Genomic DNA, 72,089 nt, shown 5'->3' with positions numbered 1-72,089 from the left:
TTTGACCTCAAAGCGGGCTTTTGGCAGCTGGGTATCCAGCCCTCAGAAAGATACAAAATAGCCTTTTGTATCCCTAACGCCCAGTATCAATGGACAGTCATGCCTTTTGGGCTCAAAACAGCTCCCTCACAATTTCAAAAGACTATGATTGAAATCTTTGGGCCTATGCTTTACTCCTCCTTAATCTACATTGATGACATTCTCCTATTCTCAGAAACAGCTGAGGAACACCATCAACTCCTAAAACAGTTCCTCGCCATTATTCAAAAATATGGCATCATGCTGTCAGAAAAGAAAAGTCTTATTGGCAGACAAGAGATAGAATTCCTTGGCATGCATTTCAAGAATGGCCAATATACGTATGGTCCCCATCTGACAAAGAAACTTGATCACTTTCCAGAAGAAAATCTCTCAGTAAAACAAATTCAACAGTTCTTTGGGATTTTGAATTATGTCAGAGAAGCCATACCACACCTGTCCAGCTACACGTGTCATCTCTCAAAGATGCTAAAAAAGGACCATCCTCCTTAGGGAATAGAGCAAACTACAACTGTCCGAAAATTAAAAGAGCTGGCCCATAATCCTCCACCTCTCACTATCTCGTCCATAGGAGATCTCATCCTTCAGATAGATGCGTCTGATTATGCACAGGGGGCCATCCTCCTTGAAATTCTCAATGGCAAAGAACAATTGTGTGGATACGCATCTGGATAGTTTTCTTCTTCAGAAAGACATTACCACACAACCTACAAGGAAATTTTGGCGGTCAAATACGGGATAAAGAAGTTTGAATTCTTTTTGATTGGACAGCATTTCATGGTTCGGATGGAAAATTCTTCTTTCTCAAAAATCCTTGAATCCAACCAGAAGGCATTACCAGAGCCTTAATTATTGAGGTTGAAATCATGATTCAGCAGGTATGATTTTGAAGTTCAGCATATAAAAGGGACGAGAAATCTAATTCCAGATTTCTTATTCAGACTCTCAAAACCACAAAATCAACCTATAGTCCTTCTCACCTCAACAGTTGATCTCCCTATCATCTTTATGGCTTCTTCATCTTCAAAAACCACTCTGCAACCTCCCTCACCACCGTATCTTCCCGCCAACCTCACAACCAAACAAGTCACTGATTTTGCCAGAAATATGATGTTCCATTATTTGGCAACTTTCTAACAAACTTTCTCACTGCCCATTCAACCCAACTTCTTTTTCCCAGATTACCCTTGGTGTCTGATTTATCACATTTCTCCTACCCATCCGCAGATTGAAAGTGAATTATGGTTCTTATGGTGCCTTTCTACAGTTTGTCATCATGCTATTGAAATTCCCATCATGAATCTCCTACATTTCTTCAATAATGAGACAAACTCGGGATCATATCCATGGAGATACCTTACCTGGTTCAAAACTCCATACCAATGGACAAGGGAACTCCTTAAGCTTATTCATGAGAACAGATTATTCACAGACAATAATCCCAGAGCTTCAGAATACTATGCCATCTACATCTTCCACAAGCCTTATCTTCAGTTCTCGGAGGACACATATGCAACTCAAAATATCTGCCATTACTGGAGAACACTTGATGTACCTTTGCATCTTGCTCCTCTAGCAATCACAGAAGATCTAAAGCGGGCCCTCCAACTCAGAAATGAATTAGGGACGACTGATGTCTCTACACCATTGGTCTGTACTTTCAATGGACATCTATGGACTGAACACCCCATTGGACATTTCACATTTCCCATACTTCCGTCCCCACTGGATGATCCAAGCCTGACTAGTGAACAGAAGGATGCCATCATGCAAGATTCTCAACCGATGGATGATGATCACTATGACAGTATTTTCTAAATACGTGGTGTGTGTGCTGGACATAAAGACAAGCATAATAATGTCACACGAAGATGAGATGTCAATTTCATCTTTCGATGCCTTAGTTTCCACATGGGAATAGTAGGCGCATTATTAAGACTTGTTGTCTTGATATGCATGTGAGCTGTCGGTCCGTGTATTATGAGTCTTTGTATTATTGCTCTTTACTTTTGTAAGTGGGTATAGTAGGCGCATTATTAAGACTTGTTGTCTTGATATGTATGTGGGTTGTTGGTCCGTGTATTATTAGTCTTTGTATTATTGCTCTTTACTTTTGTAAGTGAAAAATCGAGATAAGATTCCCACCTTGTCTCTCCCTGTCGTTTTGTATTAACACTTTTCTCTATATAAGGAGAGGTCGATTGAGAATAAAATCAAGCAAGTTTTCCCTTCATCTAGGTCTATCATATTCTCTCTTATGGCTCTCTAAATTTCTTCTTTCTCTTCTTCTCGATCCATTGGCAATGAACTAATTGTTGCTACGATTTGTTTCTTCTATGATCCAAAAGGGCTAACTCGGCTATCGAGGTCCAAAAGAGCATAAAGACCCCCCCATGGCGAGGTGCCTCTTTGTGGTCTTAGCTTGAGGATACTCACCTGCCTTGAGTTTACAGCATGAGGATTATAGAATGAACAGCTCTCGGCTCCCTCTAATATAAATTTCTCTATTTTTTTATTATATCTTTTATTTTAATCGAATTTAATAATTTATTATGTATAACATTGAATTTTTGTTTTAATATATCTTTTATATTATTTAGTAATAGTTTTTTTTTGTAGAAGTTTTGTTATAGATTTTTCTATTTTTTCATTAAAAATAAGATTCTATAAAAAATTTAATAACGAGAATGTCATTTTTAGTTGTTTTAAGACTTCATTTTTTCTGTTATCAAATTGAAAAATCTATTATGTATGAAATTTCATTTTCTTTGTTATCAAATTGAAAAATCTATTATGTATAAAATATTACTTTGTATTTAATAAAAAATTTATAATTATATTAAAAATTTTAATAGAGTCAGACCTGAAGAGTTAGACTTATATTTGAAAATTATTAATATTATCTGTTAAGTCAATTAATAAACGACAAAATTAATAAGATTATATGATTGGTACGACCCTTTTAGTATGTTCTCTGTCTTTTACACTTTTATATATACTTGTTATATTATAATAATAATAATAATGATAATAATAATAATAATAATAATAATAATGATGATGATACTTTTAGTGTTACATATTGGCATAGTTTTTATTAAATTATTTCATGTAACATTTAAGACAACAATTAAATGTTTTTAATATTAAAAAATATATACAAAATATTTAAATTACAAGGTTTATTGTTGACCACAACACAAATAAGATTAATTTTAGATGACAAACTTATATATCTGACATTATCTTTAATAGTTTAGGTATAAATTTTATTAATTATTATTAAATCTCTTTTCTAAATTTACCCAAACTCATTGCCTTTAATTTTTAATTTTCTTTTTCTTCTTATGTAATTTTTGTTGTTCTTTATCTATAATTTCTTATATATTTATTTGATGTTATTGTTGATTTTATTTTTAGTTATTATTTTAATATATAGTATTTTAAATAATCAACTAAGTAGATAAGTTTTAGTTATTGTGGATTCGGTTAAGTAAAGAGTTTCATGAATAAAATAGATGATCTATTTGGTATTCTTATTTGTGAGGAAAAAAGTTTAAGCCTTTTTACTATTATCTATCAATATTAGTTAGAATTTAGTAATTTATAATGAAACTCACAAAGTTTTAGATCTTTAATAATTTATAATTTATACTATAAATAAGTTAACAAAGCAAGGATATTATTATTTTTATATTTAATTTATAAATAAAAGTCAATAAATCATATGAGTCTCATATTTATATATGTTATTTTTCTATCATTAGATTTATAAAGTTAGTTATAAACAACATTCAAATTTATTCAATGTAAAGATGTAAGAAATTAATTTAAGATATGTACACAATTCTAACTTAAAGATACGAATTTATAAAATATTTCATAAATATGTTATTCGAAAATCACTATATACTCGCCATATGCATATGAAAAGAAAAACTTTTCTTATAAGAAAATTTATTTTATTTCAAAATAATACAAAAATAAAGCAAAATGTTATATTTTACTATGGTCACACATTCAAACGGTACAAAGTTGATATTTTCATATAAATTTTTTAATTTTCTTACAACCATAATTTTTAAATTAAATGTTATTACTAATTAATTATAATAATATAAATTATCATTTAATATATTTTAAAATATTTAATCACTTGAAGTGTTAATTTATTGATTTGCTACTTCAAAAGTATTAACAACTTGTAATTCTTATGTATTTTAAACTCTTCGTTCTTTTTGTTTTTTTCATAGATCTTTTTTTCAATCATTGTTTTTTCCTTTTTTTTTAGTAGATTTTTTTTTATTCACAATATTTGTGTCATATTTCTATATATTATACTATTTTAATATATTATTATTTTCTATTAATCATATTAAATTAGTATTAAACTAAATTTTTATTAAATAGGATACTAGTCCTAATAAAAACACATTTTCATCATTATTATCTAATTGTCATTGAGTTCTAAAGTTTATTTAATCTTTAAATCTTAATACAATTAAACTTCTAGAGTTAAACTTATATTTAAAAAATTATTAATATTTCTGTTTTTAATAAAATTAATTAATAAGTAACACAATTAATTAATTAATTAATCAATAAAATCATTTTATAAAATTTGTCTGATTTTTCTCTTCACATATTTATATATGTTATATGATATATGATATTATGATTATAGCTATATACCAAAAATAAAATTAATAATACAAAAATAATAACTAAAGGTGCAATGAGTAATATATATATATATATATAAAGTTGTAACTTATCTAATAAAATTAATATAATAAGGTTTGTGATTAATGTGTAAGTGGTAAAATTTAATTAATATGAATATCTGCTAAAAACATAAAACTAATATTTTTATCTATTAATAAACTGAAATTATTTAAAATAATAATATTAAATATTTTTATATTTACTTTTATCTCTCTAGACCCAAAGAGAGGTGGTTAAAAAAATTCAGCATAAAGAGTTTAACTTTAACTCCTGGAAGGATATATTCAGTAGGAGGTTAAAAATTGAGATGTTTATTTTGTTTTGCATGTTTTTTTGTTAAGAGTTATTTATTGAAAAGGTTAATAATTAATTTTCTTATAGTATATATTTCTTAACCTCTACTTCTTAAGTTTAATGGGGTTAATAAATTTCATGTTTTTTATTTTATTATTAATTAATTTGTATTTTTTATTTATATAAAATTATTTTATATTTTAATTTTCAGAAAGTATCTATATTAATTATATTTAACCATTAATGCATTAATGTTACTTCTTATTTATAGATGTTGTCTAAAAGAATTAACAATTGAATTGTGATTCTTGTAAATATTTCATATTAATTATTATTTTTATACTTTCTCTGTTACAAAAAGTTTTATAAAGAAGCACATAAGTTTTTTAATTAATCTCGTTATAATTTATTATTATTTCTCTAAAAACTATTGTTAATCTTTTCATAAAAGCTAAAATCTTAAAACGTAAAATATGAAAATTAATTATATATTATTAAATTTATTAAATATATTTGAATAATTACTTGTTGAACTAATATTAGAAGAAAAATTATAATTTGTAATAAATTAAAAATATATATCTTTTGAAAACGAAAAAGTAACTAACTAGTAACTTTGTTCTTTTAACTATTAAATGATCATATCAAACAAAATAAAATAAATACAATGTAACCTCTTAATTTTTAATTTTCTTTAACTCTCAACCATACTTAGAATGATAGTGTGGTATGAGTTAATTTAAAAATTTGGATTAAGGTTCCTTAAACTATCCGAATTGGAAAACCACTTAAAATGGATTGTTAAAATAATTAATTTAAAACTATTGCCTAAGATCAAATTATTAATTGGAGAAATTTTATGCCCTTAACACATATTTAATTATGATTAGAAAATTTAAAATTATTTATTTAATTTATTTGCTTGTAATATATCTTAAATTTTTATTACTTTTATGCCTAGAATTTTATAAACTTATAAAAAAGTTATCATTATCATATATTTTTGGTTCCAATAATTTAAAAAATCAATATTATAAAATTAAATGTTTAATAACAATCTTAATAATTGTTAATAAATATATCAATAATTGTTATTCCAAACTCTCCGATTAGGCTTAATTTCTTAGCAATTTTTAAATCCATTTAGATTAAATACTATTTATTCTTGAGGTTTGGTTTAATATATAACTTAATTCTTTTATTCTTTTTATTACATTAAAACTTCTTTTAATTTTAATAAAACTAATTACTAACCGTGTGAGTTTGATAAGTGCTAAAAGCACTTACTTTTGAGTCTTGTTTTATCTTGATTTCACCTTAAATTGATTTTAATTTATTTGTTAGAATTTATTTTCAGTTCTTTTTAGATATTTGGAAAGCTTGCATGACAAGAAGAAGTTTTGACATCAAAATACATGAAAATTAACTAAGGATCACTTGTTTATCAAGGAACAGAGAATCACACATGCACGATATGGGAAGAATTTGCCCATGTGGACTTCCTGTGTGAAGTGCAGAAATTGGCAGATTGAAGGAGTACACAACACGAGAAGCACATGCCCGTGTGAGATGCAAAGAATGGTAGATTGTCCAAGACACGACATGGGAAGAGGACATACCCTTGTGGCCTTTCCGTATGACTAGAGAGTTGTCTCAAGAGCGATTTTGAGCTAAGCATGCCACACGGCCGTATGGTGCCCCTGTGGATCATAAAAATATATTATTTAAAGGAACTTTTAGGGTTGTTTTAGGGGAGTTCTGTCATTTTACTCTTTTCTAGAGAGAGAAACACTTAGACACTTCTTTTTTCTTCCATTTTTAGGATTTTGATTGGTTATTTCTCAAGGAAAAATATCATTTCCTTCATTGCTTTCCAAGATTGAAAATTCAAGATTGAGGATTTTTATTTATACTCTTCTATGACTAATTTGAGATCTTCTTTCTCTAATTTTTATTTCTTTATTGTAATGCCTAGAAACTAATTTTCTTACTATTTAGATTTTGATGAATCCGAATTTATTTTTTATAGATTGGTTCAAAGTTAATGCAATTAATATTTTTCACGAGTTATTTTATTCATTTGATTGCTTAATTATATATTTCAATTGATAAGCCAACGTATTGATTGAGATTTATTTTCATAAATTGATTAAAGATAACTTTTTATGAATTGATCACATCTTAGGGATTGAGGATTGATTGAGATACAAGAGATAGATCTACAAGATCCTTTGATTCAATAGTTTTTTAACCTTAATGCATGATCTAAATGAGTGGATTTGAAAAGAGATTCATCTCCCTCCTCTTAGGAATTAGGGGTTTAATCACTTGAAAAAAGTTTGAACTTAATTTTATGGAATGCCAACTCAACTCTTGATTTGAATTAATTGTTGTTTGTTTCATGAAATACTTAACTTATTAGAGGGATTTATTAGCTAAATAGACTTTATCCTTGATAAGTTTACCAATTATTTTAAATCTTTATTTTTAAGATTGTATTATTTATAAATATTACTACTTTCAAACAACATTTTGATTGCTAAATATTAATATATGATTGAAGGTAGTATTCACAATCAGGTCTCTAATGGAACGATATTCTTATTCATCATTATATTACTTGATACAATCAGTGCACTTTGCCGTGTGCAGATAGCATGCATCAAGTTTTTAGCGCAGTTGTCGAGGAACTCTTTTCTATTATGATATTATTAATTTATTCAAAAGCTAGTGATTTGGAGTTTTTATTTTTTATTTGATTTATGTTTGTTGTGTTTGTGTTTTCTCTAGGCACCTGAATTTGTGTATGACCCGAGCTATTTCGACGAAACTATTTGCTCACGAACTAGAGTTGGAAAGAACTTTGAGGAAGCAGTAAATAGAAGAACGAGAACGAGCTTTAGCCAAAACGGTGGTGGAGTTAGAGAATCAGAATCAAGAAGGAGACCCAAACTAAGAATGAGAGCGGTTAAGAATGGCAACTCCACCTAGGGAGAGAACCATGCAAGAGTATGCACGTCCAACTCTTAATGGGGTCACATTGAGTATTGTGAGACTGAATGTTGCGGTAAAAAACTTCAAGGTCAAGCCCAACATTAGTGAGATGGTGTAAAACAATTGCATGTTTGATGGTTTCTCCAATGAGGATCCAAACATTCATTTGGATGCTTTTCTAGAGATTTGCAATACCTTCAAGATTAATGGGGTATCAGATGATGCTATTCAATTGAGGCTATTCCTATTTTTGTTAAGGGATAAGCCAAAGAAATGGTTAAAATCATTTCTAGCTGGAACATTTACGACCTGAAATCAGCTGGCTGAGAAATTCTTAGAAAGATACTTTCCACCTTCTAAGACGGCCAAGTTGAAGAATAACATAGCAGGTTTCTTCAACAAGAGAATGAGACTTTGTAAGATTATTGAGAACTTTTTAAGGATTTACTAAGGAGCTTTCCACACCATGGTTTACCTCTATGGCTGCAAATTCAAACTTTTTTACCGGACTGAGTTACGCAAGTAATAGTCTATCAATATTGCAGCTAGTGGATCATTGAATAATAAGATTCATGAGCAAGCTATGGATCTTATTAAGGATATGGTAGTCACAAACTATCAGTGGCAGAATTCAAGAGAGCAAGTTTGAGTCAAAGGGAGTGAAATCCATGCAGTAGATCCTATGGTAGCTGTAAATGCACAGTTAGAGGTCATAAGTAGGAAGATAGATGCTTTGACTATGTCTTCGTCTGGAAGACAAGCACAAGTTATGACTTATGATTGGTGTGGGGGTGGTCATCAAATTCAGGATTGCCAAATCGACAATACATTCGCTAACCTGAAGCAGGTTGATTATATAGAAAATGCTCATAGACAACAAAATAATCCCTACAGCAATACCTATAATATGGGATGGAGAAATCACCCGAATTTCTCTTGGGAGAATCAAAATCAGCAAAGACCTCCACCCCTAGGATTTCAATAGTAAAATCAGCAGTAGGCTCCTCCTAGAATGAGTAGTCTAGAGGAGATGATGAAGAAGTTTATCTTGGCATCCGAAACAAGATTTTAGATTACTGAGACTACTCTTAGAAACCAGCAAGCTTCGATTCAGACTTTGGAGAATCAAGTGAGCAGATCATAAAGCTTTTGAATGAAAGGCCTAAAAAAAAATTGCTGAGTAACACAGAAGCCAACCTTAAGCAGTAGCTTAAGGTTATTACATTGCAAAGTGGTAAAGAGATAAAAACTAAGCTAAATGAAGTAGATGAGAATTCTACTATGACTAATAAGGTTGATGATGAACAAAAGGGTGTACAGGCTGGAGTAGAGGATAAAGTAGAAGCAACACCAAAGCCTACCCCTTTTGTGAAGGAATATTAACCAAGAATACCCTTTTCATCCCATCTTCAGAAGGACAAATTGGATACCCAGTTTAGTAAGTTTTTTGAACTCTTCAAGCAGTTGCATATTAACATACCTTTTGTGAAAGCTCTATGGCAGATGCCCAAGTATGTTAAGTTCTTAAAGAAACGCCTCTCTAATAAGAGAAAGCTCGAGGAAGTATCAACGGTGGAACTGTCGAAAAAGAGCTCAGCGATCATTCAAAGGAGACTACCAAAGAATCTAAAAGACCCATAGAGTTTCATTATCCTTTGCTTTATTAGTAATTTAAATGTTGATCATGCACTTGCTAATTTGGGGGCTAGCATAAGTATTATGCCTTATAATTTATTCAAGAAACTAGGGCTGGGAGGACCTAATTAACATTCATGAGTATTCAACTGCTGATAAATCTGTTATATATCCTAGGAGTATCATTGAGGACTTGTTAGTAAAGGTTCAAGAGATTATTTTTTCCATGGATTTTATAGTTATGGATATGGATGGAACTATTGATGTTTCTCTTATTTGAGGAACACATTTTCCTGCTATAGCTAGGGCCATCATTGATGATGGTAAGCTTATTCTTAGGATAAGAAAAAAAATAAGTGACTTTTCAGATCCCTAACACTATGAAACATCTGCTTGTACTTGATGACATAGATGTTAGTAATGATAGAATTGAGCATGAGACTGTGAATTGTATTTCATTATTATTGCTAAAGATCCTTTGGAGTTATGTTTGGTACAGAAATAGGAAAAATATGAAATGCTAGGAGCTTTAGAACAGTTAGCCTACTTTAAGGCGGCAAGGCCAATGAGAAAGCAGTTATTCGAGTCTATTGAGATGCCGAAAGAGGAAAGGAAGAAGCCTTCCATTAAAGACCCTCCTTCTTTGGAACTCAAGCAGCTTCCAGAGCATTTGGAATATGCCTTCCTGATGGAAGGATCCAAGCTACCAGTAGTAGTCAGTTCTGCATTACTGGATGAATAAAAGGCTAAACTATTGAAAGTCTTGAGAAGGAGGTGGAAGGCAATAGCTTGGAAAATTACAGATATAAAGGGAATCAACTTTTCCTTTTTCACACATAAGATTCTTATGGAAGAGGAGTTTAAAACTGTGGTGGAACCTCAAAAGCGTCTCAATCCCAACATGAAAGTAGTAAAAAATGAGGTGATTAAGCTTTTTGATGCCAAGATTATCTATGTGACAGTCTGGCCTGGAGAAGCGGTCCGACGAGGACGGGAAGTGAATGTCGGGGCAAAGATAGGATGCCTGGACAAGGAGCGGCTTCTGGCAAGCTTCTAGGATGACAACACTCTAAGGAACGGGAATACATAAATGAATCGAATTGCACATCGAAATGGGGTGGGGAATGGTTGATAACATATATGTAAAAAGTTGTAACTAATCACATGAGGCGCCTTTTGGTTGTTTGGATATGGAGTTGTAAGAACACCAAAGTTAAACGTGCTTGGTTCAGAGAAATTTCAAGATAGGGGACCTCTTGAGAAGTTCTCGAACCCGCTAAAAGGATAAAATCGTGAGGCGAGTGGAGCCAAAGCGGACAATATCTCATGTGATTTGGTTCTGGGTCATTACAAAATGGTATCAGAGCAGGACCCTTCTAGTAGATGTGTGGTTCGAGGACTAACCAGGCGGAAGCTGGTGGGCATGTGACAGCCTGGCTTGGAGAAGCGGTCTGATAAGGGCGGGAAGTGAACGTCGGGGCAAAGATAAGATGCCTGGACAAGGAGCGGCTTCTGGTAAGCTTCTAGGATGGCAACACTCTAAGGTACGAGGTACATGAATGAATCGAATTGCACATCGAAATGGGGTGGGGAATGGTTAATAAGATATATGTAAAGAGTTAGAACTAATTACATGAGGCCCCTTTTGGTTGTTTGGTTATGGAGTTGTAGGAACTCCAAAGATTCCAAGATGGGGGACCTCCTAGGAAGTTCTTGAACAGTTCTTGGGTAAGCCTAGTATAAGTAGTACCAAAAAAGGGAGGCATGGCAATTGTGGTAAATGAAAATAATGAACTAATCCCAACAAAAACTGTAACAGGATGAAGAGTGTGCATCGACTATAGGAAGTTGAATGATGCCACGAGAAAATATTATTTTCCGTTACCATTTATTGATCAAATGCTAGAGATATTATCATGGCATAACTACTACTGTTTTCTAGATAATTCGTCGGGATATTTTTAGATTCCAATAGCCTTTGAGGACCAGGAAAAAACCATATTTGCATGCCCTACGAAATCTTTATGTATAAAAGAATATCATTTGAATTGTGTAATGCACCGGTCACATTTCAGAAGGTCACGATGACTATCTTTAATAACTTAGGTTGGGGATATTATAGAAGTTTTTATGGATGACTTTTCTGTCCATAAAAATTCATTTGAAAAATGTCTGGAACATTTGGAGAAAGTATCGATAATAAAATAAAATAATTTAAATTTATTTTATGCTAAAAATAAAATAAATTAACTTAAGCTAAAAATAAAATTTTAATTTCATTTAATAATAACATTAATTTTAAATGAGTTTATATTTAATAATGAATTTAAAAATTAAATTATAATTTTAAATATCTGATTTAATTGTTGGATTCAAAAGAATGAGAATAATAATTAATTTTATTAAAATTGAAAGAGTTTTAATGAAATAAAAGAAATATAAAGAATTCGCCGATCCCTTTTAATATTGGATTCTTAAAACTCAAACACCCCCGCTTATCTGACAACATATAGCTTTTTTATTAAAACTAAGCTTTCCTTTGTGTCTCCCTACAAACAAACACCCAAAGCTTTACTCAATTCTGTCACTCCTACCCTGTTTCTTTTATTTATAAGTCTCTGTTCAACCTAAAAGGAAAAAAGCCACCTCTCTGTTAGATATACATAACAACTTTTCTTTGAGTTTCTTTATTTCCATCTGCTTGGCTTTACTAGTGACAAAACACATGGCAAGGGAGTCGACGGAACCCGCCGCCGGTAAGGACTGTATGGAACTTCTGAAGACAATGGACCATGAAGATGTTTTGGAGGTTTTGTCGTCTGACGGGTTTTGCCAGCAGTGTCTGGGTCTTTTACGCTCCCGTATTCAAGATCTTGTCAATAGTAAGATACCCATTAATCCTTTTGTTTTTTTCTTTTTGAATCTTTTCTTTTCTTTTATTGTTCTTTTCAAGTGTTTTATGTAGGTTCATGTTTTCTTTCTTAATGAAAGTTGAGGTCTTTGTTGTTAGTTTTCTACAAGATTGGATATCAAGAAGCTGTTTTTATTTATATTTCAAGATTGGCCTTTTGAATTGTTGTAGAAATTGATAGCCTGATTATAATTTAGGTTCTGATGATAATGGAACTGTAAGAGTTTTAAGCCAAATTGTGAAGGGAATGTATTGTTTTAGATTATGCGAGTACAATTATTTAGAGCTTTATATTGGTTGCTTGTTTTTGCAAATATTATTTCAAATATCTAGGAATAGTTCAACAACAATATTGAATAAAAGCTTTTTACTTAAATATTCTCAATTATGATAGTTTTACCAAAACTCCTTTTGCTTCATCTTTTTGGTGTTTTCTAAGGAAATCTGGAATGCAATATACAAGTTACTTCGGCAACCTCTTTCTAAAGTTTCAAACTTTTCTTTCTCTACTTTTTTTTTCTTAATAAAATGTTGTTGATTAAATGTTTTAATGTTTGACTTACTAAGTTTAGGATCCTAGGCTGTTGTTTGAGCTATCTTCCCTTGATTTCTCTTTAAGTTGTTCATTTATTTCCTGATTAGTATTTTTTATCCTGAAAATGAAATTATTCATACTTAATGCTATTTTTCCCTTCATATTTTGCCCTTTTCACAGAGAAAGCTAGTAAAATGCCTTTGTCCAAGGGTGGCACCATAGCTTCGAAAGAGTTTCAGCTTGCAGATATGACAAACATCTCTTTATATAAAAATTATGCGGAATCTCTATCACCTGGGCAAGAGAGCCCTCTTTCAACCTCTAACTGAACGCCTGAATCTATTTACTCAGCAAGAAAGAACGGGCAGATGGCTAATTCTTCTCATGCATCAATAAACAGCCATCAAAATTCAACTGATCAATTGGGTGGTGGTTCTGATATATTGCTGAATGATGGACTTTCAGATGGGTCAGCTACAGTGGCCAATGGGCTAGCAGAGGAGCAAAAGGAGCAGATTAAATGTTCAAAAGTTGGCAGGAAGAAGGATTTTGTTTTCATTGAGAAGATAAATGGGAAAAGAACCAATATTCTTGAAGGGATTCAGCTTCATACTAAGGTTTTTAATATTGAAGAACAGAGAAAAATAGTCGAATGTGTATACAAGCTACAGCAAATGGGCAAGAAGGGCCAACTTAGAGGTATGTATAACATTATATTCTTTTATATTCCTCTTTTTCTCATGAAGTATTAGCTGGATGTTCACTATTTATTTATGTTATAGACTGCAGATTCATTGTTTTTACTTGCATATCCCATCATACAACATAAGCTCATTATTTTAGCTGGCTAACCTTTATGACAATGACTCGTGTCAAGATCAAATGGTTTGAATATTTGGCATGATATGAAAATTGTATTAAGGTTAGTTTTGGTTGAATATTGGACAGGCCTGCTTGGGCTACACTTGTTTACAGTTTACATGATAATAGTGGCTTTTTAGTTTGCTTGTAGAGCATAAGTCTTATGGGAGGTATACAATCTTTCAGATTGAGGACCAAAATCACTAAGGGTTACTATATAGTTTTACAAAGCAGTGATGGATGATATGCATAAATTTGCTTTTATTTCTGGATATTTAACCATTTGTTTGGACATACAAGGAATTTAAATGTTAACATTCTGATTGTAGCAGTAACTTTTAAAAGGTTGTTCTTCTTTTTTTTGGTTATTCACTCTAGAAGCTCTAATGTAACACGGGTTTTTAATTAGTGACCAAATTGTCCGTGGAAAGCATGTAGCTGTTATGTTGCAGAGTTGGTACTTGATATTTTACTAAGAAGCAGACATGTATGCATCGATATGACTCTCTCTAAAAATTTGGACACGATACAACAGGAAATGCTTATTAAAATATATATATTTAAATTATAAAGCCTATAATTATTCAAATTTAAACAATATAATGATAAAAAACCTATATGTTCATATTAATGAACTTAATTATTTTCAGTAATATCCTTTATATATATTTGAACATAAGTTTTTGTTTATATGTGTTATTTTTTTAATTTATCAAAAATTAATTCTTTATAAATATTATATGCTGATTAGATTAAAAAGAAATCAATTTTAGGGCTAATTGTGTTTATCTGTAAATTTAGGGGGTTAAATTGCTATTTAGTTGTATTTTTGAAATTTCAAAATTGCCTTGCCGTGTCTTAAAAGTGTCCGAACCATATCCTAAATGTCTTGGTGAAGTGTCGGTAAAAATAAAAATAATAAAATATTCTGACATGTATGGACACATCGGACACGTGTCAAGGCCTGTGTACATGTCGCATGAGTGTTTGACACGGACACTTACGGAAGTATCGGTGCTTCCTAGGTATTTTACAATCGGTCACAATTGAATGTTAGGGCATAAGTTGGGGCCGGAAAAGAATTTTCATGCATAACTATACTCTGATGAAATGTATTTATATTGCCCTCTTCATGGTTGGCAATCTCGCATTTAATGGCCATAACTTGGGCTTGATCAGATCTTTACATACATAAATATAATTATGATGCATTTATATTGCTCTCTCTTTGTTTTATGTTTGGGAATTTCCATGTTTAATGGGTAGATACATTATCTTACGTGATCAGTTTGGAAACAGATTCAAATATGAAATAAGAAAAAGAAGAAATTATTTTAGTTATGGATATGAACCTTGATCATTTAACTTGTCCTGTCTCTCTGCCTTCAGAAAATTATTAACATGCATATTTCATTCGTGAATGTAACAGTATTTTAGCTTTTTGTTTTATATATGAACATGGCATACTTTTTGTAGTTTCACGTAGTGCTGAGTAAAATTTAAAGGATATTGTCATGTTAATAAGCCCAAAAGGAATTAGTATTTTTGTATGCCCGTGTTTGCTAGACTTTGCCAAATTGTCTTCTTTTCTTCTACTTTTCAAGTTTGCTTAAATATATTTTTCATGCTCCTTTTTCCTTTTCTTATTGGTATTTGCAGAACGCACATATTCACAGCCTAAAAAATGGATGTGTGGCAAAGGATGTGTCACGCTGCAATTTTGATGTTGTTATGATTATGCAGTGGTAATTTACTGCACTTAAGTAGTTGACCCTAATCTTTTTAATTTCTGATGCCCTTATATGAATTTGTAATAAATATGTTAATTGGTTTAGGTTCTGTAACCTTGCAGGATAAAGATGGAAACCCTCCAGGTATAGATAGAGCTGAAGAAGTTGATCCTCTTCCTTCTATCTTCAAGCAAATGATCAAGAGAATGGTTAGATGGCATGTTCTGCCCCCAGCATGCATCCCTAACAGCTGCATTGTAAATATATATGATGAAGGGAATTGCATTCCTCCCCATATTGATCATCATGATTTTCTTTGACCCTTTTGCACTGTATCATTTTTGACCGAATGCAACATACTTTTCGGTTCAAATATGAAGATTGCAAGTCCAGGAGAGTTCTTAGGGCCTGTCTCCATACCTTTGCCTGTCGGGTATGATTTCTATGTCTTCCTGATTATTTATTGTTTAATTGTATTATATCTGTGCACATTTTTCCTCCGTTAAATGCTTGCTTTCTGCTTTAGCGATATCATTTCAGTATCATCTCAGGTCTTTTATTCCCTGAGGTTATGAAGTTTTGCCATACAATATCTTAAAGACTGTAGCAACACTTGAGTTGTTAATCTTGACCAATCAAGCAATAGTTCTTTGTAGTCATCAGCAGTTACCTCCAATAGATTTAAATTACAGGACACATGATATTTGAGAGATTGATCAGTAGATAACACTAGAAAACCGACATGATATTTCTCAACTAGCTCTACTGAGTTCTGTAGTAACTTGAGAACTTTGGGGCCACCCAGTGGCTAAAGTAAATAGTTTAATGGCATTTGAGTTATTGTCTTGTCAAAATCAGATGGGTTCATTTCACATGCCACATGAATTTTCAATAGAAAAAAGGTATTAATTATTATTTGTAATGGATAATATTTACTTTTCATCTATATTATGAATTTTTTTTGAAAAAAGTTTTTTATGATTTAGTTTGATTAGATGGTAAACTGGGGAGAGTAATTAGTGATTTTTGCTAATTTTATCATACACTTAAGAACGTCTCGAAATCTTACAGTTGCACATCCTTTGCAGATCGGTCCTCATTCTGAATGGTAATGGTGCTGATGTTGGTAAGCACTGTATTCCAGGAGTCCCAGCTAAAAGGTACAATGTCTTAAGCCACTTTGCAGCTTATCCAACATCTAAAGTTACAGTTTTTGTCTCTGAATCCTGATTGATGTTTTACATTTTTTGCTGCAGGATTGCTGTAACTTTCAGGAGAATGGATGATAGCAAACTACCTTACAAATTCTCACCTGAACCTGACTTGTTGGGAATTAAGCCTCTTATTATGTATTCTCCTTTGCCAAAGACACCACCATATCAACAAAGCCAGAATCAGAAGCCTCTTAGTTATCATTCCATTGCCAAGTCACCATTGTAGCAAAGCGTTTACCAGAACGGCAAACCTACAGCAAAGGAATCTGAAGGCGGTGACACTATCAACACCTCCTTTTCTATTGGCAATGAAGATTTTCCTCCACTTGGCAGCCCGAATTCTTCGAACCGACATAGGGGTAATAGAGTTTGATTGACTTTATAAAAAATATAGTTCTGTTAGGCGTTGATGCATTAGTAATTACCAAAACAATAACCCAGTACATATGATTTATTAGCAATTTATCAAACAATAATTTTGTCACCACCTACATATATATTTATATATAAATAGCTCATGCAAGTGTTTTAGGATGTTGTAATTTTGTGCAAAAACACTTAACAATGATACACAGTTTTGATGTTAATTACAATAGGCTAATTAAGCAAAGGTGTTATCAATTATTATCTTTCCTTGTAAATTGCCATCATATATTTGAAGTTGCAGTTTCTGGAAGAAAGAAAGAAAGAAAGAATGTCTTTCTCATCATATATTCTTTTCTTCAGATAGCTGTTCAGATGTGAGCCATGCATAAAAGAGAATGGAACTCCTTCATGGCAAAGCTAATAGAAACAAATTAATTAATTAATTAATGAATAAGCAACCAATCTGAGTTGTTTCTAGGAAAAGGACATCTTTCCCTGGATAAAGTGATGCTGATCATCACATGATTTCATCTATTTCTTTTTTTTTTTTTATATAAATATTTTTAATGTAGTTTGATTAGATTTGAATTCCAAGCTTACTTTTAAAATTTATTATTTCAAATCTCCAACTATGGTTAAGATAATTTAATGGCTCTATTAAATATGGCCTAAATATTTATAGATGAGTCGACTAAATTCATGTTTAGTCAAATTTTTTATTGAATTCATATATTTGATTTATCATTTCTATGGTTAGAATTGCATTATGCATAATAATAATAATAATAATAATAATAATAATAATAATATCACATCATATGTACATAATTATAAAATTAATTATTCTTAATAATATGAAATTATTAATTAATATAGATTATTTTCATTAAACATGTTTACTGATCATATATATATATATATATTTGCTTTATTATTTAGTCTAAGGAAACTTGGAATATGAGTCAGATTGGCCGGCCTTCACTGACTCTATCATGTGAACAATTAAGAATTATTCTTTTACCCAGAAACCAATCACTAAACTGCTATATAATAAGAAAAAGAATTCTTCAAAAAAGAAAAAAACAAACATTGATCACTAAACTTGGATTTCCCTTAGATATTTTCTCTTTTGTGGGTGTAAATGGAATAAATTATTTCACCATCTTTACAAACAAAAACCTCAGTGGAAATCTGCATCTATTCCCATATCAGCTTTTTTTTTTTAAAAATAAAATAAAATTCTTCCTCCATTTTAATGAGATAACTATGAATTTCCTCAAAAAGGTATTCTACTATAGACTTTGATTTTTTATTTTTCTTGTTTAGTAATTAGTTTATGATATTTTGTGTCCTAAAATAACTTATCTTTTTAGTAAAAATAATATTTTCGCTCTTTACGAATTTTATGTATTTATAAACTGGTCGATTGACAAAATGACTATTTTAATATATGAGATATACGATAAATAAAAGTAATCTTGTGAAAGTATATGTTTATATATTTTAATATTTCTAAATGAGCATAATTTCAGCCTTTTAGCTCTTTATTTGTAAAATAAATAAATAAATAAATAAGTTGAGCATTTCATGGGAAACAAAAGAAAATGGTCCCTGAACAAATCATGTGTTTATTACGTGAAAGGCCAAAGGAAGAATGAGATTCTAATTCCAAAGGTCGCCACTTGAATGCAAAGAACGCCATTTCTTCACATGAACAAAGAAAGCAAATACTATATATGTAAATAAAATATAGTGTTCTTTTCTAATGTCAAAAGAAATGTGAGTCCACAATTGATGCTAACTTTTATGATTCTGGCTTCAATTTATACGATTTAAATACCTTATATCAGCTTCAGTTTGTTCAAGCTTCTTAAAAAAGATTTCTTAATATTAATAAATTAAATTTAAATTTATTGATATTCGGTTTATTAGCTCACCAACTAATTTATTAATAGTGTCGTAAGCTAATTCGTTAATAGATTTATTATTACACTCGTAAAACATACAAAATATATCTTTTATTTATTTTACATGTATATTATTTTTATCAATTTGTGTAAAATAATATTTTATTTTTTTATTATACTTTATAATTAACTTGTATTAATCATTAAATTTCTAATATTAATTAATTCAAAAACTATAATAAATTATATTTAAATAAACTAAAAAATTTAAAAATTTATTTTAAATTTTAAAAAATTAAAAATAAGTTTTAACGAGTTAAATTTAAAATAAGTTCGAGTTTGACTCAACCTTGTTATTATTCACGTCAAACTCAATTTGAATTTGTATAAAATAGTCATATATATATATAATAAGCTTATATACACATCTAAATTCAGAGAATTTACCGAGTTTACAATAAAATATCAAAAAGTACCCAATAGTTTAGTATTGAATATTATTAGAAATTGAAAATTAATTATAATGCATACAAATACATTGTCAATCATCGGTGCCAGCTTGGGTCCAATACTAACTATGTCACTGTCATTTTTTTATTAATTATTATTATTTTATATAGCTTGCATAATCGAATAATTGAGTAATTTCTAAATTTATCTGTTTATATTGATTAATCAGTTAATAGTTAACTGGTTTTAATTTGACTTATTCCATATTTATTTTACTATTATTGCTGTTTTATATTAATTATATAGTATATTAAATACATTAACTATAAATTTATGGTAAATATAATTAGAAAATAAAAAGAATAAGCATTTCAATTATTTTTCATTCTGATTACTTATTGATTTTTTAAAATCTGGAACTTTAACTAAATTTGTAGATTTAGTTAACTATTTCTCAACTTTGTTTAATTCGACTGAATTATGCATATATATATATATTATATTATATTATATTTAACCTTATAAATTATTTTCCATTAATTTGGGAACTGTACCGACCAAAAACAGCCTAACATGATCCCAAATTATGCCAAATTTGAAACCAACATTGTAAGCAAAGAAGGCAACAACCACATAAAATACTAAAACAGAATCAATGTACAACAGTACAAGCAGCAGTTTTGAGCTGTAGGAAAGCAATATTTGTAGGCAGCCATGGCAGAACATGCCCACCAAATTGTGCTTCATTCATGTCTCCCCCTCTTCCCACCATCTTCACTCTCTAATGGCTTCTTTTACCTTGTAATTATTATTACTTTTTTATTTCATTTTTCACGAAGAATTCAAAATTTCTCATATATTCCTAAATAAATAAATATATTATGACTTTTTAAAAAATGTTTTATCCATTTTTAATATATATGTTAAAAAAGTTTATGTACTTTTGGTGCACCCTCTACCATCTATGCCTTTCTTTTCTTATTCAACACTATTTTTTGTTTTTGAAGCTTTTCCTACTATATTAGTCCCATTTCAGACACATCTTATATAAATTTAAAAAATAAAGATTATTGAAGAAAAAAAGATCAGATACAACTCAGGAACACGCTTTTCCCTGTCCTGTAACCAATCACCACACAGGTCATGTGGACCCATAAAATATTTGATCAAATCATTGAGTGAGACCCATGTGATTAATATGGGTTTTCTTTAATTGTTGTAATTATTATTACAATATTATCTTGCTTTTAAAATATTTTTTAATTTATTTTTATATAGTATTCGGTTGAAATTTAAAAAATTAATAAAAATTATTTGTGAATTTAAAATTTATATACTTTAAATAAAGTGAAAATTAATTTAGTATTATGCATAATTAAATTTGTGTGAAATTGGTTATAACTAAACTAAATTCTAACAAAATAAATAGAATTTTTAAATGAATTTCACATTAATAAGTCATAATATAAAAATATATCTTTTAATTTTATTATTTCTTTTATATCTTTTTATTCAAATGAATAAATTCTTTTATGGATTTTAACCAAATAAAATTTTATTTTTAATTTTATTTCATTTTATTAGCAGATTCTTTCTTATTTTACATATGATTTTTAAAAAATAAATTAGTATTATTTTGACTTTGACATGCAAACTTCCTATTAAATTTTCAAGAATCATAGGCGTACCTTTAAAAATAATTAAGTTGAGATCCTCCTATATGCTTTAGCCAAATATGAAATATTCTATATTCTCTCTATATATTATAATTATATATAAAATAAATATTCTTAAAATTGGTTAAAATTTAAAACGGAAGTAAGAAAGAAAAATTATACCTTTTTAAAGAAAATTCTTATCTATATTGGTGTATATATTGTAATAAATATGATAACAACATATGTTATGAGTATTTTATATTTTAATATTGGATGATTAATATATATTTTATTATTTAAAATTAATAAATATATATTAATTATCTTTCAGTTTAATGTATAGATGAGAACATATACCGGAGTTGGACAAAATCTTTTACATTTCTAATTAGCTTATTTTGTTGAATAAACAATTGAGAATGAAAATAGAATAAGTTTGTGTTTAATTATTTGTGACTATTTCTACACTTTTTAAATGTATATCTTTTTATTATTTATTTATAAATTGAAAATCTAAATAAATAAAATATATTAAAAATACTAGATAATTATCAATATCAATAGAAGATGATGAAAAGATTAAATGATTCTAATTCTTATAAATAAATAAATAAATTTAATTATTTAAATTATTTTTTGATTGATGAAGTTTTAGACTCTGTTATTTATGAACACACTATTACAAAAATAAAAATTTAATTAGAGAATTATCTTCTTTTTTATTTTCAGATATTACATATTTTATATCTATGAAGTATTTTAATAAAAAGATATTTAGTGAGTTGGTATATAATAATATAAAAGTTATATTAATTAAACTTATCATGTTTTTTTTTATGATTTCTCATGGTTTTCAAACCTTAAGATTTTTACTTTTAATATTTGATTACCATTGGTGTACATAGTTTAGCCCATGTGTCACATTGTTCATGCAATTAAAAAAGAATTTAAAAAAATTATATGATATATATATATATATCAAACACAAACCTACTTCTATATATATATATATATATATATATATAGTATAATAAAATAAGAAAATGAGATTCATATTTTTTTTTCCCAAATTTGACCTTTAAAAGTCAAAAAATAGAAGTGGAGGCTCCTAGTGGTAAGTAAAGAAAATATTAGATGAAATGAATACAAGTTGTCCCTCATTTTCAATTTTCATCTCCTTCCTTTCAAACCCTTTTCCTTTGCTTCCCCTAAATCCTAATTTTGTCCCTCCAACTTTGGAATGTGGCACCAGTACACGTGGCAAGATTCTTGAGAACCGGGTGATGCTCTCCTTTGTCTTTTTAGTTGTAGTTGAAAGTGAAAGGCAACTTCATGCATGGGCAACTAACACACACACACATACACACACCAAAAATAATAGAAAATAATGATAAAGAAAAACACTTCTTTCAGATTTTAATAAAAGAAAAACAATCCTTTTTTTCGTTTAAACTTTCTTTTTTTGGGAAAGAGAGGGAATTAGAAGTGTTTCCGTGTAGAAAGAAAAGAATAGGAAAGAGAGAGAGGTGAAGTGTCAATTCCCCCAGCAGAGGATCTGGAGGGAAAAGAGTTTCCAGAAGGAGACAAGATATAGACTTTTTTTTCTTTCTTTTCTGTGTTTTTTACTCTTTTTTAAGCCCCTTGTTCCTGGGTTCTCTTTCTTTTTGCTTAAATTTAATTTTCCTTGGGACTTCTGTTGTTCCATTGTATCTGGGATCATGAGCAATTTTAAGGGTTTATCTTCTTGTTTGAGGCTTTGAGCTCTCTTGTTGAAGGATGGATGGATTGATTGATTGATTTCTCTATTCTGCTTCAGGTGACTTCCTAATGTCTCAATTATTGATTTGTGTATCTCTTTAGAAATTAGTTCATTTGAAGCTCAAATTTTGTTCTTTTTGAATGTTTGAATTGATTTTGATGGTGGATTTTTTTTTCTTTTACATGGTTTCAGATAAGAACTGAATTGATAGTATCTGTCAGAGGGTCTTGGCATTTTTTATTTCAGTTGGTAGTTTCCATCAAAGGCTAGTCGATGGCAGAAATTTTTATGCCAATGCATGAAATTAGCCGTTGGAAGTGATAGGTAGAAAATTTTGTTTGCAATTACTTGGTACTTTATTTGTTTTTAATCGAAATGAATTCATACTTAATGCTCAATACACTAGTGCTGCAAGTTTATTACCTAAGGTAGGATCTGGTAAGCAGCTGTGATAGAATGAGGAATCAATTATAACTATTTGACATTATCAGAAAGATTCTACTTTTTGATAACTAGTGCTTGGCATAGTAATACTAGTAGAATTTGTTCGATATGGACTAAGAATTAACTCAAATTTTTTGTTACGAGATGTTAGCTAAAGTTAGAGGAACCATTTAAAAAATACTATTTATTGAATTTCACAATTTCTATTATAGTTTCAGAGTCAAACTGCAAATGGTGGTCTTACAACAGTTACTAAAGCTGGAAGATGCTGAAAGGTACTACTCTTGTTGATGATCTTTCTTCACTTTTCTACCCTTTCCTTATATACAAGAAATTTTGATGCGCTTAAATTCAAGTGTTGCTTTTATTTATTTATTTATATATCTTGCTAGGCCTGATACAAAGGTCCTATCAAATGGAGATATATATATTGGTGAGTTTAAGGGAGTACTTCCCCATGGCAAAGGAAAATATAAATGGACAGATGGAACAGTGTATGAGGGTGATTGGGATGAAGGTAAAATGACAGGAAAAGGACAGATAATTTGGTCATCAGGAGCAAAATATGAAGGTGATTTCTCTGGTGGTCACCTTCATGGGTTTGGCACCTTAATAGGACCTGATGGATCCAACTATAGAGGGGCCTGGAGGATGAATATACAGCATGGGCTTGGAAGGAAACAATATTCTAACTTAGATACATATGAAGGTTCTTGGAAGGAGGGAGTACATGAAGGTAGTGGTAGGTATTGTTGGAATAGTGGAAACACATTTATAGGGAACTGGAAAGGTGGAAAAGTGAGTGGAAGAGGGGTCATGAAATGGGCAAACGGTGATGTTTATGATGGCTATTGGTCAAATGGATTAAGAAATGGTTCTGGAGTTTATATGTTTGCAGATGGGGGATGTTACTTTGGGACCTGGAGTAGGGGTCTAAAGGATGGAAAAGGAACATTCTACCCTGCTGGAACTAAGCTTCCATCTTTAAGGAGGTGGGGTAGTTCTCTAGGTCATGATGAGAGTGGAAGAAGTTCGTTGTCTCATAGCTCGTCATTAAGTTCAGCGGAGGACAGGGCTTCAAGACCAAGTGTCATGCGCAGTCTTTCTGACAAAATGTCAATTGGTGGAATGTTGAGAAATTCAGGTCGGATATCACACAGAACCAACTCAGTAGATGAAAAATGGGGTCCTTGTGACTCTTCCAGGGAGTCAATATATGAAGAACCATCATGTGTGCTTTCCCAAGCCTCAAACAGTGCTCTAAGGGAAGGGCTGGCTAAAAGTACTATAATTTATGAAAGAGAATATATGCAAGGAGTTCTGGTCAAAGAGAGAATCAGAAGTAAAGAACCATCACACAAGAGTAAGCAGAAAAATAAATTTCATGTCAAAGAAGCAAAAAAGAAGTCATGCGTTGACATTTTTGAGGGCCATCAGAGCTATTATCTGATGCTTAATTTGCAACTTGGAATCAGGTAATGGTTAGAAATCCTCCTGATCTTGCAGCTTTTCTCCCCATTTCCTTTTACTTTTCTCTCTTGTCGTGTGATTATCTGGCGAATAGTATTTTCAAGGTAATCCCTCAATGAAGTTTTCTATTTTTATTCTTTCATTTTTTTAATATCCATACTGTAATTTTCTTAAGCCCATTGTTTTCCCTAATTTCACTAGAATTCAGTGCAATTAGACCAGGTAGTTAGAATATTATTTTCTGTGTGCACTGTGATGCTTATTGGATGCGTATCTTTCTCCTATATCTAACATCATCTCCTAAAATTTATTAAACATAATGAGTTGATGCAGACATGGACTATCTGATCATTTGATCCATAATTATCAGGCCATTCAAGTAAATTACTTAACTTTTTACTATTTAAAGTATATCATATTGCCTTCACTGTCTAATTATTTCAATTGATATCTTTTGACTCATAAAATAGAGCTAATTTAGTTAACATTGCATATGGGCTGTCTAGTTGGTTAACACAATAATTTCTAAAACAGGTCCCTCTTCTTAAGAAGTTTAGCAATATGTGAAGTTCATACTTTAGCATTCTTTCTTGTGAGATATAAGTTTAATAGTTAAAATGTGAGTTTGTATGTATACAATAACATTTATTTTTCCTGGTAAAAATCACACCAGATGATTAAGTTCATATTCGTGCTTCGTCTTTTTTAAATGGATAAATGTTCGACTATTTTTGGTTTTTGGCTCAGTTGATATCAGTTTCTAGTATGTGCTGCTTAACTTACTTCTTAAACTTCTTTACATTTTAAAATACTTCATTTGAAGTTCACAGATATACTGTTGGTAAGATCACACCAGTTCCTAGACGTGAAGTTCGTACCTCTGATTTTGGAGATCGGGCCAGAATAAGGATGTATTTTCCTAGAAAGGGTTCCCAGTTTACACCGCCACACTACTCTATTGATTTCTATTGGAAAGATTATTGCCCTATGGTCTTCAGGTACTTCTAATTTTTTCCCATAATTTGTTATGAAACATAAATACATTTAAAGGAGCCTGCATTAATCTTCTGGTGAACAGCTAGGTGAAGGTACTGATGTGTCTTTAATGTATGTTCCTTTTATTATAAGAAAGTTTCCAACAACCATCTTTAAGAGCATAGGCATTTGAATGTAGTGCTGAGCACTTTGGCCACCTTAGGAATGTGCCTAGAGCACTGATCAGATTTAAGAGAAGATTCCAGATAAGAAACAAAGGAACAATTGCCTCTATAACTGAAGACTTTAATTTTCTTTACCTTGTTGTGGCTGACCTCTGGATAAAATGATGTCCAGAGGCAAACCACCTAGTATTTTAAAGTAAAATGGTAAATTACTCCAGTGATCATGAGAAATAAATTAATTCCATTGTATTGTTCTGGGATGGGTTTGTATTGCATTGTCAAACAATATATGTTCTGCTAACACCTCTTGTTTTCTTCACCTCCTTGTTTTAGTGATTGGATTAGCAGGGATATGCCGATATAGCAATTTCTTTTTGTCAAACACTCGAACCTCTTTGATCCCTTGCCTAGGTCCAAAGACACAACTTTCTTGACCTAATTGTGACATACAAGCAAGCCTTTCCTGTGACTTCTCAAGGCCATTGATCATGCCAATTATATGAATGTTGAATTGTGAACAAGCATGCAAATTTGGAGAGATTGTTTAACTTTTATCTCTCTGTTATTTACCCTTGGGTGAGGGAATGTCCTTTTAAACTAGTGTAAAGCTTGAGTAGGTTCCAACTTAGTCGTGCCAAGATTTATTGGTTGATGATTTTAGTTTTTGAAATCAACTGTACAAGTATAACAGATATTGGATTTGTATAAACCGCCACGATATGTAATTACCTTTTCCAGTTTTAATAGTTAATTGCAGACTTGCAGCTATTGAGCTACATTGTTATGGTAACAGATGGGAACAATTACTTTCCTGTATCCTCTCAGAAGATTAGTTTCTTCTGACTATGTTTGTGTCTAGTATCAGCCTTTTGTGAAAATGAGTATTTTAAGGATATGGTTACATGGGACATATACTTGTTTGCACAATTCTTTCTTGTCTCCTTCCTGCCATTGCTTTCAACTGGTGCCATTAACTTTCATTCTTCTCTTAGTCCTCCATGTGCTTGCCTGATGATGCCAGATTCTAAATTGTGTTGAGTAATATTTTTTTTCATTGTTTTCATTTTCGTTTATCATTTATTGGCTGTCATAGCATCTAATCCTAATAGGACTTGGATGATTATATTCTTTAAATGTGCCATTAACATTCATTCTTCTCTTAGTTCTCCATGTGCTTGCTTGATGATGCCAGATTCTACATTTTGTGCTGAGTAGAACTGTATTCTTTTCATTGTTGTCATTTTCTTTTATCATTTATTGGCTGTCATAGCTTCTAATTCTAATAGAACTTGGATGAGTGTATTCTTTAAATGTGCTTTAAAGTTTCCATCAAAAGGTCACGTTTTTGTAACTTCATTTTTTATATGTGAGTTTACTTTTAATCCATACCCATTTAAAATCTATTGGTCGCATAAAGTTACAGACATTCATATATTAGTTCTTGAGGTTGCAGAAGTTTTGCATATGTGAATATTATTCTTGGATAACTATCTGAGTATCTATGGGATTGCAATTTCAGGAATCTAAGGGAGATGTTCAAGTTAGATGCTGCAGAGTACATGATGTCCATTTGTGGTGATGATGGTCTAAGGGAGCTTTCTTCTCCAGGAAAAAGTGGCAGTATTTTCTATCTTTCTCATGATGACAGATTTGTGATTAAAACCTTGAAGAAATCAGAACTCAAGGTTTGATCCCACACAAACCTTTATGCGATCCTTCCTAATAAGTTTAATTAAGCTCAAAGTTTTGATAATTATGTATTTGGATGACTTTATTGTGTGGAGACATGCCACTGCAGTATGCAACCTTTGAGCTATCCTATTTGGTTATTAGTTTAGTAATTAGTAGGATAAATTGTGTTTAGCTTGTGTTTCATTTTCTCAATTGTTGTCCCTCTAATAATCTTGTAGTAAAAATATGTACATGCTAATCCACGGAGACACCAAATAAATTCTGTTTGATTTTGCATAGACTTTCAAGCAAGATGGTAGCTCATCATTGTTACAGGTATTCCTCCTGATTTAATATTATACATCACAAATATGATTTCATGCAACTGAAAACTAGAAATAAAAAATGTTATTCAACTTGTGAATATGCAGTAAGGTCGTGCTGTAAAATTCCTTGTACAAATTTTCATTTTGATTTGATTTGTTACATAATAAACCTTCTTGTTGGGAAATGTTCAAAGGCTTACAGAAGCTAGCTTTTCTTAATAAAAATGCTTTTGGTACAGCACCTAAAAGCAAGGTGTAAGAAAATTAGTCATTATGTATGTGTTTCTATTTTTTTAATGTCTTACTTTGGTTAACATCAATATCCTTCAATCACAAGTAATATGGATAACCGATAAATATTTATTCCTTTCTTCTGTGCAGTTCTTTCTCAAGATGCTACCAAACTATTATGATCATGTAGGAAAGCATGAAAATACTCTAATAACAAAGTTCTTTGGGGTCCATCGGATAAAATTAAGAGGTGGAAGAAAGGTACTGCTGATGTTCTATTGCCTATGTTACTTTCTACTATGCATATTACTTATGATTAGTGGACTTTGGTGTTGTGTGTTTCTTTTTTTTTTTTTCTCTCCTTCTATATATAGGTACGCTTTGTGGTCATGGGAAATATGTTTTGCACAGAATTGAAAATTCATAGACGCTATGATCTGAAGGGGTCAACTCAAGGAAGATTTACAGATGCTGATAAGATTGAAGCAAACTCCACCTTAAAAGATCTTGATCTTAAATATGATTTTCAAATGGACAAAATGTTGCGGGATTCCCTCTTCAAGTGAGTCCTTTCTCTGGTCACTTGTTATATAGCCTTTTGCAATGTTACAACGGTATACTTGGATAGTTTTATGTGAGGACAAAATAATGAATAAATTTTAATGACAGAATATGAAGGATCAAGCTTGTGCTCTGTTGTTTAAGTAGAGTGATGCATCAATTTTTAAGATTGAGACGAATCCAGAACTTAACAGTTGCTTGATATGTCTTGGGTCATGAGTTTTTATTGAGTTATTCCCTCTAAATTCTGAAATTTTTGATTTGCGCTGAAAGTGATTATGGCAAGTTTACCATTTCTTTGCTTTTTAAATAGTACCGGAGGCAGAATTTAAATTATAGATTGAGATGGAACTGAAGGAAGCCAGCATGTTTATTATTTTGTCTATCTTCGTCCTGTTCTTTCTTTCTTCACCCCAGCAGCCCTCCCTAGCCTCTTCATGAAGGTTTTGACTAAGCAACTATAGCTCTCCAAATGAAATTAATTTGGGTTAAAGCTTAAATAGGGAGCCAAAAGGATATATTAAATAGCCCTTTCTTATCTGTTAGAGAATACCACATTGATAAAAATATTTAATGTCAACAGGGTTTGTAAGTGGTGAGAGCCAACTATTCAAATAACCAGGCATTTTGGTTATGGTTGGACCCATGCCCAATAAAGGCGAATTCTTATTTCTTATTAAAGGCCTCTATAATCTACCCATTTTATTAGTCACCTCCACCTTCTTTAAAAATTTATTACTCCTTGTAATTGACTTTTTTCAATTCTGTTATTTCTTCTGATTATCTGTGCAGACAACTTTCTGAAGACTGCTTGTTCCTTCAATCTCAACAAATAATTGATTATAGCCTTCTCTTGGGATTGCATTTTAGAGCGCCTGAGCAGTTGAAGGCAATATTAGAATCTGCTGGTACTATGCCCGATCATGAGAACTTACCTTCTGGCGATGGTAGGCAACAATACAAACAACTTTTTCTGAGTAAACCTATTGAAATATATCAATTGTTCTAAATTTTGATGTAGAGATTCTGTAGATACTCATTATGTTCAAAGGTTTGGTAGGAAATAAGTAGTTTCGGTTGCAAGTAATTATGTGAGAGATAAAAGGCACAAGTAAAGTCTGCTGGAAAAGTGAAAAGATGTTGCAGTCTGACGTTTTATATTTTGCTAGCAAATGAACATTGATGAAAATTGATGACCTCTCATGGGGGGAGAAGTGCCTTCTAACATATTGAGGCAACAGTTATCCTTTGATCTGGAGAAGTTTGTATGGGCAAGTTCAAAGAGTCCTAAGATTTACTTAAAATATGATTAAATGAAATAATTTGTCTAGATTATGAAGATAGGCTTTCTTGCGTCTTTGTATCCAACATTTGTATTTGCATCTACGAGTTAGCAAGAGAAGTTAAAATTATTGGGATTATGTTTGTGGTTCTTTGAGTTATACTTGGGAAAAGACAATGAGAATTCAGTGGTGTAGGAAATGTAGCATTTGTTAATAACAGATGATGCTAATCAATTGAGCAGAGTTGTCAGATTAGACTAACAAGTCTGAATGTTTTTTCAGAGAAAATTTTCTTTAATTAAGATTAGTGTGCGTAATTTGAATTTGATTCAATTCATTTGGCCATCATGCATAATGATAGGCACCTCTTTTCTTGCATGAGTTTAGAAGTGAATTGTGATGAGCTGTGGTTCAGCTTTTGGCCCTGGTCATCACATGGTCTGTCTATCTGCTTATAAATTATCCTTTTTGTAGCACAATTTCAGAGTACAGACTCATATGTAGGCTTCATGGAGGTGATTCTTACATGGTTGTGAAGGTCATATCTTAAAACCCAATTCCAAGCAGCTACTTCTGTCCATGCATTTCGAAAATCATGCTTTGCACAAGTTAGGTACGCTGGAGGGAAAGTTCCACTGGTTCTATTGGCCTTGCAACCGAGTCTTTGTAAAAGAACCTGAGCACTCGATCCTTTTCTGTCCATTCATGTGCAGCTACTAGGGCTGTTTTGTTTCGCCACTTGTGGAGTGTGACCCATAAGATGGTCGTTGTTTCATGGTCATGTAACAAATGTTACTTTTGTTCGACTCTATTTATGCAACTATTATTTAGGTTCTTTTTTTTACCTTCTAGATTGTTTAAGGGTTTTGTTTAGGAAGTTTCTATATTTGAAATTCTTTTTTTAGGGTTTTGTTAGAAAGTTTCTATATTTGAAATCCTCTGCAAATGAATGTGCTATTTCAACTTGGCTAAACAGAAATTTAGGGTTTCTATCAAGGCATACTTTGTATAGATTCTTTTTGCAAGATTTGACTTTATGTCCATGGGGGCGTCTTCATGTCCGCTAACCATTTTAGATAATATCGTATCTTTTGACCTTAATTTCCTGCTAAAGTTCATTAGTTTTGAATAGACTGCAGCTCATGTGTTGCTTTAATTAGGTATAACTTCACAAGGAGAGCCCCTGATTCCAACAGGCTTGCTCCTAGTCACCCATGAACCCAGCTCTGTCAACACAGCACCAGGTCCTCACATAAGGGGGAATACGTTGAGAGCATATTCTGTTGGTGCAAAGGAAGTTGATCTTTTACTACCTGGCACAGGAAGGTAAGCTTTTCAGTTGTATTCTCGATGCAATAGATTGGACAAACTCACTAATGATAGGGGTGGCTATTTTAAACTTGCATGCTAATCTCTGCAGAACTTGAGATGTTTTAGGTTGAGTTCTTATCCTGTTTGATTACTTGTAGCAGATATGGATACTTTTATCAATCTGATTATACACAAGTTGGATTGGGATTGACCTCCTGAACATAGTCTCTTAATGGCTTAGGCATTTAATCCATGCTTGCACTGGAAATATTTCCAGGTGTACCAAATAACCCCATCTGGTGGGCAGTTATTGGGCTCTCTTTTATAGATGAAATAGTAACAGCAAGAACAATAATTGTTGTGGTGCTGTTTGTTTTAATCTTATTGGGTCAATGATTATGATCCCATAGATTCTAAAATTTGTGGCAATTTGCAATTTATTCAATTCTTTTTATTTTTTCGATTTGTAACTTACTCCATAAATGAATTTCCTTATACAAGTGTAGCTTTGTAGGTTGAGCTCATATTCTGTGTTGTATTATATGCCTGATCAAAACGTAACTTTAGTTGATATGATCAATTACCACTTCTAAATTGATGAGGAACGGGGATCTTGATTTTTCTCTATATTATGACAACCATGATATTGTTATCTACCAAACCTACTTAATTGGGAGGCCTCGGAGATTATAATTCAACTAGAGTTTATTAGATTGAAAATCAAGTTGAACTTTGGAACCAGTCTGACCAGGAAAAATAAAAAGGGGGATCAAGAATTGGTTAGTAGTTCTTACATGGATGGGCTTAAGCATGAAGACATTTTGCAGTCTCTGTTTGTACAGATTGTTTAAATTTTATATGAGCAACTCATCTGTTTTTCTTTTTCTTATGAAATCGACTTTCTAAAGTATGTTATACTTAGATGCTCTTTCGGATTACTCTTGAGGGTCCAGGCCAGTGTCGGTATGCCTCTGAACACTGAAGACAATGTGAAACACACTAATCTTGTGGAGCAGCCAAACTGCTCACTTCTAAGCTAATTTTAGGGCCCTTTCGTGTACAATCTTTATGTTTAACTTCTTCAACACCCTTTTGGCTTCTCTACTCTGTTTCTGTGACAAATCATCACGTGCAACTTCTGTCCAAAGTGGCTGATTTGCAGTAAATTTCTTAATAGATGTCTTTAATTGTACATTGCAATCTAATGGCTCTCAAGTCTTAGCATATTGGTAATCTGAGCTGCACGGAGTCCTCAAGGTTCCGAATGTTGCGAGTTATTGATAATTAAGCTATATGATTTAGCAGAATACATTTGATTGCTGATAACTTGTGATGCTCAGGTTGCGGGTGCAGCTAGGAGTCAACATGCCAGCTCAAGCTAGTTGTAAACTGCGGCAGGAGGTTGATTCCATGGAGGTTGAACTTTTTGAGGTCTATGATGTCGTCCTCTACATGGGAATAATTGATATATTGCAGGAATACAATGTGAAAAAGAAAGTTGAGAATAAATGCAAGTCGATGAAATTTGACCCTGTATCTATTTCTGTCGTTGAACCCAAGTTGTATGCTGAACGTTTCCTCAAGTTCTTGCAGCAGAAAGTTTTCCCTGAGCAACCATGAAAAGGACAAAGCTTCACATCTTTTCATTGTTAATTAGGTAAGAGCTTTCCCCGGCTCTTTTTCTTCCTTTTTTCTTTTGCCACTTTGTTCCTTTTGGTCTTTAATTGAAAAATTTTAATGTACTCTTTTTAATGCTTATTTTGAAGACAAAATTCTTTGACAATCATTTGTTTGTAAAGTGGTATCATCACTTAATAAATGTAACTTATGCTCCCCTTTTGTATAGAAAATACCAAGCACATGGAATTTATGCAGATCAAGATAATGCCAATCTATTGAGATTATCTATCAGCTTTTTCTCTCTCTTTATATCTTGAGTTCTTCCAGTGAATCTAATCTCTGTCTTCTTGCAACACAGCTCACAAGTTCTTATTTTCCTGTTTATATCCAAAGAACTGGAAAAACTGCTTTGAGTTCTGGTTTCTTGCAGCTACGAGAGCTAATTGGGCTGTGTTTTGGAGATTGAAAAGTGCTTTTGGGACCCGAAAATAGCAACTTATGACATCTTGGTGAAAGCCTCATATAATTTTTTTCGTTTTATTTGCATACTTGGACACTTTAGATAATTTAATCATTTTAACATTTTAATTTTTTTTAGTCTAATAAATATTTAAATTTTTTTATTATTTTCTAAATATTTTTAATTTTTATTTTAATATGATAAATACTTAAACTTTATTAAATGAATGAAGTTATATATTAAAAAGTGTTTAAATATTATAAATAATATATTAAATGAAGCTATGTGTTAAAAAATATTTAAATATTATAAGTTGAGATGTCTATTAAATTAAATTAAAAGTTAACGTCATACAATTTCTGAGCACATGAAATCGAAACTTTGACTCTTTTAATGTAATTATAAACTCTACGTTATGATACTTTCTAGATGCCAAACATAGTTTATCTTTTGGAGTTGACATAAAAAATTATACGAGCCTCCTAACTGAGCCAATCAATTCACTTCCCCTTTTAAAAAATTAGGTGTAACAAATTACGCGAGCCTCCTAACTAAGCTAATCAATTTATCTCCCCTTTTAAAAAATTAGATGAAGGCTTAGGGGACCGAAAACTCTAATGGAAAATCTTTCATGCCACATGATTCTTTCGAATGACTATAATTCAAGTGTTTGAGTATGAAATTGGTTTTTCTTTCCCACAAGAAGCATTCTCTTTTTCTTTTGTGAGAGTATTTCTAAGAAATAATAACAATTAATTCTTTTCATTTCTTACAATTAGGAGATTTTTCTTGGAAACTTTTTAGAAAAATACTTTAAAATCAATAAAATAAATATCATTTTTACTGTGTAAATTCTTTAACATTTTTTTTTTCAAAAATTCAGTATATGACTGTTTTCCGTTGTTACCCAAAATAAAAACTAAACCGTATTTTTAGATATTTTTACACAGTAAAAAAAAAAACACCTATTTTTGATAAAAAAAATAAAAAATAGAGATATTTTTATTATTTTTCCATCTTTCTTTTCTGGTTTTCATGTAAGCTGTTGTATTTGGACTGAGCTCTATAAATAGTAAAGCCCTTTTAATATATATATAACTCCAAGGATTTGAACTTGTAATCTTTGACAGAAGAATGTTTCGGGAAGTAACACTACATTGGTTGGAGGAGATTCTCCTTTAGATGAAATTACAAAGGACCAATTTAAAGGTTGATTGCTTTTGAGACTGAAAAAGTGATTTTCTAATATCAATTTTTGAGTTTCGAAAATCATTTTTATAAAAGGATACTTCTCTAAGAACAAGTTTAAAAAAATAATTTATAAAAAATTAAGAAATATAATATTATATTTTAATATCCAAGAGTAATCTCGAACACGATACTAGACTTGCATTATTATTTGTCTTAATTTTTTTCACTACTATTTGTCTTAATTTGTTTTCACTTGATGTGGCATTGGCATATAATATTGTTATTAAATTATTCCTTAACTTCAAAATATCAAAAAACAGCTTAGTACAAATATTATCCTATGAGTCATCCATATTACTATGAGAAAATGCTTATTTTATGTAAACATTTTATTTCTTGACATCTAGTATTTTTTAAAAAATATTTTTTAATTTTAAAATATTAAGAGATAATTTTATAAAAGTATTATATTGGATGGATAAGAAATGAGACAAGAAAAGATGGACTATTTAAGTAAAACAGTGAGATTGTTTGTCTATAATTTTATTTTCTCTTAAAAAAAGATTAGATTGGTGAGGACCCTATCCATTAATTGACTACCTGATTGGAACTCACCCAGCTGAGCCGCTTGGCCATGTTTTCTTCTAATTCAAATTATGATTTAGATTATCAGCATAAATAAATATATTTTTGTTACAAAGAGAATATATAAATATTTTTTATAAAATGGAATTATTTTTCCTTTTTTTTTCTAAAAATATGGATTTCTTTTAATATTCACTAATCGTGTTAATACACTAATAACTGAAAGTTATAATAAATTAATTGTTGATATCTTTATACAAGCAAATTATCTGAATATCAAATTCAATTTCTCCATTATTCTTATAAAGAAAACAAACTAATTCTAGAAAAAGATCTCAAATCACCACCATAAAAGGAATAATCGCAATTTTCATTAAAAAAAATATACAATAAAAATAATACATAAATAAAATACAATAAAAATAATACATAAATGAAAATCAAAAGAATGCTAATAAAGATTATTTCAATAACAATGACAAACTAAGAAAAGGTTGTACTTAAAAGAATCACCCTTCAAAAAATAAAGGGTAGAGGATGAGTTTTCGACTGAAAGGTATTTTTTTTTTTATTCTTTTTTTACAGTGGTTGAGAGAAAAGGAAGAAGGCCAGGGTTAAAAGCAAAGTGAAGTAAGTCTCTCGTAATTTCTTCATCTTGCTCAAGGTATTGAATGCAAGAGATTAGGATATGTAAAATGATTTCGAGTCTGACTCGAATTTAATTCAATTTTTAATTCATTTAAAAAGCATAATGATTTAAATTTTTAAACTTATAAAACATATAAATTTAACTTGAAAAGATATATGCTCGACCGATATGTTGATAAGTTTTATCATAAATATTTTATATTACTTATAATAATAAGATAAGATATGTGTATTAGGAGAAAACTTATTTATTGTTAATTTGAATTTAATTTAAATTCAGCTTATCTTATAATTCGTTTGAACAATGTATAAATTTTTTTGACTTTAAACCGATTTTGATTATTAATATTATTTCACCAAGCCGAGTTTGAACAATGACGTATTCAGTTTGGCTCGGCTCATTTCACTCTTACAAGAAATTTTAAAAAGAATATATAAATTGGAACAAAATCATTTTCACTGAAAAACAAAATTTATATATAAATTTAGAAAAATCCATTTGATTGAGCAAAATAATCGGAGATTTTTATAAATGCTTTTAACATCCATGTTGCTTATGAGGTTGAAAACCGCTGAGCAAACCTGCGTCGAGATAACTCTGAAATCCCAAATGTGATAAGTTATAGTGTATAAATATTAAATATTACCATTATCATATCTAATTAAATTACTAATTAAAAAAATATAATTTTAGTTTAATAAATAAATATAATTAATATACACATCCACATGTATATTTTATATTATTTTCATACTGTGAAATAAAATATCTCAAATAAACCTAACAGTAACATTTTCTTTTTAGAAAAAGTTGTTTTAATCTCAAAAAAAGTTCTTATTCTAATAGAATTTTCTAATCCCAAAATCATATATGTATATATATATATAATATTTCATGGAAGAATGTTTGTGGTTACTCCGAATATATGGATTATATATGTTAGTAGATATATATATATATAACAGTTATAGAATTAAAAAATATATTTTTTTCTAAAATATTTAGAATACAATGGTTAAATGTATATATATTTATATATATTATAGAATATAAAATACAGATCACCCTTAAGCAGTCAAATTGAGTGCTAATTATTTTGGTATAACTCAAACCTATTTCATAACTTTTAGATAAGATAAAGATACATAAAATTTAAGTGAACAGACTAACAATTGTATTGAAAAGCTACATGAATGGATGCCCATAACAATGCACAAGTGACTATGGTTGACATCTCTTTCTCTTCTCATTTCTTATCTTCTTCAATTATTTTGGTGTTTTTAATTATTGTTTATATGTTGGGACCATGTGGTTGACATTTCAGTAGTAAAATAATAATGTTGGGAGTTTCAATCTTCCACATGTCTCATCAGCTTCAGTCCATTGAATGCACTCCCTTCCATGCCAATTTTTTTCTCTCAGAAACAAATACTAAATTTTACATTCATCAGTTACATTTCTCTATACCCTAAACCCACCAAACTCATTATCTCATTACAGGAGTTCCTGCAAGCAAAATACTGAGAACAAAAGGAAACAAACAAAAACTTATGTGGTTCGATTGATGTGTGTGTGTATATATATATATATATATATATATATCCAAGAACAACAAATAAAAAGAATAGAAAACCATTGTTGTACTTTGTGTTATATAGTGGGAAAGGGAATAATTAGGTAATAATTATTACTAATAAAGAAACAAACAGCCTAGAAAATGTATAGGTTTGTTGTTCACAGATTACAAAATTTTTCAAAAACTAGACTGATGTTTGCACAAAGTTTCATGCCCTTTTGTTTCTCCTTTTTGATTCCCAATCTTTTTTAATTAAAATCCATATTCAATTCAATACACCATCAATTAATAATATATAAACTCAATTCACCACATGAACTTTTAACTGTTCGTAATATTATATAATAAAATAATACTATACTAATATTTTATCAGAAAACAAGTAGTATTCTTTCCAAAAAGTAAACAAGTAGTATTATTAACCAATTATAAATAAAATTACTAATATAAATACAATACAACATTAATAATATGCCAAAATAGAGGATCTAGTGTTATTTCAAAAGAAAAATAGAGGGTCTAATGGTGATCTGAGTCATACATTTCTAGCAAGAAAGACCTTCCCAATTCTTTTAATCAATCAAAAAAATGAGAAAGAAAAAACCATGGTCAACCCAAAGGAGAAGTAAAGTTAGAAATTAGTCAGAGGCATCTTCTTTGGCCTTGTTTGTTAGCATTTTCGACAAGTGTTTTACAAAAATGACTCCATGCATAGCTAGTCCTAAATCCAGACAAAAAGAGACATAGAGAGAGAGAGAGAGAAATAAAAACCAAGGATTATATCTTACCATTTCATCATCTTCACCTCCTGTATCATCATCATCATCATCAAGATAATCGAGAAAGGGTTGGTTGACGGGAATGAAGCCTGGTCCGAGATCACATAGGGCTATATATCTTTGGAATTTTCTCTGTTTTCTTTTTTCCTTTTCTGGGTTTTGATTTTCTTGTTTCATTTCCAAAGATAAAGAAATCAAAAACCTAAATGACCTCGAGCCAAACAACATTCCCATCAACCTTAAACCTCTCAATATCCAATACACACTAACCCAAAAACAAGAACAAGAACAAGAACAAGAAAGTGATTAGATATTGAGGGGAATGAAGCCTGGTCCAAGGCACTCCACTTCATGTTTCTTTGTATGAAGAAATCTGCAAATTCCATAGCCTAGAGCCGGCCAACATTCCCTTCAACAACACCCATAAATTTCTTTTCCTTTTCAGGATCCTAGAAACCCTAATCCGTACAGGGAAGGAAGAAAGGAAGAGAAGAAAAAGAAAGACAGAAGAAAAGAAACGAAGAGAATGAAAGTAAGAGAGACAATAATGTTATTGTTTGAAGCTATATCGAAAACCCTAGCCCAATTTGTGTTTTATAAAGAGAAAAAGTCTACTAGCGCGTGAGTTCTACTCGATCCCCATTTAATAAAATTAATTAATTACAATATAAAGAATATGGTTAAAATCTGTTTTCTTTTCTTTTTTAACTTTTTTTTTACAGATTAGGTTAAGTTATAAAAATGATATTATTAAATGAGAATGAGTCATAGGATTCCTTCTAGTAAATTGGATCTACATATAAATTAGTTAAGACAAAACAAACCCAGATAAAAATGCTAAGCTTATCCTTTACTTTGTATTCATTTTCTTTTCCCTAATCTTTTTAGATGTACCCACTAAATATATTTCACTAGGGAAAATAATTATTGTTAGAATTTCAAATTTTTGGACGTAAACTATGTGTTATCTAAATTTATATAACAGTTCAAAAATATAATTAATAGTTAGAGTAATAACTAAGGTAGTAATAATAGCTATAGGTCTAACTATTAAGTTGTTAATAACTTAATGAGATTAAAGGAGGTTAAGCGTTCACTCCTTTAACCCTCAACCAAACATACCCTAAAGAGAGAAATTAAATATATAAATAAAAAAAACCAAATTTCATCAACCAATTTGATGCACTTACTATATTTATTTAGTTAATCTTCATGCTATTGGTAATTCTTTTATAGTATTCAAGCAGGGGATTTAACCAAAAATAAAAAGGAGGGGATTCATATCTAATAGGTTGGATTTACTCTTAAACAAGCTTTACTTTTAATGGTATAATAATAAAATAAGTTTTCAATAGAAAGAAATTTGTTCCAAATCAAGTCCTAATTAGGTCATTTTCAATTTAAAGATTGCTATTTGGTGTTAACTTTTGTTCATGAAAACTTGTTCTCCTAAAATTTAGTTTTATATATATATATTATATATATATATATATATATATTGGCTGAAAATATAAAAAAAGAAAAATATGTTTGTGGTTTGGGTAATTTTTTATTTTCAAATGTATGTTATTTTCTTAATAAATTAAGATATGATTTCCTCCATCAGCAAAAAAATGTAGTATATAACACCATTAGTTTACTAATATGGCGCTTAAAAGGTAGAAAAAGAAGTGTATCTCATAAATAAATAATGTTGTTTTTTAAAATCACATTTTAAAATATTAAGAGACTCTTTTGTAAAAATATTATATACCACATGTCGACAAGAGTTTAGTGGGTTGTGCATCAATTAAAATACTAATATTATATAAATATACTTAATTTATTAAAATAGTAAACCGCATATACTGATTTAAACCTATACAATAAGTTTTTTTTTTCTTTCACCTTTATTTTATGAAAATAAGTCCAACTTTTATTAATAAACTCTGTTGTGAGCCAGGTTACACATCATCTTTAAGAAGGTTAAAAGTTGGAAAAGCAAATAGTATTCACTTAGTTATAAATTCAAATTTCATCCTCCAAAGTACATAAAGGCATAACTAAAAGAGCTCAATTTAACACTCCATGAATAAAATCAAATACCAAACTATTATCAAAAAATGCAAAGAAAAAAAGAAAAGAATAATGAACAAATACATCATATTGGGGTGATTTACATTCTTGGATATTGAAGCTTTTATGTAAAACTAGTTCGGATACCCAGGCAATTAATATGCTATTTTATTTTAATTTTATTATTTATATTATAAAAATTAATTTATAATTTCATACTTATCTTCAAATTGTTTCATTGGGTTATAAATTTATTGAATTTAAATTTGATGACTTGACAAATTTAACTTTAAAATAGAAAACGAACCAATAAAGTTATTTTTTATAGAAAATAAAATTATTTATTAGACCATGCGTGGGTAATGATTAATAATAGACAATCATGCTTAAATGTGAAAATGATATAATGATATAAGGTGGTTGATTTCATACCACTTAATTATCGATCTCTTGATAGCCATAGTACTTAAATGAAGTGGCAAATTTAATGTGATAATAACAAAAACATAGTCCAAATAGGATAATTAGTTAAAAACAAAAAATGCCACTCCTCCTTAAAAAATATAACTTAATTAAATAATAATAATAATAATAGTAATAGTAATAATTTTTTATTTATAAAAGTCAATGAGTCGTGAACTATACAATATGAATAATTATTCTTTTTTACTTACCATTAAAGTAAAAAATCACATAATACAGAAGAGATGGCTTAAACCTAAAATCTCTCGCTCCAGAAAAATATAATCGACTATATAACCAAGATTACGAAATCTATTGTTATCATGTTAAGAAATCCTTAGCATTGCTCATGTATGATAACAAAGCAACTGCATAAGTTTTCTAATTTATAAAAGAAAAAACATAAAAATTGAAATAAAAAGACATTATGGTCCAACTTTTAGATTATCTTTCTAATTTTCATGGGAACTCATAAATTTAGAAACTAAAGAATATTATAAAAAGATAAAAAGAAATAAACCAATTACCTGAAAAATCAATTGAGAAAACAACCATAATTTAATGATTATAAAATGTAAAAAATAGAATAAAAAGAACATCAATTCAAAGAGAATAAAGAAACATATTGAAAAGAGAAGTACATGAAATTCATGAAGAAAAGAAAAGGACTACGGACAATACCATTGTTTTCAAAAGTTAAATAACTCAAATCCAAAACCCTCAATGTGTTTCACGTCAATGTAAGGAAACATATTATTTTTCTCCAAAATGGTGGTAATAATATATATATATATATAGGAGATGTAATTTGAGTAAAAAAAACTTATGTTGCTTTTTTTTTTAACGTTATTTTTGTTATATTTTGTATTATTTTTATTATCATTTGTTGCATCTTGTTGTTTATTAAAATAATGATGAGATAAATATTATTTCAATTTATGTAAAAGATTAAATTTACTTATTTTCGTATTTATTAATTAATTTATTTGTCTATATGCTAATACACTAATATAATGATTTTGCCTATGTGGTTTCTGTATTGCTTTCTTTCTGATTTTACATTAGTGTATATATAAAGATTTCATCCGGTTTGGATTACGATCACCGATCTCTCTAAATCTTTTTTTTTTATTATTATTTTAATTATTTATTTTACCTATATACTGAGTTGATAAATAAATTATATATATTTAAAATTTTAAACTATCAAATATGTATCAATTATTATTATTAAAATATAAAAGACTAATATATATATATATTATTTATTTATTCTTTTATGACGTGTACACCTATATTGATAAAAATATCTGAAATTTCCTTTTTATTTATCGTGTGGAAAGGATATGTGATGGGATTTAAGTATAGTAGTAAGAGTTCCAGAATGAGAATTTATATCTTTTAACCATTGTAAAAGAAGAGAATTAGAACATATATATATATATATATATATATATATATATGTTCTTGCGTTCTGACTATTCTATCTGCTTGTCAACCAACACAATCATCTTCTTGGGTTCTGACTATTCTATCTGCTTGTCCTTTTAGTTAAAAAATCTACCAACACATTTCTATCTTTTTCGCGAGTGAATTATTGTACCTGTACCCATTAGATTTTACAAACTGCATTATTAGTCCCTGCTGTTATAAGTTTTGAGTTAGATCATCAACTGGTCCTAAAATATATGTTGGCATTTTTAAGAATTTCTTTCATTTAAAATTTAATTTATGCTCCTCAATTAGATAATCCGACAATTTTATTGGTCTAAGAACGGTGGTAAATTATCAACAATCAATCGTTAGCGGTCAAGAATCAAGTGTCATTGCAAAATCGACCAATAATCTAATAAATCGACTTTTTGAAAATAATACAATTTTAAAAAATGGAGCCCACAAAGAAAAAAAAGAAAACTCAAGGTTTATCGAAAGTTTAGAGATCCACAGACTATATAACAAAATTATTTTTTTCTTTTATATATCGTTGTCGATGAAGGTAGTATTTATAAATAATATGAAAAATATGTCGAGATGGAAATTTTTCGGCCTAATTCTGATGGGTAATTATCCAATCAAGTCGGATAGAATCAAGAATGAAAATTTAAAAGTGGATGATGAAACTTAGAAACCCTAGTTTTTTCTATAAAAGAAAAAAAAAAAAAAAAAAAAAAAGAAGAGAAGAAGAATTTGAAGAAACCCTAGCTAGGTCGTGTGGGTGCACAATAATAGAGAAAAGAAAAAATAAATGAAGAAAGTGGGTGCACTTAGATCAATGTGTATTTAATAGTTGACAGCCCCCACTCAACCCTCAATTTCAGACACAACCAAATCTTATAAACGAAAATCAAAATTGCATCGGAAGTGGCGCGCCCTAATCCGACGGTGGAGATCCGCCCATATGGTACGCCGTGTGAGGGGGGGAAAAGGAACACCACGTGGTTCAATTTAATGCAGAGGTACGTGCTGTCATTGTTTATGTATCAGTGTTAATGTGGATTCTTTCTTTCCGCGATTTCAAAACTTTTAAATCTTATATATTTAAATTGTTAATTTTAATATTTATTTTAATTATTATTATCAATTAATTTATTAATATGATATAAATTATAGCGATAGCAAAAAAAATAAATATTAGCACTCTAATTTTAAAATATTGTTTTTAAATATATAAAATTAATCGATATATATTTTAATAATAATATTTTAGCAGTGGAATGGACCAATAACTTTAATATTAACTAAATTTTTTTATTTTCATCAGAGTTCATACTAGATTATTAAATTTGGCAAATAACTTCAATAAATATTAAAATTAGAAATAATATTAAAATATGATGCTGAAATTAAAAATTTATAAATTGCATGCTATACTTAATAATAAGATTAAGTATATTTTATTGTTGGCTGAAAGCACCAATAAACTCTTCAATTATCTTTATCAAAGTCTAATTAAATTTTTAAATTTTAAAAAATAAAATAATAAAATGTTTATTGATTTTTTTACTAGAATAAAAAAAATTACCATCTTATAGACTTTATTTATAAAAATAGATAAAATTAGCTTCTAAAATATAACTATAAAATCTTTAAATTTTAGGACATATAATTGAAATATTTTAAAGTTGAGAAATTTAAGGTGGAAAGTAGAAAAGGGGGGGTTTTCCCTTAAAAAAGAAAAAGAGAAAATTCTGAAGTAGAGGGGTAATCATGGGTTAATGATGAAAGGAGAAAGGTCGGAGAGGAGAGAGAAATAAATATATAATACAAGTGTCAGTGAGATAGAGAGAGAGAGAGAGAGAGTCATCAGTATTACTGCTGCTGCTACTTTGCCCTTTTACGGCTTTTATTACCCATGACGACTTTCTTCTTCTGTTTTTGGAGTTCAGTTGACCTGACCACTCACTTTCTTCCTCATTCATTTTACCCTTTCTATTGCCTGCAATCCTTTCCATCACTTCCCCTCTGAAAAATAATATTTTTATTAGTTATTCCTTTTATAATTAAATTTATTATATATTTTTATTTAGTTTTAGAAAAATATTAAAAATAATAGTTGCTATGAAATTAAAAAATATATGCCAGATTAAATAGATAAATATTAAAATAAATAAAGATATATATCGTGTGACATTACCTTATTTTATTCATTTAGCTCAAACATATACTAATGTATTAGGATTAATCTGAAAAACAAATATTTATTAGCATTTAGTGTATATAATTAATTATAGCCGCTGATGTAAAAAAAATAATTTTATTAATTTTAAATAATTAAACACGCATTAATTATTTAATATTATTTTAAATTTATAATATTTGAAACACTGTGTTGCTTTTTATTTCTAAAATATCTATGTTTGTAGTATGTAACTATTTCATCTAATAAATATATAAATATTTCTATTTTAGAATAAGTATCGGTTATAGTAATTACATATCAATTAATAAATTTATTAAATACTTTTAATTATAATAAATAATCTAACCATAGTAAAATACCACTCTTATAAAAAATTTAAAGTTTATATAAATTTTATTATTATTTTTCTCACTCCATTAATATTTTTCTCATGATGAATAAAAGAATAATTAGAAATGAGGTATTTAATGCTTCATTAGTTTTTTTTTTTTTTCTTAAAAGGATCTTAATTTCAGACAAAGTCTTTTATATGACATTATTTTAAAATTAAGGGAAATATTAAATTGAAAAAAAGGTGACATGTTTCAGGTGTTAGATTGGATTATGTCCCATGATTTTATGATATTGTATCAAAGGTTGAATCTGTCTATTATTATTTTTTCCATTTCAAAATTCTACTTTTTTTTCTTTTTTATCTGTCTTAAATTATAGTCTATTTTTTATTTAAAAACGCGTAAGTTTGAATTAAATAATAATATATTTAAAATATAAAATAAATAAATAAAATAAAAAAGTAAGACAATAAATTTTAGTTCTAAAACAAAACAGATCATTTTTTTTTGTATTTGTTAAATATTTCATTGTTATGGTTATTGGTGTGATCATAACTTGTGAGAATAAAAAGAAAAAATTTGACGATAAAAAAGTTGAAGGATTAAAACAATTTATTTTACTCATTTGGAAAATATATTCTTTATTTTATTTAATAAATTAATAAAATAATTTTAATATAAATAATAAACAATAGATTAAAATTAACGAAATATACTTTTCAGAAGAGGTTAATCCAAAGCGCTTAATTTTCACCTGTGAAGATTTTAAATATAACAACTCGTAAAGTTCATATGCGCAATTGAATCCAAGTAGAGTTTAGGGGCCAATTACGAAAATAAGACAAGTTCAATAATTTAATTATGTATTTTGTCTATTATAAGTAATGTTGTTAGTGAAAATATTAATTTTTTATTACTACTGTTACTGAAGTGGTAAAAATAACAACTCGTAAAGTTAAAAAGTCCAATTAAATCAAAATTGAGTTAGGAGAGCCAAATACAAAATGAAACAAGTTCAAGAATCTATTTATACTTTTTGCCATAAAATATTTATACAAATTAGAAATTAATATGGATATAGTAATTTATTAATCATAAGTTATTTGGATACATATATAAATCTTTACATTAAAATATAAAATTAAAATTCTTTTATGAAATTAGATAAAAAAAATATAAAAATTAAATTAAAAAATATATTAAAAATATTAGTATAAACCTTATAAAAAGAGTAAGGAAAAAATTTGAAGTAATTAAATAATTGAGAAAAAAATTATAGAAATTTTTTACAAAGATTAGATTAAATTTATAATTTTAAGAAGTGAAATAAAAATTGTAGAATAGTTTCTATAATGATAGGGTGAGAAAGTAATTTAAAATAACTAAATGGTTAAGTATAAAATTATAACATTTTTAATACTAATTAATATATATCTTTTTAGAACAATTATTATTTTTAATAGTTTTTTCTTATATAAATTTTTAAATTTATCATAAATTAAATAAATAATTTAAAAATAAAAAAAAAAATTCTTGTGAAGAACGAGAAACTATGTTACAATCTTAGTTTCATGTATATAGTAAAACTAATGAAAAATGAAAACTAACAGAACAAAAGTTGATATCAGGGGCTAATGGCAATTACCCCAAATTTTCACTGATGCAGTTTTAGAAACACGTGAGCGACCAGTCAATGCCAATCAGTTTATCAAGAGGTACCCTTTTCCCAATAACGTAGGATGAGCTACACAACATATATATATATATATATATATATATATATATATATATATATAATATGAAAATTTCCAAAAAAAGGCCAATGATTCATAAAGAGAGTCCAAAATAAACAATTTTAAATTGAGGGTTTGATTTTTTTTTTTTTTTAGAAGAATAAAAATAAACTTAGACAAAAGTCACAAGCTCATTAGACACTCTTCTTCAAGGTTGGAAAAAACAAAAAAGAAAAACAAAATTATTCTATTTTGAAATAAAATGAGAAATTAATCTTATTCAACATAAATGAAAGTTAAACATATTTACAGAGAAGATGTTTATTAAAGCATCATTATAAGTGATAGACTTTCACCCAGATAGAACCTCTTTAATTTTCACATATGAAAATACCAACCAAAATCTGAATAAAAACAATAAGTTGATACATTGAGAAAACAAATGGATGGTCAAAAAAACTCAAATTATAGAGTAGTATTTCTCATTATGTAAATGTAAATAAAAGATCATTGGTTACATCAGCAATTGAAGTATTTCATGCAAACAAAGAAGAAACAATTGGAATTGCAAAATTTGTACTATTTTTAGTGTGTGTGATGTTAACCATTCATAAATTTCGTGCTTGTGAAAAACACAAAGAAACAACTGAATCTGAAATAACACATGGAGTAGTCGTCCATTTCCTTAAATGATAGCATAGAAGAAAGAGAGAGAAACTGATCAGAAATAGACACAACCTTATAAATGACTAAGGTAAATTAAAGCCAGCAGTTAATGTGTAGGGTGGTTTTCTCTTCACAATAATCCAGGAAGGGCTCCAAAATTAAGTAACATTCACATGGCTGCTGCTTTTTATCAAGATAAACAATTGCTGTCATGAGAAACACATAACCCTTTACCAGGCGGACTGGGGCTGGAGTTATGGAGGGTCTAAAAATCAAAGCCCCAGCTGAACTCAACCCAATTCACTAGATGACCAGATTTATACAGCAGCTATCAATTTCCCAAATGATTTCCTTCCGACACCAATCATCCGGCCAAACAATGCATATATTCAACTTTCAGAACACAACAGACCACATCATTATTAGAAAGTACCTGCTTAGCCTGAGAAGGATCAATAACCTTCATCTGTCCAGGTCAAATTTAACATTTCAGTTGACATATCTCACACGAACACAAACTAACTGCATTGATCATTGTAACATCCTTAAATTACAAATGAGAAAATGTAGTTTAAGTACAACACATACATTTAATAAAAAATAAATTTAGATAATACAAAGTATTCATTTTGAGCCAATTGCAAATGACAACTTTGGCCGAGACTTGTTCTTCCCCAATAATTTTATCTGCTTTGACCGTTCTTCCTCCTCTTGCTGCTTCTTCCTTCTCAATGCTTCTTCTTTCTGTCTTTGGAGCTCTTCTAGCTCCCTATATCTTTCCTCCTCTCTCTGTTGCTGCTCCAAAGCTTCCTTTCTCTGAGCTTCTTCCACCTTCCTCCTGTTCTCTTCAAGCATCTTTTCCAGCTCCTCTTTTTCCTTCCGAGCTCGTTCCTGTATGTAACAATAATTAGACTGATCCCCAAATTAAACGCGAAAGAATAAAACTATGCCCTACTGTTACACAAAAGAGTAAAACTATGCCCTACTGCAATTAACAGCTTCTCACCCACAGCAACATTCATGGGGGCAGAGAGTTGATAGCTCATACACATACTTATTTGGTGAACACTATTAAAAGATTTTGTTTCTAAAAGGTTTTATATCTGTGGAACTGGAAGCTAAGGGAGTCTGCCGGAATGTAAGGGTGTAAATGAGCCGAGCCAACTCATGAACTACTTGAGATTAACTCGGTTTTAGTTGAGCTCAAGATCAATCTACGCAAGTATATTTATTCAAGTTTGAGATACTTAATACTAGGCTTGAGAAACTCATGAACCTAATCAAGTTTTTACCATTTTACTTATATATTAAATATATTTACAATTTGAGCCTTCATTCCAGCATATTCAAACTCAGTTTTAAGATCATAAAATATATTTCTTTAAGTTGTTGAGTCGAGTCAAGCCAAGATGAGCTCAAGCTTTTCGACTACTTCTCCAAGCCAAACTCAAGCTCCAAAATAAAACTCGATTGAGCTTAAGTCGAGTTTCGAGCTTCAAAATCTGTAATTGAGTCAAACTCGAGCTTGACACTGTTTTGACTCAATTTCGTTACAACCCTATAAGATAAGTTTCAAACAATAAACCTTCAGTAGTGAATAGCAGAGAATATGCAGAAAAGGCCATTTCAGCCAAACAAGTTTCCTTCTTACAGAAATTAGGTATAAACCATAGTTATTGAAGGCACAAGATGCATCAAGGGGTTTTAGATCCTAGGCACATGCTTGATAGAAATGGAAAAAAAAAAAGGACATAAGTTTCAAACAATAAACCTTCAGTAGTGAATAGCAGAGAATATGCAGAAAAGGCCATTTCAGCCAAACAAGTTTCCTTCTTACAGAAATTAGGTATAAACCATAGTTATTGAAGGCACAAGATGCATCAAGGGGTTTTAGATCCTAGGCACATGCTTGATAGAAATGGAAAAAATAAAAGGACAACTAAGAGATTTGAAAATTCAGAAGGAAATAAAATTTGTAAAACACACACATATATAACCCACAATTCCTTATTAATTAGAATTTTTTTGACAAAACCAATCTTAAAATACATGCCATATTTAACAAATAATAACTACGCACTAAGATCAAAGATACAATAATAATTTGATATGGGCTAGCATACTGACATGGCAAGATAAAAATTTTGCATGCTGTCATTGTAAGGTGTGAGGCATCTTGAAAAGGAAGAAAATAAGGAATTAAGAGAATCCGAGAAGAGCCAAAGAGGAATGGAGGAACGACAGGTAGCAGAGGTAGATGAAGAAAGGAAAGATAAGAGAGAAAGAGAAAAGAAACTTAGTTGTCTGACATAGAACACCTTTCGCAACAATGTTTTCTTCTCTTGTGACTGTTTGTGTCTGATCTGAAGCGACATGGGAACCTTAGTTTCTTATAGTTGTTCTAATTTGATTTGAGATGCATGACATCATGGTAACATCACGTACATAATGGGTTCAATCTTGGTGACTAACAGATGAAGAACAATTAAAGAAAAGAGAAAAAGGAAAGTCAAAGGTTTAGAGTATTAAAGAGATGAGGCATGCACCTTGACAATATGGTGCATGTCTCATCAAGTCACCCGTGTTTTAGCGTCTAAGGTGCTAAGGCTTGTGCATCATGTGCCTAGTGCCTCAGGCAAGCCTACGAATGGTATAAACCTTGACAGTCTTTGCTTCTATCATAAACTTCTCCTTCACATTAACTTTGAAGCGATCCTTCTAGATACAATGGTTAGAGAGTTTTTCCAAGATCCAATGGGTAATAGTAAGCGGAAGGAGACCCCAGAAAATGGGGGAGATAACAGAATATGAAGAAAAAAGAGTCTATGGCGTGGTATCAGCAATTAATGATCTAGATCAGTTTGTCAGAAGATTATTACCTCTTTTTCTCTTGCCTCAATAAGAGCAGCTTGTTTTTCTTTCTCAAGTTGAATGGCAACTTCATCAATAAGCCTTTTCCTTCCCTCCTCCAGACGTCTCTGTATCTCCAGCTTGATCTCCTCAGTATTTAAGCTCTCCTCAACTTTCCTCTGAATAGCTTCTTCAACTCGTTTTGCTGTCTCTTCTTCAATTAGTTTTAATTCTGCTTCCTGCTGACGCCTGAGAATAAATAAATAAAGTTAATCCAGAAAATGGTCACTCATCGAGGTGTCAAAATTGCTGTCCTTCAAACGTCTCCAGATCCACATAAAAGTAAAACTAAAACAACAAATAACAATTCGTCCTTTTTCTTTCTTTTTTTTCTTTCTTTTAAGAACTGTCTCTCAACTTACTGTTAATCATATCAAATTGCAAACTAACCTTCAAATTGACAAAGGTACTATATTAATGCTTATGCATCATGATGAACTACAGCATACCTCTAACCGAATCCTGATCCAAACAAATGAGTATCAAAACTGGTGAACAGTAGATAAACGAAGCACCCAATTTCATCATCAAATATAACAAGTTGAACTATAGCAGTATCTTCCTTCAAAAAAGCCTGTAGAGAAGAATGTCAAGTAACCTGCTGCAACTTTAAAACTAATACCGAAATAGTTTAATCCTTGCACCATATTACAATTTTAACAGGAATATTCTAAATGATATTCTTTTGTTCTTCTGGTGGCACGTTAGCAGTCAATGGTACCAAAGCCATGATAAAAGCCAGTAAATCCATTTTCCAGAAAACTTTCAAGAGATTGTCAAAAAATTTTCAGAGGATAATACACAACACTAGTAGTGAGTAGTAATGCAACTAGGCAAGTGTTGTTTGACATCAAGAAAGCCCTGTACAGAAGAATTTTCAGTCTGCTACAAGGCACACAGTCCACTCGACTCAACATTTCATTATATTCAGCAATGCTAATATAATTTGATCCAGTTCATCAACCGTACAATATCAAAAGGCAATTAATTTACCAAATAAGCTCCAAGTATGCTTCTGGTTACCAAAATATATTCTTTTCTATTTTTGCAGTGATCATTGCAAGTTTGGTATTCTAGACGAAATAAGTTGAACTAAGGAAGTTTCGGCCAACAAGGGGAGGAAAATGTTAAAACAATGGTTCCCAGGAAATACTGGTCATGTATCACAATTCACAAGACAAACTTGTTTAAGGTAGATGTATAAAAGTTGGCCTATAGTTTGGGTGGGAAGTCTATCTGCTTTTCTACGTAGCACTAAAAACGTATGGCCAAAATTCTCACACTCTTCTTGAAACTGAAAAGTCATACCAAGATGTCTCAGTAAATGGGTTAGGATAAAACTGACTATGCTTAACTGCCTCCTCACAAGGTTAAGGAACTTGCACATGTTGGGATCAGATCAGTAGAATTACCTTGCTAACCTTTGTTCATGTAACACATATACTATAAACACTATGCAGCATTATTGGTTATTACAAATTAGAAAGAAGAAATAACAGATAGAAGTCCCCAATGAATGAAATATAAAGGGAGTTGCTTCTCCTATGATAAATGGGTATTCTAAGCCAGAATAAGTTAGAAATAAGATAAAGAAGAGTAAATTGAAGGCATAGAAAAAATAGACAAACTGCAGTTCATTATCGTCTAACACCTAAAAGAAGTATTTATGTGTTCCTCAAAATATGGATGGAGAAGATAACTGTCATCAAATCACTAAATACATATGGAAAAATATGTTTCCAAGAGTTCAACCTTTCTAGGGTGGGAATAAGGAAATGAACAATGATACGTAATTTATAATAAAAATGCGTGCAAAGATTATCAGAAGTAATTGATAGGTGATAACTGAAAAGCATTAAATTGGTTTACATTATCCTTTTGGGGGGGTAGGAGTGAGGACATAAGGTCTAGCAGCAGATTAAAGCTTATAAAGGTAACTATCAATCACAACTATATAGTATTTACATATTTTCCTCACAACAGACCGAATTAATGCACTTAACAGCAGAAAACATCATGTTTCAACACAGACCATATACTTGTCCCTTCTCTTCAATAGCTGGCATAAAACCTCCAATTTAACCAAGTGGGCTCTATGCTTTTATCCTTTGGCTAAGAGACCCACCATATAAGGCCAACCCAACACTGGGCAACACCAGTATCGTCTGTCCTTTAACTCAGAGCTAATAACTAACAATAAGTCCCAAATTATACATTCACCAAAACTAAGTAATAGCTTCCATAAATAACAGCAAAAAGCTAAATGAAGCACCATCAATTCTACAAAAGGAAATAAAGACATAAGATTCTGAACTAAATTGGTGGTGAGCATACCTCTTTTTCTCTTCTTCTTCTTCTTCTCTCAATTTTTTGTTAACAACTTTGCGCTCCACTGACACAAGACTTGGACTGGAAGATTTACGAGTAGGAGACAATGAGGAACTCCTACTTCTTTGCCTCTTATAACGCCTTGGGGTTGGAGAACGACTCTTACGACGTCTTGGAGTTGGAGAACGACTTTTACGACGTCGTTGAGAAATAGAACGACTTCTTCGTCTGTGTAACACAAAAAAATTATTGAGCACCAACAGAAAAGTGTGTGGATCACTAATATACACGATAATTTGGAAACCTTCCCACCATTTACCGCAATTAAAATAGAAGCATATACAGTTACCTCCCACATTGTTAAGAATAACCATTGTGTACTCCATCTTTTAGCACATGAAGAAGATAATATCACAATCGAGCAACGAAAGGACACCCATCACCTGCTCACTTCCCATCTCATATGATGAGAAGAAATTAATGGATTATAAAGAGCATGAGTCCTATGGCAGTCTTGAACTGCTTGCTATACTTCTATTTGAAGAAATTATATTTGGCACCTCTCCACCTTTCAGTGCAACTAGTAAGTTCCCAAAGCAGATGGCATCGGAGTATTAATTGGTATTATATATTTAACTATCGGTCTGCCACAATTTTAAGATAAGATCAACAAGACTTAAGCATTGGCCTGAGCTGTGAAACATCGACTCCTATGTCTGAGAAAAATTATCAATCCTTGGAGAGAAGTCTATCTGAACAGCAAACATTCATAAGCATAACAATGCAAAGAATCCAATCGCCTATTCTCAATCACAGAAAGAAGTAAAGAAAAGAGCCAAATAAAACTTATAGAATCCAATTCAAGGAAAATTATGAGCAATTTCCATATAGAACCCAATTGAATGCAGCTTTTTGTAGATAGTCTCACTGAATTGGTAGGGTAAGCTTTGGAATATGAAATATGGGTACATAGCACATGCATAAACCTATTAAAATTTCCAGGATATTGTCAGTTAAAAATACAGTAAACTATACAAACTTTCTAGGACCATGTTGTTCCCCAGTGTGGAAATCTGCATCAATGGGGCCTTATATTGCCATTCAAGTTATTCTAACTTAACTTTTCAGGCTCGTGCAATCATATGCCATCAACAGAACTCTCAGCAAAACCAACCAGACCACATGCTAAAGCTAGGAGAGAAAGAAAGAGAAGCAATAAAAGATCAACGAATAAGGATAAGATGCGTACAGATCAACTTGAACAATTTGTATTTCCCAATCCGCAATACAAATACATGAGTCCCAATCTTTCTTACAAAATCCTTGAGGATTAAATAGATCAACTTAAATAGCAAGAACATAAACGGGATCACCTGCTATGAGAAGAATAAGGAGATCGGCTTCTATCCCTTCGGCTCCTTCTGCTATACCTATGCCCCACCAGCGACGGCGAACGCCTTCGTCTGTAGGAAGGCGACCGTGACCGTGACCGTGACAAATCCCTGGGCATCTTCTATAGGCTAACCTAAATACAGAAGTAGTGCTCTGTCGAATTTTGCCCAATGTAGGTGCAAAAATAAAATTTATCCTGCAAAATAAATTGTTGTACAGATAATCAATAAATAGGTTTAAATGTTTTATTACGTTACAACAACTGAAAATACTATTCGTTCACTACTAAAATAAGTAAGATCAAAATCCAATCCATAATTTTGGATAAAATAAAAAATAGTAGCTAAGAAAGCACGTAACCTTAATAAAATCTAATATATGAATAGCTAAGAATTAAGATAACATATCATCATTGAAAACTGGAAATCCCAAGAAAAGTTCAGCTCTGTTTTGTGATTATTTAAAAAAAATTGATAATAAACGCCCTACGAAAAGATTTACCTGTTGGGAAATCAATCAATTTTCGAAACCCTGAAAACAAAATCTACCAGAAACCCTAAATTAGAAATCGTGAGAAGAATGGAAGAAGATAAAATTAGTAAAGAGAGTCAAATAAATAGATGATTTTTATTAGGGAAATTCAGTACCTAAATGAATTTGGAGACTCTTTCCCTAAATCCCCAATACACAACAAAAAGTCATTTTGCTTCTATTAGAATAGGAATAAGGTTCAATTTTAACCTTTTAACTTTGTAGTTGGGTTTAATTTTTACAGCTAATTTAATTTTTAAATTGTTTGAATAGGTTCAATGCAGAGTGAAATGGCCGCACTATATAATCTAATTTAATCACTCAATCTAGCCTACGACTCAATTTAATTTTAAAAAATAATTTAAATTATATAATTAAATTATATATTTTATATTTTAAATTAGTTGATAAAAATCATAAAGAGCTGATAAAGCGGTGACAATAAAGATATTGGATTATAAAATTTTATTTTATATTTTTATCTTGTAGTGGTAATATTGGTAATTCTTTGTTGATTTATAGAAAAATAATGGCGGTGGCTGTCAGTTAATTTTGAAATTTTATTGATTTGTAGTAATTTAAAAATTTTATATTTATTCTTAATTTTTAACTTAGAAAAAGAATAAAGTTTAATTTGGCCTTCAAATTTTATAGTCAAACTCAATTTGGCCATTTCTTCATGCCCTTATTATAGTGCGAGATAGGTCCAAATTATATATAGACATTTAATGGTATTTTAGAGTTTTAATGATACATTTTTATATATATTCATTTTAATTTTCTTATCTAAATTCAGGAAATAATAGCCAAAAAAGAAAATTTGAGTCAAAAATGCATAAATGGGCTATAAATGGATTGCGGCTGTAAAAGGCTTAGAAATAAGTGTTATGTAGCCGTTTCCAAGAACTACTATTTTCTCACTTCTGTTAAATAAGTTCCTAGTCTTTAGGTTGATCTATTCTTAAGGCTAGTGGAGTTAGTTTTGCTTTCTGTTTTGATGTATCTACATGGATACCTGTTTCCTCTCTTTTCTGTTTTTTTGTAAGGCTTTAAATAGCAATCATTTATTAATGAATAAGTAAGTTGAATGTTACATTTCAAATATCAGTGTTTTTCTTTAACATTTGGTATCAAAGCAAAAGCATATGGGCCTGATAGAGTTTTAGTTCGAGTGAAACACTGAGACAACACAGTGGGCAAGAAATAGTGTTTGTGAGAAAGACTAGAAGTAGAGATGGCTGAGAATATCAGTACCAATGGAAAGTTCGTACAATCAACGATTCCAAGGTTTGATGGATACTATGAACACTGGGCAAAGCTGATGGAAAATTTCCTTCGTGCAAAGGAATATTGGAGTGTGATTGAGGAAGGGATTGATTCAGTTCTAGCAGGCACTGAGGCAACAGAAGCACAGATGAAGGTAATCGAGGAGCAGCAGCTAAAAGATAGAAAGGTTAAAAATGATCTCTATCAAGCTATCGATAGAGAAATTATGGAGACCATCCTTAACGATGATACCTCAAAGCAGATATGGGACTCTATGAAGCAGAAATTCAAGGGTTCCACGAGGGTGAAGAGGGCTTAACTCCAGACACTGAAGACAGAATTTGAACTCCTCAGAATGAAGAAAGGAGAGACTGTTAATGCATATTTCGGCCGTACTCTTTCCATTGCCAAACGCATGAAAGCATGTGGAGAGGTAGTGCAGGAGAGGGAAATTATGGGAAAGATTCTCAAGTCTCTAGTCCCGAAATTTAATTATGTTGTATGTTCTATTGAAGAGTCCAATAATGTTGACACTCTTACAGTCGACAAACTTCAAAGTAGTCTCCTTATCCACGTGCAGAGAATGAAGAACGTTGATGGGGAAGAAAAAGTCTTACTGAAGGTGACTCATGAAGTGAAAGCAGACAAAGGAAGGGGGAGAGGACGAGGAGGAGGCAGAGGAAATGGAAGAGGAAAATCATTCAATAAAGCTAATGTGGAATGCTACTGTTGTCATAATCTTGGTCACTTCCAATATGAATGTCCTACTTTTGGAAAAACAAACAAATTATGTCGAGCTAGATGAGACGGGCGAGTCAGACGAAAAAGAGGAGATTTTACTAATGGCTTATATTGATGAAGTTGGAGCAAAGAAAGAAGACATTTGGTTATTGTACTCAGCATGTAGTAGTCACATGTGTGGTAATAAGGCCTTATTCTCTGAGTTTATGGAAATTCCTTAACAGACTGTGAAGCTAGGGAACAACACTAGAAATTTGTTTCAACACAGCAACTGAAGACCATACTCACTTATGGCACTGTAGATTGGGACACATCAGCAACACAAGTATCAAAACTTTGCTGGAGAAGAAGATGGTGCAGGGTCTACCTCAACTAACATTCACAAATGAAGTTTGTGTCGATTGTTTGAAAGGAAAACAACACAGGGAGCCCATTCCAAAGAGAAGCACTTGGAGAGCAACTCAGAGGTTAGAACTTATTCATGCCGATTTGTGTGGTCCAATCTTGCCAATTTTTAATAGTAGTAGTAAATATGTGTTATGCTTGATTGATGATTATAGTCGAAAGGCCTGGTCATATTTCGTGCATGTAAAATCAGAAATTTTTGTTATGTTCAAATCCTTTAAAATCTTTGTTAAGAAAGAAACAGGTCTTGCTATTATGTGTTTGCGAACAGATCAAGGAGGGGAGTTCACCTCTAGTGAGTGTAACAATTTTTATAGAGAAAATGGAATTAGAAGGCAATTAACAATAGCGTATACCCCACAACAAAATGGCGTCATAGAAAGGAAGAACCGTACAGTGATGAATTGTGTGAGGAGCATGCTGTCTGAAAAAGGAATTCTAAAATCCTTTTGGCCGGAAGCGGTGAAGTGGGCTGTTTATGTGCTAAATCGCTGTCCAACTATAGCCTTGGAGGACGCCACACCAGAAGAAGTTTGGAGTGGAGTAAAGCCATCGATTGCACATCTTAGAGTTTTTGGATGTGTGTGTCATATCCATGTACCAGATACCAAAAGAACCAAACTGGAAAGTAAAAGCATAAATGGTGTGTTTTTAGGAATCAATTATGAATCAAAGGGATATAAAATATATGATCACGTGACAAAGAAAGTAATAGTAAGCAAAGATGTAGTGTTTGAAGAAAAGAAAAAATGCGATTGGGATAAGAGCTATGAACAACAGTTACTCATGGAGCTCGAGTGGGTAGAAAATGAAGATGAAGTGGCTGGAAATAATGCAAATACTGATGTTGTTGAAGAACATGCTGCTGCAGTTGAAGATGAAAATGGAACAAGCGCAATTTCTTTAAATTCAAATTCCAATTCTTCTTCAAACTCTGATACAGAAGTAAGAATCAGAAGGCCACCCAGTTGGATGAATGATTATGTAAGTGGGGAAGGACTCTCAGAAAGTGAAGAAATTGATGTGAATTTTATTGTTAGTGCAGGTACAGATTCTGTGAGCTTTGAAGAAGCTATAAGAAATGAAAATTGGAGGAAAGCTATGGAGATCGAAATTAAAAGCATAGAGAAGAATGACACATGGTCTCTCACTGATTTACCAAAACGTGCAAAGCCAATTGGAGTAAAGTGGGTCTATAAAATAAAATTTAATGAGCACAGTGGAGAAATTCAAAGCCCGATTAGTCGCAAAAGGATATGTGCAGCGGTATGAAATTGATTATGCTGAAGTCTTCGCACCACTAACTCATATGGACACTATAAGAATGATTCTTGCTCTAGCAACTCAAAAGGATTGGATGGTATATCAACTAGACGTGAAATCAACATTCTTGCATGGAGAGCTGATGGAGGATGTGTATGTAGAGCAGCCTAGAGGTTTTGAGAAGAAAGAAGAGCCAAATAAAGTGTATAAGCTCAAAAAGGCTCTTTATGGACTAAAACAAGCACCTCGAGCTTGGTTTAGTCGTATTGAGGCATATTTCTTGAAAGAAGGATTTGAGAAATGTTCCAGTGAGCAAACCTTATTTGTGAAAACCAATAATCAAGGTAATCTTTTGATTGTGAGTTTATATGTTGATGATTTAATCTATACTAGAAATGATGAAATAATGATAGGAGAATTTAAGAAATTAATGATGAAGGAGTTCGACATGACGGACTTAGGGAGGATGAGGTATTTTTTTGGAATTGAGGTGCAGCAAAATAGAAATGGAATTTTCATTAGTCAAAAAAAAAATATGCAGGAGATGTGCTTAAGCGATTTCGGATGGAGGACTGTAATGCTATCTCAAATCTTATAGTTCCTGGTTTTAAAATTTCAAAAGATGAGCATGGAGTTGCGATTGACAGCACTTTCTACAAATAAATGGTTAGAAGTTTGATTTATCTAACATCGACTCATCCAGATTTGATGTATGCAGTAAGCTTAGTTAGTAGGTACATGTCTCAACCTACAGAGCTTCATCTTATAGCTGCAAAAAGGGTGTTAAGATATGTAAAAGGAACTACTAATCTTGGCATCTTATATCAAAAGAAGGCAAGTGGCATGTTGATTGCCTATACTAATAGTGACTATGCTGGATGTTTGGAAGATAGGAAAAGTACTACAGGATATGTGTTTTTAATGAGTTCAGGTGCAGTAGCTTGGTCATCTAGAAAATAGCCAATTGTGATGTTATCAACAACAGAGGTGGAATATGTAGCCGCAGCAGCATGTGCATGTCAAGCGATGTGGATGAAGATGGTTCTTAAAAGACTTGGCTGCAGCGAAGAATGCACAACTATTTTCTGTGACAACAGTTCCATAATAAAGCTGTCCAAAAACCCAGTAATGCAGAAGAGGAGTAAGCATATTGCAGTTCGATTCCATTTCTTAATGGATTTGTGTAATGAAGGTGCAGTCCTTTTAGTTCATTGTGGCTCACAAGATCAAGTCGCAGCCTCTCAAGCTAGAACAATTTCAGAAGCTTAGAGATTTACTTGGAGTATGTGAAATGCCATAATTAAACTGAGTAATCTGCTTAGTTTAAAGGAGGGTTTGTTATGTAGCCGTTTTCAAGAACTGCTATTTTCTCACTTTTTGTTAAATAAGTTCCTAGTCCTTAGGTTGATCTATTCTTAAGGCTAGTGGAGTTAGTTTTGCTTTCTGTTTTGACGTATCTACATGGATACATGTTTTCTCTCTTTTCTGTTTCTTGTAAGGCTTTAAATAGCTATATTTTATTAATGAATAAGTGAGCTGAATGTTACATTTCAAATATCAGTATTTTTTCTTTAACAATAAGACACATGGACTGCCAATAGTGCGGGCCTAGCCAAATTTATCAAGGCCCACGAATGGAGAATTAATTAATTATAATATAATTAATGGATAATTATCTTTTAAGTTGTTTATTTTATTTAGGATTGATATGGAACCTCCAAGAATAAGCCTGAGAACCCCTTTGATTATTACGGACTCTCACAATATTAACTTGAAAACCCCAATAACAATTCAATCTCAATCCCTAAGAAGGCTAAAATTCAAATTATTTAGAAAGATGATCAAAGATCTAGAATAAAGAAAACTTGTAGTAAACAAACTACAAGTTTGGACAGCCCATTATCAAAGCAATAAAACTAATAGGCTTCTAAGTTGACATATTTTAAACAACTCATTATGACAAAAATACAAACATTTAATTCCACTCAATTAACAAGGCTAAAAACTAAAAACAAATTTAAGTAAGTCCATTTTGAAGTTGGACTTGAATTAAATTGTAAATAACTTTATTTGGTCTTGTCTCCAAGTCTTGGATTCCTTGCAACCCATTACTAGCCAAATTCACAAAATCTTATAGATGACTAATTAACACGCTTGTCGAATCTTCTTGGCTCGTGATCTTGTTATAGGTCCTTGAGGCAGAATAATTGGATTGACAATCTCCTCAATTTTATCCTTGCTTTCTTGGTCATGGTCACCCTCTTAGTATGTAGGTTGTTCCATAATATTTTCTCTTTCCTCAAAAGGATTCGTCCTCGAATCAAAAGCATCATCTATACTAAAAGGACTCAAATCAGCCACATTAAATGAAGCACTTACATTGTACTCATCTGGCAAATCCACTTTGTATGCGTTGTCGTTAATCCTTTCAAGTATTTGAAAAGGACCATCTCCTCTTAGATTCAACTTGAACTTCCTTTGGTGTGGAAACCTTTCTTTGCGAAAATGTACCCAAACCCAATTGCGAGTGTAATACCCGAAAATTTTCCTTTTAATAATAATAATATTAGTAATAATTAATAACAAGCTTTTATTTAAATTAATATTACTTTATTTTTAATTAATTTAATTGGAATGATTTAAAATAGAATTTCAATACTAGATAAAAATGAGAGAATTATTTTTCTATATCTAATTAGTTTGATTTTCAAGAAATTAATTAAGTAAATTTCTTGGGTAATAAATTATAGTTTTTGTCACTTAATTTTTTTCCCAGGTGAGTATATGAATTAAATTCTATATTTGAAAGTTATGAAAGAATTGGTAAATTATATTTTTATAAAAGAATTTATTGGAGAATAGCAAATTTTAATTAGCTAATGGTATTGATTTTAATTGGAAAACAGTTAGTAAATTGATTAATTAAGTTAATTAAGTGTTATGATTAAATTGACAATTACTTTTGGAATAAGGATTAAAAATATAATTATTTTTAATTTAGAGTTTTAAATGAAAATTTGTATGGTTGGTATCTTTGTAATTAAATATGTCAGTAAGGGTATTTTGATAATTTTACTTTTAAAAACAATGGTAAATAAGTAATTCTATATTTTCAATAATTTTAATTTGGCCTAAATTAAATAGTTATGGACTTAATTGAAAAGCTAAAGTAAAGTTGGAGGATTAATTAGAAAATTTACAAGGCGAAATTGTTAATAATTAATAAAGTTGAGGGACTAAATGGTAAAAAAAAAAGTTCAGGGACCAAATATCAATATAGAGAAGAAAGAAAAAAAAGGAGAAGAGATCGGGGAGAAGGAGATCGTGCGAAGGAGAAGAAGGATCGGCATCCGTGGCAGGCCGTCTAGGGTGCAGCAGAGCTGGCCGACGAAGCGGCTGACATCGGCGAGCAAGGCGGCAGGGAGTGACGGCGACGACAGTAGAAATGCAAGGAAGAGAAAGGGGCAACAGTTGTCAACTCTATTCCTGGCGTTTCCAGCGTCTTTTGGCGGCGTGGTTTGTCTCAAAATGACCGGTGAGTTGAGGACTTCCTTTTGGGAGTAGCGGCGTCGGCATTGGTGGCTGGAGGAAGGAGTTCTGGTGCTGCGAAAGTAGCCAGAGTTTTGGATTTTTCCAATGAATTCCGGCTAGAGATGGCCGATAGGAGGGCATATCCGGACTCTCCTTACCTCAAGGTTTCCAATGGCACCAGTTTCGCAGCGATCGGACTCCGTTTGAAAATCGACGGCCGAGATCGTCCGTAAGTTGTTAGTAATTAATAAATTTGAGGAATGAAATAGTAAAGAAAAAAAGTTCAGGGACCAAATATCAATATAGGGAAGAAAGAAAAAAAGGAGAAGAGATCGAGGAGAGGGAGATCGCGCGGAGGAGAAGAAGGATTAGCATCCGTGGCAGGCCGTCTAAGGCGCAGCGGAGCTGGCCAACGAAACGACTGGCGGCTGCGAGCAAGGCGACAGGGAGTGACGGCATCGGCAGTAGAAATGCAAGGAAGAGAAAGGGGCAGCAGCTGTCAATACTGTTTCGGGCGTTTCCAGTGTCCTTTTGCAGTATGGTTTATCTTAAAATGACCGGTGAGTTGAGGGCTTCTTTTTGGGAGTAGCGGCGTCGACATTGGTGGCTAGAGGAAGGAGTTCCGGTGAGGTGAAGGCAGCCAGAATTTTAGACTTTTTCGGCGAGTTCCGGCTAGGGATGACCGAGGGGCATATCTGGACTCTCCTCAGCTTAAGCTTTCCAATGGCACCAGTTTCGCGGTGATCGAACTTCGTTTGAAAATCGATGGCCGAGATCGTCCGTAAATTTTTTCGGATGATCGGGGGTTGGATCAGAAGATCGCAAGCTGGGATCATCATCAACGCATTATCTCGAGTCCGTAGGTGCGTTCGGATTGTCGATCGGACTCTGGTGGTTGGAGGCGAGTCGACCGAGTTATCAAGTGTCTCGGTAATTCTCTAGCCCGTAGATTTTAGAGATTGTTGAGAAAAATTATGTGATTAATTATGTTGAGCATTAGAAAAATATTGTGAAAATTGTTAGTTAAAATAATAATGTCGGACCGTTTGCCAATAATCGTGATTTGTGATGTGTGGCAGAGTTGAGAAAAATAATAACGTCTTGGTGGCCCGATTCTCGTTAAATAAATTGTTGAAAATTTGAAGTATTTATTGGCAAGTTCTATACCCGTTATACGAGAGGTAGACGTCCGTGTTTAGGGGAGATTCTATTAAATTTTTGATAGAATTTACCTGGGTTGAAATTTTTAGACAGTTAATTCTAGGAGTCTAGGTATATAGTTATTTATTAAAAGTTTTACTTTTTCTGATTGAATTGTTCCCGTGATTAGATAAATCTGTCAGTTTGGCTCGCTCTACCCGAGGTATCGGAGCAGAGCTAGGAGGTCGTCAGAATTGTGAGTTAAAGTCATATATCTGTTTACATTTGTCATGCTAAGATTTTACGTATCACTTCTGATTTAATGATTTAATATTTTAATTATTTTTTTAATTACTATTAATATATGTATCATTTTCTGCATCAATGCTATTGTCAATGTATGTTTACTGGGAATGAGACGACAGTAGAACATGCCACTTGATGGGTTGCATCAGGACCGCGTGCGCACTGGTGTGAATCTGAGTCAGATAATAAAAGGTAAATTTAGGACTTGCCCTAAAGTTTAACTCTCTGGGCTGAGTAGAGTGAGTTTGTCGGAGTAAAGATCCCTAGTCGAGCATTGCTCTTTGGGCGCCGGCTTTGTTGGGAATTTAAGTGACCAATTTAAGGACCTTGGTCGAGCTTCGCTCTCTGGGCGCCAGTTCTATTGGAACGAGAGAGCCGAAAGGCTAAGGCTGTTAGTAATGGGGATTAGGGTTCTATTGAGGTACTCTGTCCCATAGTATGTGAAATTAATTTTATAGAAGCATGGCACGTCACGAGTTTTTGCATGACTTAGTATTTTATTTTAGTTAAACAAATGCTTTACTGAAATAATTGTATTCATTTTTGGATATATGATTTTAACTCACTCTCGAGATTGACAGTCTTAATTTCACTATTTTTCAAGTGTTGTTAGTTTTTCTGCAGTTCTTTTCATTTAGCAGCTCGATTCCTTCATCTTCGGGTTAAATGTAACTAATTTTATTGGTATGTTGACTTTTAAAATTTCTAGAATCTCCGTAGTAAAAATTTCAGATTTATCATTTTGTAATGGCTTGTAAATTCAGATCTTACCTATTCATGTTGGCAGACCAAATTTTAAATGTAATATTTGATGGCTAAAGATTAATTATGGAAATGTGCCAATGGTCAGAGTCCGGATTGCAGTTTGATTAAGTTAGTGAATGGTCAGGCTTACTACGGGATTTGGTGGCCTTACACCTACCCATTATCTAGTGCCGGTCATGGGCCCACATATCGGGTCGTGACAGCCAGGTTGAAAAATCATTGGCTTCCTTCCTTTATTCACACGTGAAGCTACTTTAGCATTTTGCTTTTCAATCCTTTCCTTAACCCGCTTATGTAATTTTTTCACCAAATTTGCCTTTGAATTAGCATCAACACTTACAAATTTATTAGGTAGTAATGGTAATAAATCAATAGGAGTGAGTGGATTAAAACTATAAATAATTTGAAATGGAGAACAATTAGTAGTGCTATGAACAACCCTATTGTAAGCAAACTCCACAATAGGTAAACAATCATCCCACATCTTAATATTCTTTTCTATAATTTCTCTACACTTCAAAATTTTTGAAAATTAAATTATTAAGCTTTCATTTGATTATATTTATCCTAAATAGTAATAATAACTTAAATATATTTAATTTTAGATATCTAAACTTAAATAGAAAATCAGAAAGAACAGGTTTAATTTTATAACTTGTAAACTAGGAAAATAAAACAATAGTTTATAAAAGTGTTCGCTATATTTTATTTTATTAAGATAGAATAAAATTATTAACGTATAATTTGTTTTATTAAATTAATATACTTTTATGATATATGTAAATCTTAATTTTTCTTTAGTCACATATTAAATTGTATTTTTTTTAATATCTATGTCCCTGAATTTATATCGATTAGTTAGTTTAACACTTTAACTTTTAATTTAGCCTAACAGACGCCTAATCTTTTTAAATATCTAAATACCTTTAACTTTTAATTTAACCTAACATTCACCTAAACTTTCTTTTTACTTTTTTGGTAATATTTAAATATTTGTATGTAATATATGTGGACGTCTTGAATAAAGACACATGTCAAAGAGTGTTAAAATATCACAAAAAAAATTTCAAGCGTTTGTTAGATTAAACTGAAAGTTAAAGTGTTAAACTGATTAAATAGTTAGAGTTCAGGGACATAAATACGTATTTAACCTTAAATTTATATATAGCTAGCTATAGAGATAATATATAAATTTTATATATTATAAATAAGTACATTAGTAGATGAATTTACTATAATAAAAATATTATTTGTTATCTTAACATTAAAAATGCTTATATAACAAATCATCAAATGTCCTTATTAACGTAAGTTTAATAACTATATTGACGTGCAATACGTGTGATGATTTGTAATAGTTTTACATCATAATAAATAAAACTCAGTGATATAAAAATTAATTATAAAACTCTAAAAGATATCTGTCAAATACTTGAAGTCATTTTATAAAATAATAGTCCAAAAGGTTTTTTTATGATTTAAATATAAAATAAAAAATTGATTCGACTTTCTACATTTGAATAATCAAAACTTACTCTGGGTTTTGATTTTAGTTAATACACTACAAGTTTCATATACTTTATATATTAATGATTTTAATCATATTTTTCTACAAGCAAAAGTTAAGTTAAAAGGTAAGAGAAATTAAAGATATTTATGAAAAAAATATAAATAAAATATAAAGAGTCTATTGCATACAAATAATTTTTTTTTAACTTTTATAATTAAATATTAAGATGCATTTTTTATTATACAATATAAATTATTTTATTATCCAATACATTCTTTATATACATCAAATTCTTTATTATAAAGAAAGCCTTATAAAATCTCATCATTTATGTGATTTCACATATTTTAGTTAATACTTTTAAAATTAGAAATTTAGTAATAAATTGACTGTAATTTTGACTAAATTAAAATATTAGTTAAAAGTTGGTTCTTGGTAGCATAAACAATCTTCATTTGCAGTTCCCATGACAGATAACTTTCATCTTTCTTTTACTTGATTTTAGCCATCTCAAATCATATCCACCCATTACTACCATAGCTTTGTAAGCTCCCTTCAATTAGGCAGCATTAGCAAAAACCATACCAGGTACAAAACTATGTATTATAATCACATTTAAGGTGTGTTTGGGATTGACGTTAGGTGTTTAAAAAATAGGTTTAAAGAAATATTGATTTTCTTTAATTTTTATAATTATTTTCCTTAAACCTGATTTATTAAAAAGCATGAATTTACCTATTTTTTGTAAAAATAATTTTCAAAATTTTTAAAAAATATAAAATAAAAACTGAGATTGGACAAATACTTTTCCAACCCCAGTGCCAAACGCAGCTTTAAGATTGCAAACAACTGGCCTTTCCTTTTTCTATTAGGATGATCTCAAGATCAAAAGTGTACCCAATTTTTTTTCAAATAATGCAAATTCTAGTTTGATAATGAAATATGTTTGGAGCTTCCTTCTTTTGTACAACTATGGCTCCCATTAATGTACTTTCTTGCTAGATGGTAAAATGACAATTAATTTATAGTTTGGTTAAAATTTATAAAATTTATTTAAAAATTTAAAAATTATAAAATTTATTTAAAAATTTAAAATTTATAAAATTTATTTTAAAATTTAAAATTTATATATTTTAAATGAAGAAAAAATTAATTTAGAATTTTATATAATCAAATTTATATAGAATTAGTTATAATTTAAATGAAATTTTAACAAAATAGATTGAATTTTCAAATAAATTTCAGATTAGTAAGTTAATGTATTTCATAATATTAAAATATTTCTTTTAATTTTATTATTTCTATTTAATTTTATTATTTTCTTTTAAATAAAATAATTTTTTTAATAAATTTTAATCAAACATAGCATTAATATAAAATAAATGATAAATAATTGTTACTTATAATTGTAATATCAAGATCAGGCTCAAAATTTGCAACATTATTTGACCATATTGCTTTGAAGACTTCCAAAGGTCGCAAGTCCTTTGAATTTGGGAATAAGTGATGGACTGAAAATGAAGGGCTTATTTCGTTTGATAGATAAATTGTACTTATTGTTGAAATATTTATAAAAATTATTACAAAAATAAAATTAAAAATTTAAATTTTATTAATAAAATACTTTTAATTTTAAATATCATAATTACTTAACTATTAAATATAATTTTAAAATAAAAATTATTTATTATAAATTATATAAAATTAACTTAAAATAAATTATTATTGATAATTTTTTATTAATTTTTTTAAAATAAAGCTGATATAATTAAGAACTGATTAAAATTAAATCGGCTATCGGCTGTTAACTTTTAAATTTTTATCGCACACTTTAAAAATAAATATTCAATATAAATCAGCTATTAACCCACAAAATTTATGAACCAAACAGAATCCGTTCATTCTTAAAGCTAGCAAAAAATTAAATGAGATTGACCGTGCAGGGGACCCTAAGTGCAATTCCACCTTAGTCTCTCGCCTAACACGTCTGCTTGCCAACGGTGGCTCAGTCCTCATCGGTTCAAAATGATAATAATATAATAACAATAATTAATGCTCAGAAGCGGCCACAGAAGGCCCAGAGCCGCATAAGTCAAAAGGCAAACTTCATCAGTGAACATTCAAGATCCAAACCATGAAGGAGATATGGAACAGAATGGAGAACTGGGAAGCTATTGCTTTACACTTTCTTCACTAAATTTAGTACAGAATCACAAAATCAAAGAAAAAAAAAACAAAAATTTTAACAATTTCAGACTTGAATTTGCAGAATTAAATGGTGATGTTTAGATGCATAAAGAAAAGACCAGGGATTTATGGCTTGTGGAATTTATTTTTTTATTTGCTTCCACATATATAAATAGAGTTCTTAAAGATTACTTTTATGGCTTTTCTTTTACCATACATATTACTTTACCCAGAAACTCAAAAATGAAGAACAAGCAGTACAATTGAAAAAGAACCGCACACATAAAGGCTCTTTCTGTGATCTTCTCTTTTTCTTTTTCGGGAAAAAGATGAGAAGAAAGATTGAAAACCAAATAAAGAGTCTTTCAAGAAGGATGAACCTTGTTGGAGGAAAGTCCTTTCCAGGCAGATTTCATGGAAGCAGTAGCAGTATTAAGGGCAGCTTCAATATACTTCTTGGAAGCAATAGTTGCAGCTTTTTCCATTACATTTCCCATTTTTCTTGCAGTTTCACCTGTTCTTTCTAGGCTATCCAGCTCTGCCTTTGCCATTCTCTCCATTTCCTCTTCAAATCGCCTGAATTCATCCATGGCGCTTTCCATTACCGAATCAAGATAATCCTCAGCTCGATCCATGGCCTTTTCTGCCTCTTGCACTTCTTTTTCTTGCGCAAGTTCCATTGCTGCCCATGACCTGTATGCTTCTATCTCAAACAGCTTCATCAGGTCTTCGATCGTTGAGGGATCGAAGTCTTTATCCTGCAAGGCTTGGTTTGATAGTAAGGTGAACTGGGAGAGGAGAGCTTCCATGTTTAATCTGGGTGTTCTTGTAATCTGAATCGAAAGTGAACTTTTAGATCTAGTTAATGGCTATAATGTTCTTGAATAAATTAGGTTAGTGGGTGTAGAATCATATAAAGTTAGATAGCTATGCTCCTTTTTCTGCACAGTACATGAGGCCAAAATGAGAAAGGTGGATACTAATGATACTAATTTTTCTTTTTTTCTTTTTTAAAAAAAGAAAATAAATAAATAAAAATATTTACTTTTACTAATGATACTAATTAGGATAATTAGGTCACACTATGTTATGTCCTTTTTCTAGACACTGTTTTTTCTTCTTTCTTAAAAAGTTAAATGGTGATGGAATAAACTTTTTTTACTCCCAGTGTGTTTATAATTTTTTTTTTATAACTCTTACCTATGCGTCTTAACGAATAATAAAGTAATATATATTATATTTTAATATTAAATAATTAATATATATTTAATTATTTAAATTAATAAAATATATATCGATATCTATTACTTTAATGTATAGATGAAGACATATATCTAGACTAAATAAAAAAAAATTAATTTTGAGACGATCGCATGAAACCGCTTTTAATTTATACATTGTTATAAAAAAAAACTTTTAAGTGCTATTTGTAAGAATTTATACAAGGATAAAACTGTCTTCCAACTCAACCTTGGCTTTTATTTTTATTTTTTATTATTAGAAATATGGGTTCAAATTAAGATTTTATACTGCAAAATATATTGAATTAGCTAAAGTGGTAGCTAAAATATTTAAATTAACCAATGCATAATTTTCTCAGTAGAGTATATATTGAGTACCTTAAAAGACATTTAGAGTATACTTATTTAAAATTAGCCAAGCAGTTAGCAATCCACCAATCCATTATTGAAAAGAAAAAAAAAACTATATCCATGCACTCAAAATGGTATAAATTCAGGCAATCTTGGCCATCCAATTAATTATATTATTGTTGTTTTTTCTTAAAAAAAAAAAAAAAACTTGCTTTAGATTAGCCAAATTGGACCGTTGGAGATGTGTGCCAATTTTCAGTAATTTTGGAAGGAAGAACAATAATTTGTTCTCCAAGGATGGCTTTTCTTATCTTATTTTCATATCATATCATAGTTGGGGAATCTTTTTGAAGTGTTAGTGGAAAGCGGGGCCTTTCCTATTGACATTGTCAAATAATGAATCAATTCGTTTGTCCTCTTGCTACTTACAGGCTAAGGTGGAAAATAAATAAATCAAAATTAGCCTATTTAGGGTAAGACGAAATGAAAAGTTATACTATAATTTTTTTTATTAAATTCAGCCAATTTATTAAATCAAAGTTATGATAAACTAGTTGTTGATATTTAATAGTCTTTAATTCTTTTGTAATTATTATTTTTTAAAAAGTAAAAATTAATTTAAAACACTTTTAAGTGTGCTTTTAGTAAATTATTTAATGTTTTGATTTTACTAATAGAATAAATATAAAACTATTTCAAAAATATCATCAATTTATTTTTTTAATTATATATAAAATTAAAACTATAAATATAATTGATATTGCAGTTTTAAGATTTCAAATCATTATATAATTAGAATATATAGTTAATATATAAATTTTTCTAAAATTATAATTAAAAAACTAATTTATTAGTTAAATAATATTTAAATATAGTTAAAATATTATTTTTAATATTAGAGTCATTGATCAATTAGAAAAATAATTTATTAATTAATAAATTAACTATATAATAACCATACAAATTGTACATCATCATTATTGATCTAAGAGTCAATTGATCTCTATTTTCATCTTAACACCCAAATTGAATATTGCTAACTTCATGTTTAAGTGTCTATATGACAGTATATCAAAAGATTTCAAATTGGCTAAAGCTTTACTAAACTTTCAAGAACGAATTATAAAAAGGCCTAAAAAGTGCGAGAGCACCTTGAAAGTGCGAGGGCGTTTTTCATGTGATCAAAATTATCCAAGCTGTTGGAAACTCCATCTAACAATTTTCTAATGATAGAATGACACCTGGCAGTCAACTGGTCAACACCTCAAGAAGCATGAGGATGATTACAAAGCACGAGGACGTTCTAATTTGAAGCATGAGACTCAAAGTGGTAGATGGTTTCGCGATGGAGAAAGCGAGAGCGCTTGAGAAGCGCGAGGGCGCTTTTCATGCCTATAGGCAACTTTTTACAATGTTATCTAATTTGCATTTAATAAGTTTGGGTCCTTTTGTAATGTCTCTAAGACATAGGTATGAACCCCATAAAGATTTAAGATGTGTGATTGTATTATGTCTAAACTCTTACAAATTTATTTCTCAACTTTCTGACTTGATTTTCTTCCTTGTATAGTGTATTAAGTCGAAACTCATTGTTCAACTAAAATCCTAAAAGGTTGTTGTGTGAGCCTAGGTATTAAAAATACAAGGAATTGGTTGTTGAGTAACCATTTAATACTCAAGGGTTAAAGGACTTAGTGAGAGATTAGATCACTAAGGAAAGAGATTTAGTGTCAGCCTAGAAACTCTAAGTTGTTGGGTGAACTTGAAAAACCCAAAAGTTGTAATCTTGAAAATTATAATGGAATACTCAAGTGTGATCTTGAGGAGTGGACGTGGGAAGGATTATTCCATTCATGTCAATTTTTCTAACCCTAACTCTCTTCCAAATTCCTTTAATCTTTCTTAAATTTGTGAGTTTTTATTATCTTAACATATTTTTCATAATTTGAGGTCACTAATTCAACCCCCCCTTCTTGGTTCCAAGGGACAACAATTTTAATATCTATGTGTCAAAAATATGTACAAATATTAAAATAAACTTTTATATATAAAAAGTACACATAGCAACAAAATTATGCGTCTTAGAATTTATATATATATATATACACTTAGATTAACTATGTTTATCAAGTCACCAAAAGACACATCTAATAAAAATAAGTCACATCTGGATACAATATATTATAAAAATATAAAATAACTGACGTCTATCATATGGCCTAGACATGTCCACTTTTCCAAGCTCTCGTGGCGTAGACATGCTCCCATGCCTAGGCTTTCCAGCCCTCCAAGAGGGTGAGGCATACTGCACTCCTTTAAAGAGACTAAGCAGCATGTTGAGGTCTGTCAGTAGGAGACATCATTATGTTCTACCCAACACATTCTCCTAAAAAAATCATTTTAAGAAATTTTAATTTGGTTTTTATTATCACTACTTTTCCATGTCAATATTAGGTAATTTACGCACCTGCTACTTTCATTGGATGTGGTAGCCGTTTCTTAAGCTTCCTTTTCGAATTCGAACTCTAATTCTTTATCACATCATCACCACCATGGTAACTGTCACAGGCTAATTTTCAATGCCAGAAAATTACCTTGTGTGGTAGCCAAGTCTCTCACTTGGTTTAACCTTACCAACAAAAATTTCACAATAACTCGCAAAAGGTTCACACATACATAATAGTAAAGCACCAAAAGATAGTAAAAATTTAAAGGATAATTAAGGTAACAATGGACAGAATAAACACACTTTATTATTGTTAAAAATATAAAAAAACTACACATAACTTGGGGCTTTTCATACATATCTTCCCTTGGGATAAATCCTCCCTTTATATAAACAAAGCAGTTACAAGTATGGTACATGACAGTTTTCATATAAATATATGACACGTGCAATCGACACTCCTAACTGCATAGGGCCTGATCTAGTGTCTTAC

At 30.6% G+C, this 72,089-nt stretch overlaps 4 protein-coding genes and 1 pseudogene across 10 annotated transcripts; 3 read left to right on the top strand and 2 right to left on the bottom strand.

Annotated features, from left to right (window-relative positions):
* The first annotated feature begins 12,302 nt into the window (after positions 1-12,302).
* On the top strand, positions 12,303-17,565 carry LOC8285182 (annotated as a pseudogene).
* Positions 17,566-22,520: 4,955 nt separating this feature from the next.
* On the top strand, positions 22,521-33,743 carry LOC8285184 (phosphatidylinositol 4-phosphate 5-kinase 8). Of its 7 annotated transcripts, none has more exons than XM_015725448.3 (12): positions 22,521-23,135; positions 23,271-23,402; positions 23,735-23,797; positions 23,915-24,997; positions 25,823-25,990; positions 27,672-27,837; positions 28,531-28,641; positions 28,755-28,942; positions 29,734-29,888; positions 31,385-31,550; positions 32,876-33,192; positions 33,586-33,743. In XM_015725448.3, exons 2-11 carry the CDS (start codon positions 23,377-23,379, stop codon positions 33,153-33,155), a joined length of 2,406 nt encoding a protein of 801 aa, XP_015580934.1. In that variant the 5' UTR covers positions 22,521-23,135; positions 23,271-23,376; the 3' UTR covers positions 33,156-33,192; positions 33,586-33,743. The 7 variants fall into 7 exon arrangements, with proteins under 7 accessions (XP_015580934.1, XP_015580935.1, XP_015580933.1 ...); XM_015725449.3 differs by having other exon boundaries at positions 33,514-33,743; XM_015725447.3 differs by lacking the exon at positions 33,586-33,743 and adding an exon at positions 33,382-33,446.
* Positions 33,744-47,786: 14,043 nt separating this feature from the next.
* Positions 47,787-54,669, bottom strand: LOC8261782 (uncharacterized protein At1g10890). Its single transcript, XM_002534212.4, has 6 exons — positions 54,561-54,669; positions 54,415-54,457; positions 53,895-54,109; positions 52,528-52,749; positions 50,163-50,382; positions 47,787-48,174 (listed from the first exon to the last, which is right to left on the bottom strand). Exons 3-6 carry the CDS (start codon positions 54,029-54,031, stop codon positions 47,908-47,910), a joined length of 846 nt encoding a protein of 281 aa, XP_002534258.1. The 5' UTR covers positions 54,032-54,109; positions 54,415-54,457; positions 54,561-54,669; the 3' UTR covers positions 47,787-47,907.
* A 1,396-nt stretch (positions 54,670-56,065) lies between these two features.
* On the top strand, positions 56,066-56,515 carry LOC125370285. The gene has a single exon (XM_048375296.1). The coding sequence runs from the start codon at positions 56,066-56,068 to the stop codon at positions 56,513-56,515; it is 450 nt and encodes a 149-aa protein (XP_048231253.1).
* Positions 56,516-67,683: 11,168 nt separating this feature from the next.
* On the bottom strand, positions 67,684-68,526 carry LOC8261781. Its single transcript, XM_015728402.3, has one exon. It carries the CDS (start codon positions 68,365-68,367, stop codon positions 67,924-67,926), a length of 444 nt encoding a protein of 147 aa, XP_015583888.1. The 5' UTR covers positions 68,368-68,526; the 3' UTR covers positions 67,684-67,923.
* Between the last annotated feature and the right edge of the window lie 3,563 nt (positions 68,527-72,089).

The sequence above is a fragment of the Ricinus communis genome, chromosome 6, assembly GCF_019578655.1.
Source record: "Ricinus communis isolate WT05 ecotype wild-type chromosome 6, ASM1957865v1, whole genome shotgun sequence".
Taxonomy (NCBI): domain Eukaryota; kingdom Viridiplantae; phylum Streptophyta; class Magnoliopsida; order Malpighiales; family Euphorbiaceae; genus Ricinus; species Ricinus communis.
This window is presented reverse-complemented; position numbering and strand designations above follow the sequence as displayed.

Coding starts and splice junctions, on each gene's coding strand:
- LOC8261782 (XM_002534212.4), bottom strand. CDS start 54,031: ATGCCCAGGGATTTGTCACGGTCACGGTCACGGTCGCCTTCCTACAGA. Junction 52,750..53,894: donor CCTTATTCTTCTCATAGCAG/GTGATCCCGTTT, acceptor TGTGTTACACAG/ACGAAGAAGTCGTTCTATTT. Junction 50,383..52,527: donor GAAGAAGAAGAGAAAAAGAG/GTATGCTCACCA, acceptor ATTTATTCTCAG/GCGTCAGCAGGAAGCAGAAT.
- LOC8261781 (XM_015728402.3), bottom strand. CDS start 68,367: ATGGAAGCTCTCCTCTCCCAGTTCACCTTACTATCAAACCAAGCCTTG.
- LOC125370285 (XM_048375296.1), top strand. CDS start 56,066: ATGAAGAAAGGAGAGACTGTTAATGCATATTTCGGCCGTACTCTTTCC.
- LOC8285184 (XM_015725448.3), top strand. CDS start 23,377: ATGAAATTAGCCGTTGGAAGTGATAG. Junction 23,403..23,734: donor TTAGCCGTTGGAAGTGATAG/GTAGAAAATTTT, acceptor TTTCTATTATAG/TTTCAGAGTCAAACTGCAAA. Junction 28,943..29,733: donor TTGCGGGATTCCCTCTTCAA/GTGAGTCCTTTC, acceptor TTATCTGTGCAG/ACAACTTTCTGAAGACTGCT.